Genomic DNA, 71,702 nt, shown 5'->3' on the forward strand with positions numbered 1-71,702 from the left:
TGGGGCCCTCATTAGGGAGGAGGGAATTATGAACATTTCCACAGGGGCCGTGGTAGTGCCACAAAACCTCCGGCCCCCTGGTAGAAAGGTGAATATGCAAAGGAACTAATCTTTCAGAACAACAATTTCTCCAAGCACACGCCTAAGTCTACAAAAGCATGGCTTCACTAGAATAAGATTGAGGTTTTGGAATAGCCCAGAGAAGCCCAAAGGTGCTGCAACTAAGTATTAATTTAAGGGTGTGTATATTTATGCAACCATGTTAAGTTTTTTATTTTCTATTGTTTCCATTTAAAGCTTTATGCTTGTTTCTCAATTGCATTGTACAGGTTAATAGTTTAGATTGAAGGTGGAAAAAGCTGTGAATTTATTTGTCTTTCTGTCATTTTTTTACATCACAAAAACCTGACATTTGAGGAGGGGTGTGTAGACTTTTTGAAGGCACTGTATATGTGGCAAGTGTAAAGCGGAATTGATCCCACTTGTTTGCATTGGTACCACGTCCAATTATCTATTTTGGTTACCATGTTGACATTTTTTTGGCATGTGTGTATGCTATTTCACAAAGAGGCTGCTTAAAAAAAAAAAAAAAAAAACAAGTATCCCAGTTCATCCTGAAAATATTAACAAAGAAGAGAGATGAATCACTTGACAAACTTTTTACATGTTTATTTCTCCATTTTGAGAAAATGATCTCCCATGTTTTTCACTTCAAGGCAATGACAACCACTCTCTTATTGAAGCTACCACTCGGATTAACATGCACGTCCTTAGTTTGTTTGTTGGCTTGGGTGACGGTGAGCTTCATGGATCAACCCCTCAGGTAAGACTTCAGAGAAAAATTCAAAAGTTTTTGACACAGAGAATGCAGTTAAGTGTCCTTAATGGGAGAGCACTTTTTAAATTGAGAGTAAAAAAAAAAAAAAAAACAATAACAGCAGGGGGGACATTCTCTTGACAGAATTTTGAACTGATTCATGACATTCTTAGAAAAAAAAAAAAAGAGAAAAAAAAAACTTTCCTCAAGTCAGGATCATGTTATTCTAATCCCATTTATCCACTAACCAGTTGACAACACTGGCAGCACTAGCTCAAACCCTTTCTGTTTATTAGGTGCTTATTACACACACCACAGTTTGAAATCGCAGAATTTAATAAATAATAAACAAATAAATAACACATCTTCTGTGATGGGTTTGTTGTAAAATAATCCTCACAAACTTTATTGTACACAAACTGAGCCTGGAATTTCAAACCATCCAATATCCGATAACACAAAGTTGTTGTAATAATAATAATAATAATAATAATAATAATAATAATAATATCTAGGAGAGAGTAATGACCTGTCCCAGTCTTCAAGCTAACATCTTTACACAACTTGTTTTAGACAAATGGTTGCTGTACAATACAATTACAATGTGCCCTCAGAATACAGTGGTTGCTGACACTTTTTTGTTGTTGTTAGACTTTTTAACACAGTGCATTCATTATTAATATCTACATATCTCTATTTTTCAGAGAATTAGTTATATAGAGTAGAAATATTAAGAAAAAACAGTTGAAAAGAAACAGTAAAAGGACAACAGCTACACAATTCATTTCCTAGTAGTATTTTAAGAGCAAGACAGATAGAGAGAGAGCCAGAGACAGAAAGAGAGACTGGAATTTTAAGGCTTATGCTGGATCACTCATTTCACCAGAAAATAGAAAGGATTGCAGAGGAGCCTGCAATACCACACTGCCCTTTTGAATTCAACTGAACAAACACCGAAACTCATCATCACCGTCATCCAAGAAACTCTACTGTACTACTGAAAAACTCGAAGAAAGGTTTTAAAAAGAAAGAAAGCAAGACGTCAAAGACTTGTTCTCCACATATTCTATCCAAGTCAATCTTGGCGGGGGTGGGAGAGAGGGGGTGGATTAAGAAGACATCCAAAAACATTAGGGGAACATCTGGGGGGTGTCCAGGATTATGAGTAGTTTTTTTGTTTTTGTTTTGTTTTTGTTTGTTTGTTTGTTTTTTTTTCACGAGAATGTCTTCAGCAATTGAAAGAATGTCTCAGCAATTGGTTTTGGAATGTACTATGATGGGGAGTCAGCGTCCATGGCTACCTGTGTTACCTGGTTTTTTATTGACAGTAGTCAAAAGAGATCATTGTCATTGAGTGTTTGTGTTCCTGAGAGACCTGTCCCTGTGCAGGGTTCACACAGGGATTTGAAGGGTTGAATGCTGGCTATGAAGGGTGGGGAGTTGGAGATGTTCTCGTTTTATGTAATGTTTTTTTTTCTTTTTCTTTTCTTTTTTTTAAATCAATTTTCCTCAATCAAGGAGATGTCCAGTTCTGTGCAATCCCTTTCAAAAACACTTTGAGGTCCTCCTTCGTGATCAGCGTCCACGTCCTCCCCCTCCTCCTCCTCCTCCTCCTCGTCACTTTCACTAAGTGGCCCGATACTTGTCCTTCCGAGGCCCTCAGATGGAGAGTACAAGCCTCTGAAGTCTCCCAGAAACGGCTCCAGACCCATGCACACGTCCCCTCCGCACACCAGCCTCCCGCGCTCCAGACAGCTCAAGTCCGAGCTACGCGTCTGTGGACAGAATGAGTGTGGAAAAAAAACAGAAGGTCAGAGGTCAGAATATTTTGTTTACCAAATTACACGTCAAGATAAATCCAAAACAAAATAAAAAGCAATATTTGCATATTCAAAACAACAGTGTGCTGTAAATCTGCACATTGGATGTCTCGTATGTAAACTGTAGCCTGAGTATTAGCCATGGCACTGGTGCCCATTCCTTCATTTAATCTAACACCGCTTCCATATTTACACCAAAAATCGTAGTGTTTCTGAACTGGAAAGCTGGTTTGCGATAGACTCACGCACCATCCTACGTACTTCCGCCAAGAGACTTGGCTCAGTACTACGTCTGGTACCTGTTTTCTGTGGAGCATTGTTGAGCAGTAGGATTTGGCCGGTGTTCTGATAAATGGTCCTACATTGTAATTTTATCCTACGGTACGATGTTCTGGCAGACGTTAAACGGTCCTACATTGCCAAAGATAGACGTTAGACTTGTTTGTTCAAAAATGTATCCTGATTTTCCTGAAAATTTCCTTCCCGCTTCCTGCAATCGCGTCAGATCAAACAACCTCCAGACCATGAATACGAAATGAAACGGTAGTCTTATGGCATGATCAGGACCAGGCTAGGTTTGCGATGTAAAAACAAGAAATATGTGGGTTTTCTCTGACAACTGTGCCAACGTCAGCAGGGTCATCTGGCATCACACGATAAAATGTAGAAAAGTCAAAGCCTGGTATGAACGTTTGTGCTGTGTAGGTAAGCACTTTGGATCACCTGCATCATTCTATCTAATCAATTAAAAAAACTAGAAGCACTCAGAGAGCGCCAAGGAACCTGCTTGACCACCCCAAGTCTTTCTGCCTTCTTTTTGTGGAGTCCCAGCAATTCAATTTCTGGTCACTAGGGGCGTCTTCTAGATATATAGGCCAGCAATGGTGAGGAATCTTTTAAAAAGTCCTGGTCCTGGTTCGTGATCTGGATCACCACCAGAATGTAATCACTTGTTTCTGGGTCATTATCAACAACATCACAAAGTTTTGTCCAAATCCGTTCATTAGTTTTTGAGTTATTTGAACAGACAGACAGACAAACCAATGCGAACGAAAACATTACCTCCTTGGCGGAGGTAACAATAGCGTACTAGCTCCAAGAGAGTGAGCAATTTATTTTGTATCAGTTAGAAGGGATTAGCAGTGCTCCGCCCTACTTGTGACGCAACGCCTTCGGCTCAGCTACACACAGTAGGGCCAAGAGCTAGCTCAATCCCGCTACAGCGGGAACTCCACCCACTTTGCCTGGAACCAATCAACTGAGCATTTCCAACCGTCCTGGGTAGAGGCAAGTTCAAGCAGAGAACCTCTAACAGGGAGAAGGCTCAGTCTCATTGGTTCCCATTGTAGCCAGATAGCTTTGCATGCATAATGCAGTAACGAGCGTAGGCCAGTCCTACATGTGGGAAAATGTATGGAATGGAAAGGGGAACCCATATGCTAAATGCATTGCTACTACACTACGATCACAAATATCATCAACAAAACATTCCTGGTAAGCACTATGACTGTTGTTTAACAATAGGCTGTATTGACAAATCGCACAGGTGTGTAGTTTTACAGCAGGTTAGAAGATTTCAACCTGTACTCGCTAGCATCGCGCTAATGTTCATGGGTTTGGCCCCATAAAAATTGAGCTTTGTGACCCAGTATATAATAATCTAGTGGCGCAAAATAATCGAAACGCTACTCAAATGGGGTCTTATTATTTCTAGCTTCGAACTTAATATTAATATTTCAGGACAAAAAATTATAAAAAATCACAAAAATGATAATGGTAAAAAAACTCCATTGACACCCATTCATTTTGCACTGTCCCGTGGTTAGGGTTAGCCAATTGTGGCTAACAGGAAGTTCCGTGAGTGAACAGCCCCTGGTTCAAGGCAGTGACGTGGTTTAAGCAGAGATGTTCTATTGGGCTAAGAAATGTTTGGTTTAAACTTTGGCACATCCCTCAACCAGTAGCAAGCCGAGGGAGGCGGCTTAACCAGGCCATGGAAACAAAGTTCTTCCTGTATGGAAATGCTAATCGTTATAGTCCTGGTCAGACCAGAATCGCGGTAGTGATCTGAAGTCTATGAAAATCAGGCAAAGAAGGGATAGTTTTATATTGTAACTTTTTGCACCATTATGATGGTAAACTGGCCTGTCTGAAGAGGTTTGCTTTTAGAGGTTTTGCACATGATGTAGTAGGTCTGTTGACCACACCAAACATGTGGTTGATGGGAAACTATGGTTACCACTGTTCTCTTTTTCCCTTCTTCGGGATGAGCTAGAACAGGGAGACAAGCAAGTGTCAGCATTTAAAAGCAGGAGTACTTCTTCCTGAAAAAAAGTATAGGTCTCATTCATATACAAGGTCCACAGTGCAGAAAACTGAATTGGCCGGTATGATCGCGGTGTCTCGAGCTTCACACCGTAGCCTCTTACTGCGGATGGGGTCGTCGGCGGGCCAATTCACTATTTGCTGAAAATACTCAACTACATCATAACAACATTGCTATGACATTACTGCAAGCCTTAAGTAATAGATTAGGACTTGGTCATTACAATTTTGGTGATAGTAAGTAACACAAGCTCTGCTGTGTTTTATGGTATGCCCTTTTAACATTGAGCAGTCTGCATCTGTTATGCTACTTCATAACACTGACATGACATTGTGACCATCAACTATTATTTGGAGTGTCTTTGCGGTGACAACCTAACATTTACCAAGATGACAAAGGCTGCCCATGCATGCGTCATGACAATTTGACATTCGTTATGACCACTAGCTAAGGACAGTACCCAGTTTTTAGTCACCAAACCTAGGCGCTCACAAGTACAAGGCTGATGCTTCCCATCCCAGCTTGTGGGTCTAAGCCAGGGGTTGGGGACCTATGTCTGGAGGGCCGTTTGCGGCTGTTTTATCCGGCCCCCGATATAATTTTAATGTTATTCAGCTTCACATGAAATATGACGCATGTTGTAAAGGAATCTTAGAAAATGCCTTTGCAATACAATTAAGTTATATTCAGGGAACCTAGACAAGGTGGTGTTTGTTTAAAAGTTGACTGCCTTCAATATAGGCCTAAAGTGAAGGGGAAAATCCTGGTTTGTGTTCATAGTACAGCCCTTGGAGGACTTTTACAGGCTAAGCTAATGTCAAATTGGCATGACACAGGCATGGCATGACACAGGCATGACACCGGCAACAATTTCAGGTTGCCAGTAAAAAAAAAAGGGTCAATTTACCGCAAGACTATTAATGACCGTAGTCATTGACATTGTGTTATGTCATAATTATGACAATGTCATGTCAGTCTTGTGAAGAGGGCTGCAAAATTAAACGTTACCAAATATACTTGGATCAAATTAACTGCCATATCAGTCGCATGTTTTACCTACCCCTATGTTTCCATGTCATATTTCGCCTGTTGCTATGACTGCATGCTGTCATTTTACCTGCATCGACTCTTATTGTCATATTTTACCTGAATCAAGTTCCTCACACTGGGTTTTTTTTCATGCACTATTCCATATATGCACACACACATGTTGGTTACGTCTGGCATGGTGAAATAATTTACCTGGGTCATCTTAGCAAAGTCCAGCACTGGCCGGGCGCATGGCCGGTCGGGGTCTCTCCTGCGCTTGAGGCCAGGCTTGAGCAGGAGCAGGTCGCAGGGCTGGGAGTGGCAGCGGGGCAACTGGGGCGGGATGGCCCTACGCAGCGAGGCCGGCGTGCTGCACGCAGACGAGGGCGAGGCGGGCACCGCGCCCGGGTGTTGTTGTGCGACGTGATGTGCGGTGGCAACGGCGGCGGCGGCAGCAGCGGCGCAGGCGGCAGCGCCCTGGAGAGGGACCGGAGGCACCGGGTGCTCCCGGATGTGGGCGGCCGCCTCACGGATGAGCACGGGCGACAGGGAGAAGCGTCGTTGCGGCGGAGGCGGCGGGTGCAGCGGCGAGGGCGAGGAGGAGCAGGAGGACGGCGAGGGGAAGAAGCAGCAGCAGGCGCTGCCGCCACCCACCGCCGCGTCACCGGGCTCGAAGGGGAAGTTCCATGGCAGCGGCGAGTCGGGCGAGAGGGCGAGGCTGAAGAAGGTGGGGCTGGACGAGGAGTGCAGCGACGAGGTCAGTGACGAGCTGGGGGCACGAAGCGGGCACTGTCCCCCCGCTCCCCCTCCACTGTGGCATCGGCGGTTCACGGGCGTCCAGACCTTCGAGGCGCTGGGCCGCCAGGTGTAGCGGCACCGGGACAAGTCCTCGGGCACAGACAGCGAGCGACAGTGGCGCTTGGGGGGCGGCGGGGGGGGAGGGGGCCCACCGGGAAAAGACAGGTCCGTCACTGAGGTGCTGGGGACCAGCGCGCACTGCAGCTCTTCCCCCTCCTCGCTCTGGAGCTGGTCGGGGGCCGGGGGACCCTGCTGCTGTGGCACGGGGCCGGGGCCTGGGGGAAAGCTGGAACTCAGCACACCCTGCTGCAGGCTGGGCTTGGAAGGAGGGCAGAGCTGCCAGTAACTGCTCTCTGTGATGAGGAGGAGACGGAAAGGACAGGATGTTTATAACCCCTACTTAACATGTTGGTCAACATAAATGATACTGCAGTTTGGGTCGATGGCATTTTTAGTAGTAGCAGACGTGCATGGTGGTGCAACCACAGCTAATGCCACTATTGTATCATGTACAGTACACATTACATGATTATCTAAGAGGAATATTCATTCATATTCAAGCTTATTCATCCATTAACAACATAAACAATGATTGAGTGTAGAAACACTGAGAAAACACTACATTGAATGACTTATTCAAGGGAAAAACTGGGTCAGAACAAGCCATGAGTAGTGGCAATAATCTATATTGCATTTTCATTTGAACCGGCGAGGAAATCTTGTGAATTATTGAAGGAAATAAAATGAATGCTAACCAAGTTTCTGACTGCTGATACTAGGTGTCCATCTTGAAATCGCTACTCTACCACTAAGATGTTCTCTCTTATTTGCAATCAGGATATTGAATGGGGAAAAGCTCCAAAAAGCTAGGCTCAAACTACACGACTCCCGATGTGGTGTTCGATTTTGAAGTCGGGTTGCACCGCACGCTAGAAGAGAATCACAACTGTCAATCTTATTCCTGATCGTAAACACAGACAGGGTATATACACCAATCTTGAAGTCAAATTTACTACCATTTAATATCCTTTTTCACTACCTTTAGATTTTTTTACAACCATCACGACACTCCGTTGCGAGTATTAACAAGACAGCTTTTGTAATTTCTACCTCCTTAACATTACATTACACTTTCGTTTTTTGCACAAAGACGCCCGAAAGGGAGCAGTGCGGCGGGACGGTACCATGCTCAGGTTACCTCAGTCATGGAGGAGGATGGGGGAGAGCACTGGTTAATTACTCCCCCCACCAACCTGGCAGGTTGACAACCTGACGCCCTAATTGCGTACCCATGACTGCCCTCAGATACAGAATCAATCAATTTTTTTGTCAAAATGGTACAACTTAAAAAAAAATACCTTTTGAGCAAATGTACTACTTTTAAGGTCATTAAAATGATGGCTTTTTAGTTTATCACCTTTTAATACTTTTTAAAACCCTGCATACACCCTGTCGGAGGCAATGCCCTATTTCGAGTCACAAATATCGAACAGTGTTTGATTTCTACAATTTGCGATCGGCGACTCGTTGAGCTGCCAAAGTTTGATCTTAGACGAGGAAATCTAGCCCAACAAATGTTTGCGATGGTCCTTGGAAGTAACGTTCTGCCGATTGTCGTAAGGGGGGTTTTCAGCCGAGAAGCGGTCTGATAGTCGTGTAGTTCGTTCGAGCCTAGCATAAGTGACTTGACAGTGGCAAAATCTTACAATTTTCTTTTCAGGAGGAGGGGGTGAGAACTAAGGAGTGAGGGCAACCACACAGTACCAGGGACCTATCCAAGGATCCTTTCACCCTATGGGACCATGGATCCCAGACCGAAGTATCATTTCAGATGGAGGTCTTCAGTGGTAAGATTGATCATCAGTAGCAACTGAACTTCCTTGCCTGGACCCCACAATAGCAATTCCATATCACCTAATGCCTTAGACCTCATGTGCTTGGAGTTTTAGAATATTGACAGAAAAGTGATGCAGACTGCAAGCAAAATAAAACACCAGCCTAATGTGACCTAAAATGTGTACTACTACGGTGATGGAATCTGATGGGACCGGTTGCAATATTTTCCTTTTTCATTAAACCTAATGCTATGGAAACCAGAGCAGGTTCATGTGCAACACTGACCAGGCATCAAGCCATCTGGAGGCCAGCAAGGGTCCTCAGCGCAGGCTTCCGGACGGGACTGGAACAGAAACAACACATAGGCCAGCCATTAGTCAAAGAATGTATTATAAAGGGTGCTAAATCACTATCACTATCTCTTCGCACACCAATAATGAAATGAAGGCTTGAAAAAACTACAGTTTGATGAGCACACGAAGGCATGACTAAGTAAAAACACATATCCAAAAAGACTAGGAGAGGAGCCAGGAATCATAACATAGTAGGCATGAAGGAGGTACCACAAGGCAGTAAAATATATTTTTTAAATCCTACACCAGGAATTGATTCAGTTTAATGAGTCTTCCTCTTACCAGATTGTAAGTCCTTTGGCCTGTGTTGCGGTCCAGACTGTTTCTGAAGTGCTTTGGCTATGCATGTGATCATGACATGGCTTGATGCACCGTGGGAGAGCTGAGCACTGGTGGAGATTTGGTGGTGCTGAATGTTTCCCTTGACACCGTGGTCAGACTGAAAAGAATCAATGACTGCCGTTCTGACACTTTCCCGCTTCAGAGAATAGTCACGCGGTCTTAAAGTGGCATGATAACAGTCACTTCACCTGAAAGAAAGTAAGAAAATATAAATGAAATTACAAGATTTCCATGTTTAGTGACAGTTGCTGGAATCATACTGGCTGAGATTTGTGCCGTGTTACACAGTATGGATGTGAAATTATAGTGTGTTAATAATTTTGTAATTCACTTGCACTTAACAATGGTTTTGGTTGTGATTCACACTCTTTGTAAATGTACGCCTATGCCTTGGCATCCCATGTGAAATGTTGTAATAGAGGGCACCAGAAGCATTCTTGATTGTTCCAGTATCAACTGCAGGCCAAAGAATGTGTCTATAAGCACATAACTTTAGTATACTTCTATACTTAAAAGATAATTAAATAAAATGTTTTTACTTCCACAACAGTGACAACAAAGTCAGTTCTCAAGGAAGCAAAACAAACATCAATAATACATATAATAGATTACGATCACTTAAATATGCATTTACTCATAAAAGGCCATTTTTATATTTGTGCAACACTAGGCCTACCTAATGAGCAGAGGCTCTGGTTAATCCAAATGTCTCAGTCTTAGTCAAGTTACTCTTACTCTGTACATCCTATATTGGGCCTTTAACAGGAATTTTTAATCATGTTACATCATGATAGCCTATAAATTTCATTAATAGAGAAGCAGTTCTGTGAAAGGGTGCGTTCTATATGTGGTAGCAACAGCTTTGCCCCTTTTAGGTGTTCATCATCAAACTTGCTTGTTCTCAAACCTGGCCTTTTCCATGAATAAATATGACCAATAGCAATTTCACAACCACTACTTCACTATTTCAGGGATATAAGCTACCCTGTTTATTATGATTTTTTCTTTCTTGTGATGATCAACTTACAAACTCTATTGGTATGGTGTTGTCAGTTTTTGGCAGTCTCTGGTGCTTTCTCATACGTTTTAGGCACTCACTATGAGCAATCAAGTCAACCCAAGAGAGCATTCGCAGTGTTTCCCCTCGCACTTTGCAGTCCCCTAAACACCTGCCACCATGACTAGGCCACCTTGACCACCTCTAAACCTGCTTGACCAAAAATTAAGACATTCATATAAAATAATTCATATACATATATTGATGTAAGAAATTCATATCTTAAATATGAAACTGCACAACATAGTGGCAATTTCAAACTTCTGTGCTCACCCTGTTACATAGATTTTTGACAATAAAGTACACTTGACATGACTGATACCAGCTAACCCACCGCCACCTTGGGTAACAAAAATTCTGTGGTAAAGACTGATTTGACATGGTCTAAAAATGGTATATTAATCCACACACAACCATGGAGAACAACACTAATGTACAATATAAAAGAAAAAAATATTGGAGTTTTTTGGCTATTTTTGCAGAGGGATGAGGTGAGATTGCAGCCATGTACCAGTGGTGCCTTTTAAGTCATGAGGTGCTTTATGCACAAAATAATGTTAAATCTCCAGGAATATGTGCATTGAAGACCATCCATTGCAGTGTTGTACATTAACTATTGTGGCAAAATTCCAATTCTGCAATTGAAATGATGCAGGTGGGTAGTTCAATCTTGGAGTTTAGCATACCACAATACTAACTTTACCATCAAGATAATCAACACACACAAAACTTGGTGTCTACAGACACATGCATGGTGGTCAATGGAAAGCCACACACAAAAACAAGCCCATCAACATTGCCTCATGTGCTGTCAGGCAGAAGAGCCATCAATAGTAACACTTTGAACTTCAGGGTCTATGTAGGCTAATTGACGTCAAATAACCACCTAGTTGGCTAGCTATGATTATGCATCCCTAATGGGATGAGTTAGCTTATCTGCTTATCCTGCACGGCCTGTAGTGGAACTTCCGGCTACCAATAACTTACATTTCATTGAGTTACGTTAGCCAATTTGGCATACTGCGAGGCTACTGGCTACCCCCTTTCCATCGAGTGTACTTAGATGGCCCAATAGAACTACACATTGTATAATTGAATGCAACACTGAGCTGCATTGATGCCGCGTAAATTAAAAGGCTAAAACTGGTTGGTTAGCAATTGATTTGAGACACGGGTTCATCCTCTGATGCTGCACGCGTACTCTGGTTTCACACTTGAGGAAAATAATCTGCAGTGCAGAATGCTTGCTTCATGCTTGTACAAAACGCAATAGAATGGCTCTAGCATATTGTTTACGTACAGCTTGTTATCATAGATGAGCAACATAAGCCTTTGGCAGCTTATCTCAGCCTGACATCCCACACGACGCAAAATGCATTGCCGGTTAGCCTTCGAAATACAGACATGCACAATATCATAGAATTATCTAGCAACTAGAGCTAGTTGCAAGTTATATTCCTTACAAAATTGCATGAGATGTTCCGCCGCTTGTCTCATCGTGACAGGTGCATACAGAGATTGAAGGACCAGCAGGTCCTGTTGCCAGACGTTGCTGGGTAACATGGCCCCTGCTAACGTTACCCTCCTCTCACACCTAGCGATAGCCGAAGGATGTTAATTGGCTAAATCACGTTATAAGGCGCGTAGATGCAAAGCATGATTGAAAGTCATGTTGTAATCAAAATAGCTTCAAATAAAGAGATGCTTTTCTGCGTGAGCGCCAATGTTACGTGCCCACCATCCTTCGCTCACTGACAACGTTATCGTGTGTGTAGCCTGTGTGGCCACCCTAGAACTAGCTGAGAAAATGCAGCCCATCGCTAGCAGGATTGTTTAGCCTTGTGGATGGCCCACAAGCCATGTCATCAACCATACCACTCTTGACCCTTTCAAACGTCAACATCTGCAAACAATATCTAATTGTGCACACACTGCCGTCACCACGATATACATTAACGCTATTATGTACGGTTTGACAGTTGGCTACTGGTAGCTAACAGTCAAACCCGTCCTCACAATAGCACAACACTGTAGCTAGCGTTAGCTTGAACACTTGCTTACAAATATGTCAAAATGCGATAGGCATGTTATTTTACAGTGAAATATATTGCATAAGCAAACAAATGCTGTAATGCATGTGCATAAACTGGCTTACCTTGTTAACTGGAAAACACCGGGATGCAGAGGCCTTGAACCATCTTGCAGTGTATCGTTACTGCTGGCTAGGGATAAACCAATTTGTAGATGTACAGGATGAAGCTAACAAGCTAACCTTGTAGCGTAGTCGCCTATGTTTATGGCACTGACCTCCAATAGCATTGCTAACTCATGCAATGGATGATCCATTCATCGAAGTCTGTCAACATAGGAAGTCATATCAATCCCAGAATCAGCAGGACAATCCACCGTCAAATATTTTCTGTGTTCAGCGTATGCATAACAGGTCTTTAGGCGATTGCATCGTCTCGCAATTATAAATAAAAACAACTAGCCATCACAGCTAGTTATCCGCGCTAGCTAGCGTACGCCCGTGAGTGACTGAAATTCATAAATATTATTCACAGTTCCTGAAAACGCAAAGGTTCTATCATGCGGCGAAAACCTTACGGAGTGCACGTGCAGAATAATCATAAAAGAAACTACAGGCTAAGGATGTAAATTAAGATTTCTATACGCATCTCTATCAATTTAATGTCTTGGGATGTTGATGATGGTGTCATGTCATGTCAGACAACCCAAACTCAGCCGAAACCAATGCAAAGGAATAGGGGTTTTCTACGGCCTACAATAACAGTACGGGAGAACCGTATGTGCTGCTTCGCAGAGTAGAGGTCATGCGCGAACCAGTCCCATGGTACGATCTACTAGCCCCAGTGAACTCATAAACCGTGGTCTTGACACCCAGTAAGCAAAATGAAACATTAATGAAATATATATTATATATACATTTCATTTCATTTTCATGACAGCAATGATCTACATATAAACTGTATCCTATTTTTATTTTGCTCCATTAGGCCTGGCAAATATTAGGCCTGAATAGGCTACTACTCTGGTAATACAAATAAAAATAATAATAAAAAAAATAAAAATAAAAAAACAATGCATCTACATTTGGGCCATACTAAATAATCGTTTCTTATTACCATTTCATATTGCATTTTTAAAATGAGAAGAACATCAGATATTGGATGTACATGAGGTTTGTTGCATGTACATGAGGTTTGGGTTAAAGGGGCACTGTAGTATTTTTAGTAGAACTCATTTCCAGAATTCATCCTGCCCATTCACAAATGTTTCTTTTTTTTAAGAAGTACTTACCACCATAAAATTCTAAGCATTCATTGGGAAAATTGCACCTTTCATGCATGAAAAGGGGGATCTGCAAAATTAACTGTACTTAAGTTTGGTTATACTAGTAAATATTGCGTTATGAATATTTAGTAAATTAAAAGATCACATTTGGCAATAAGCAGCACAGTTTGAATGAGCAACATGCAAAACCTGCTCTGGCCACCATCCTACACAGTGCACCTTTAAGACGAGATTATTATTAAGACAAGTACGATGAACAGAAATGCATTAAGCCAGCCTTCTTGATCATTTGAGGCATCCAAAATGTAATCAGTGTCAACTCACAAGATTTGGTGCCGATCTGTCCAACGTTTTGAAAGTTATCACATAAGCACGCAACGGTGGTCGGGGCAAAACCATAATATCCCCTGTGTACTATGTTTCAGGGATATAAATAGGGAGGTGCTCCTGCTTGAAGAAGACTCATGTGCATTATTGTAGAGTAGGGGTGGGGAACCTTTTTCATTCGAGGGGCCACTTCAATTCCTCCAAGGGCCGTAAAAGTCCTCTGAGGGCCGCACTATGAACACAAACCAGGATTTCCCCCTGCACTTAAGGCCTTTATTTAAGGCAGCCACCTTTAAAACAGACCCCACCTTCTCTAGGTCCCCTGAATATAACTTAAATGTATTGCAAATGTACGTATTTTCTAAGATTCCATGACAAAATACAGTATGTCATATTTGTTATGAAGCTGCATAACATTAGAATTACATTGGGGGCCGGATAAAACAGCCTCAAGGGCCGCAATCGGCCATCGAGACATAGGTTCCCCACCCCTGTTAGAGGAACGCTCCAGGAAAAATTATTCAGAGAGGAGCTAAGTGGAAGCAGTAGACGCAAAGGGGAACCACAGCAATCGAGAACATGGCACAAATGTGAATGCTTTCTGGGCAGCATTTCAGACACAGGCTCAGAGGCATTGCTTGTCATGTGATTAAACAAGCACTGCTTGGGGTCTCATAGCCCCTGAAGAGCTCTATGACTAATGCACCTTTTATTATGCTGTAGTGGTAGGCTAATTCAACAGAACATGCCGCTATTTTGGCCCAGGGTGGGGGTGGTGTCTTTATTTGTAACATTATTACGAAGATAAGCATAGCTGAAGTCTTATTTTCATCACAAACTACATAATACATGTGAGTAAAAAATAAGTGATCTGCATTGAAATTAGCAGTGTCAAATTAGCACCCGTCAACTGTCAATTCGGTTGACAGGTGGTCCCTGAACATTTTTGGGGGGACAAAGTGGTCCTCGGTCTGAAAAAGTTTGAGAATCACTGATGTAGTGTGACAGCCCAACAGCAAACATCATGTTTAGCCATATGGTATAGGTGTCTTAGCATAGGCCCTACTGCACCACAACAACACCCAGGGTTTAAGTGTTAGTTTCATTCAGTTGTCATGGCAGCTGAGTGATGTAATGAGCTGTATTGGATCATTTTCATGTTTGCAAAAGTCCTTTTCAGTATTATTGGTTTGTAATCATTACGCAATAGGAAGGCCACCCTGTGCTCAGTGCTAGAGATTGCACAGATACAGTAGCACCCAGATCAGTAATCCATAACTTATAAGTTATACGGGCGGGCATTTCATGGACGTAAGTTAGATACACCCTTTGCGTCTCCCTTTGAGAAATTAGTTGACAATGTAAATTAGCCTGGCCAAATTCCCGAAGAGAGCACTAGTCACAATAGCCAAGCTAGGCCCTACCGTGGCAGAAATGGTAGGGCACTAGTTTGCTATGCGGCCAACCCAGGTTCGATTCCCGGTCTGGGACCTTTGCCGACCCTTCCCTCTCTCTCCCCACTCACTTCCTGCCATTACACCTTCACTGTCCTGTCAAATAAAAAAAGGCGAAAAGCCCCCCAAAAATATTTTAAAAAACCAATAGCCAAGCTAATAGAACATACACTTTTGTCCATGCTGTTGGTGGATGTTGAAAAAGAAGGTCCACGGTTTTGGCAGCAGATTTGGTGTCTGTACATAGGACTTGATGGACAGCATACATGTCTTAGTGGAGTGGCCTGTTTTTGGTGCAGGTTGTTTTGTTTGTGGAGATTAGTGACATGTTTAGAAACATCCCTTTTGATACCCTTAGATAAGAACATTAGAAAGGAGGCCAGCCAATGGTTCTCAGCTTGACCGCGGTTGCAAAGAGGGGTTTTTTTGCCTGGAGAGATGTACCTGTGACTGTTTGAAGTGATAAGAATAATGTATGAATACTGTCCATTGAAGTATACTGTCAATTGTCACTGATTTAAATTTGCATGAAGTTTGCATGCAATTTGCATGTGAGTGTGAGGAATCTAAGCTCTGGAGGCAGAATGGAATTTCCTGCAATAAGAGCATGCTCTGGCCTGTGTTTGGGATCCACAAACATAACACTGAGCCAAAAATGTTCAACCATTGATAGTTTCGCAATATTTCTCTTACTTTGAATGGGAAATGTTTCCATCGACCATCTATCGACCATGTCGATTGCTAGATATCATTCAAAATCTATTTTTGATGCTACCTTTACACATTGCATTATGTTTAGATTGCAAGATATAATGATTTTTTTGGCACATGGTTCTATTTGTGTGTGTGTGTGTGTGTGTGTGTGTGTGTGTGTGTGTGTGTGTGTGTGTGTGTGTGTGTGTGTGTGTGTGTGTGTGTGTGTGTGAGAGAGAGAGAGAGAGAGAGAGAGAGAGAGAGAGAGTCAGAGAATGTGTGTGTGTGTGTGTGTGTGTGTGTGTGTGTGTGTGTGTGTGTGTGTGTGTGTGTGTGTGTGTGTGTGTGTGTGTGTGTGTGTGTCAAAGCAACAGAAAGAAATCACAAAAATAAGGTATCTGTGCATCTGATAGATTATTCTGATTTTGATATAAAATAGAAGTTTGACGGTATTTAGTAAACTAAAAGACATTGTTAGGTAGAAGTTGCATGATAAAAGTCTCTACTGTATGTGTAAAAGACAAAGTTATGACATTACGTAATTCCTCACACCTTTGGTGCAACTGTCTTTCATCTGCAAACAATCTTCTCGAGGTGCAGAATGAATCCCCTCTCTCTCCTACAGCGACCCCCACCCCCACCCCGCCCCACATCATTCTTCAGGAAGTGGAAACAACAGCAGTCCTCTGCTAGATGCTGCATGAATTTGCAAGCCTGCATGCATGCATGTAGTGTAAGCATGCATGCGGCAGTATTTGTATGTGTGGGATTGCCTGTGAAGACACTTCCTCAAATGCCGCAATTTTCTATTTTTTCTTTTTTTATGACCAAAAAAAATAGACGCGGGCATGACTACATACACTACATGAGTAACTGAAAATCGGAAAAGATTCAAAGTTTGACCTACATCAGAAAAAAGTTCCACTTCCTGCTATACACAGAAACTATTTTGCAATTCTCAAGAAGCATAGACTTTCCTACAAGGGGAATTTGTGTATTTTAACAGATAACTGAATGGCTATGGAAAAAGAAGTTGGCGTTTCTGTCTCGATCTCTGTTTCTCTTTATCCAAATGTAATTAGCAGAAACAACATGTCTTTATATATCTGTATCTGTGTTCATGGTTGTGGAAAATGCTCGCAATTGTTTGGCCCAACAAGATCATATAATATGATTTCAAGTCTTAAATGTGTGTGAATAATAGTTGCTTCACAAACAGTGACACTTATTGACACAATTGTGACACAATGTTATTATTTTTCAATGGGCTCAAATGTTAAAACATTTTCAAATACTCATCTTTTTATTCAAACTAGAACTTAAATTCTATTTATGGCCTACTGTTTTTGTTAGGAAGGTCGGCCAGGTCAACTGACTACTGTAGTTGTGGTACTGTATCATAAAAGCCATTCTGTGTGATGTGCTTCTTTTACCCCCAGCCACATGCGTCGCACTTGGTTAACCATTAACTACTACAACTGGTTTGCTTGTCATATAATAATGGCTACTTCTCCAAAATTCATCAACTCTTTTAATAAGTACATCAAATTTATAGAATGGCACAGGTGCCACACTGGCCTACACTGTCACAGCTAGAACAACTATAAGCTTTCAAACACAAGTTCCCCCATCACAAAAAGCTCATAGCAGACAGTTCTGTCTTCCTCAGGCCCAGTTTCAACGTCAAAAGATGGCCTCCACAAAGGTGGTAGCTGTGCTGTCTGGGTCTTCTAACCAGACACTTGTTATGTATGTGTTGTGTTGTGTGTATGACTGCTTGTTGTATATGATAGCTTGTTAATGATACACACATTACTGCTCTCCTCATGCCTCAATTCCTCCATTTCAATTGAGCCTATTTTTTATGATTATTGAGTTTCAATAACATGAGTATGTACCATATCAAAGCACCCATGCAAAGGGGAGCTGTAAAAAAGGGTTGTACTTCCCCTAATAGCTACCACTGTGAGCAACAGGAAGCTTAGGAGGAAGTCAGTTTCATTCTTTCTTTTCTCAGAGTCTTCTGTGCACTTCCGAGCGTATCACAAAACTAATTCTGAATGCGGCGAACATTCGAACGATGCCTGGATCTCTTATATTCACTGGAACAGTTATGGAACCTCACCGACCACGTGGATGTGTGATGTGGCACTAGATCTAGATTTGTTTTGTTTGTTCGATAGTGTTTTTTTGTTGTTGTTCCACTACATGTCTGACCTTTAGAGTCGCATATGGTGCAATGTCGCCATTTTTATGAAATTGATATCTGTAATCTTCCTACTGTAGTTCTTTGAGGTTGGGTTGATTTAAGCTGTGTAATAGCTTGTGAATAGAGCAGACTTGTGCATGGTTGAGAAGGAGCTTCTCAAGAACAGCTTCTGGAGGACATGACTCCTGTATCATAACAGTGGGACGTTGGATCTCCTGATTGCTCTTTTGGATTTTTATTCTGACAACTGGATTTATTGTTTTGTGCTAAATTGAGCAATCATGAATTCAGAAGGTATTCCTCTAAAGTCAGAGGTCATGAATTGGACTCCTGACCGATTAGCTGCATACTTTTCTGGAAGGGTACGTACTCTTACCTATCTATTTCAACTTACTACTATACAGACATCATAGAAAGCACAGTAATGTTTTTTGTCATGGAAAAGTCAAGTTTTTATCACATTTATGTTACATTTATCTCATATTTGTATTTGCTGTCAGTGTCACTGCATACAATTACATACATCGCCAGGAAAATAGTAGGGCAGATTCATTCGTTTGGAACATGGACCATGGATATCATGATTATCTCTCATAACAATGTTAACAAAACCTTGATCTATTTGTCTACACATTGGAAGACAAATAGTTTGATTTTAAACAAAGAAACACACACGTGCAACATGCTCATACACAATTATAGCACACTTACATAAGAAGCAGTCAACCAAAACTGCACATGATTGCACAAATACAGCCATAGCAACAGCAATCAATATACTGTTCATGAAAACTGTTGTATAGAGATGTAGAATGTAGGTATAGAGAAAAAGAAAGAAAAATGTTTGTCTATTCTCTTCCACTAAAATTCTGTCTTTGTTTTGTAGTCACAGCGAGAGCTGGCAGGATGTGATAAAGTTATCAAGAAGCACGGTATAACCGGTCAGCGTTTTTTGGTGAGCATACCACCATACTTTTTCCATCTTTATACTGGTAATATTTTTTGGTAAATGAGTGGGTTTATTGTAGTATATTCTTTGTTCATTCAGTTTCAGTTTCTGAGGTTAAAGAAACCAGGAAGTATACATATTTATAAAATCTTTGTGGTTAGTCACGGCATGGCAGGCGTGGTGGCACATCAAATAGAGTTTTTGGGAAGTGCTGAACTTGAAAACAAGACTAATTTGGTGTATCTTCATTTTTTTTCTAGAACATATCAGACAACGACTTGGGGAAATTTCCAAAGCTGTGTGTGCCGTAAGTAAACACTAGCATTCGTAGTGCACCTTCAGTATTAAGAGAAAGGCCTAAAACCCCTATCAGAGATGCTGCTCAACAACGTGATCCAAATACAATGAAAAATTGTAGTCATACGAAACAGAAATCATCTACCATATCAGAGTATGAACCCAAATCTGCTATGTTATTTAAAATAAAGAAAGTTCTTGATAGTGAAAAGGACATAGGCTACCCGAGTGTGTGTGCGAGTTACTTACAAATGACACACACACACCTCACACACATACACACACACGCACGCACACACACACACACACACACACACACACACACACACACACACACACACACACACACACACACACACACACACACACACACACACACACACACACATACAGTACATTAGTTAAACCCTGACAAACTGCTGGCCTGGTAATGCGTAACCACTAGCAAGTCTAACAGTGCCAAGTGTTACATTGTGTAGAACAGCCATGGTTGAGTTTTACACTTTCACACACCCAGACAGTGTGATGTACAAAGTGCTTAGAAGAGGAGGTTGACATCCTTTTTTTCCCACTATCTGCAGACTCATCTCCAAAATCAGCCGTGAAATCAACATGAACGTGGCGAAGAAGGGAATCTTCCAGAAAAGGCAAGTAGTCTAACAATATGTGACTATGGTTGAACTCTTCTTATCTTGCACATTAGTTCTCCTCTTTAAATATATAATTTGATTTGTTTTTTTTTTTTGTTTTTTTTTTTTTTTGGCTTTTCTTTGTTCTATTTCTCACAGGCCAGCTCCTCCAAAGTTACAAGGTAAAGTACATCCTCTAGAGCGACCATCTCCGCAACTGTAAAAAGGCGGACATATTTTTGGACAGGGGGTTGGGGGTCCTCCCACAAGAAAATGTGGGTTTTTTAGATGCAATTTCATGCATTTTAATTAACCAGGTGTCCGGCTTAATGCTGTGCCGGACCCCGGACAAGGCACTGAAAAGACGGACGGTCCGTCCTAAATACGGACGTCTGGCCACCCTAACATCCTCATTCCTTTCATCTTTCAATCTGTCTACAGTTGACCTGTTCAAATCACTGGGGTATTGGTGGTAATTATATTGCGTTTAAAATGTTTACGATTACATTGTTGATTAGGTAACTCTTGCTATTTATTCTTTAGAATTTGTACCAAGCGAGACTGTAGGCTGGGATGAAGACGAGTTTGTAAGTGATTTGAACCTTCTGTTTTATTTGTGCATTCTCATATTCAAATACATAGATGTTACATAGATGGTAGTCAGGACAACCATGGTAAGGAAGAAGCTGAGGTTTGCACACAAAGAAACACACAGTACTCTATGTGTCAAATATTATATGTATTATTGTATGAAAATATATTTTTGAGGTTAGGTAGTATTTTCTCAGTCAGAAGATGGTTCCATTCTGATTCACTTTTTTACATCATTATTGTATATTTGGATAGTCTTCCCCGTTGATTACAAATCTTTGTGTTGTGTATTATTCATGCAACAATATATGCAATGTTTCAAGCCTATAGGCATAATATAGCTTTCACAAAAAAAAAAACACAAGTACACAAATACAAATAGATTTATATTACCGCATTCCGTTTTATTAATTTTCCATCTATTTTATTTTGTACCTGTATTTCCATCCTATTTCCAGGACCAAAGCGATGACGACTATGAGTCCCCGAATTCTGAGGACGAAGACGGTGGAGATTACGAGTCCCCCACGGAGGAGGTAGATGCCCAGGACCACGGGGATAGCGATTACGAACCTCCCCCCTCGGAAAAGCACGAGACGGTCAACCCCATATGCGCCGCCAAGCCCATCTCCGATAGTGACTATATAGGTACACACCTCCTCGCTCTCCTTTATTGTTTCTATGAGGGGACAGCAATGCCCTATTGTCTAGGGCAGGGCTATTCAAATGGCGGCCCTGGGGCCAGATGTGGTCCTTGGATGGCAAGATTCTGGCCCCCACAGCCCCACGAGGTCAGAACAAAATGAAAACAAATGTGTTCGCTATCAGTGAGCCCGTTTATATGCGTATCAATGATCAGGTTTTGGAGTTACCGGTTTATTCGAGCGCTCATGTAAACTGAATAAACAGTTTTCATAATCGGGTTATTGCCATTATCGGTTTATGAGAAATCCGATTCGCACAGGTAGGTTTTTGGCTAATAAACTGATTTCTCGTGTCATGTAACCAGCATAATCGGGTTACTATCAGGTTATTGACATTCTAGAAGGATAAGTAGCCAATCAAAAGTCTTAAATTCTAGCTTCGTGTCACACACTTTAGTGGAACACAGGCAATGCACATAAACTGCATATAAACAGCAATAAACTGTTTACTCCAATAACCTGTTTATTCCAATAACCCGGTTATTGCGGCCATATAAACGAGCTCAGTGTCCGTGCGTAATTTGCGATCACTAACACTTATGGTTATGGATGTTTCTCCTATGCATTCACCTGAGAGAGTAACTTAATCTTATCTGAAATAGTATCATTATAGACCATCACAAGGGCCCCACAAGGCCCCCTTTACTGGGAGGAATTTGAAAAACTGGCCCTCAGTGACATTTTATTGAATACCCTAGGGGGTCGGCTTTGGGATAGGAAGGCTCCAGGCTCGATTGGCGTACCAGTGTGTACCAGTCTCCGACTCTTTTGTCCATGGCTTAAGTCTCCTTGAGCTAGATGCCCAAACCCCAAGGACTTGCACAAATTTCCAAGTTGCCCCGATTGCTCCAAGGACTATAATCAATACCTTCGGCCAATAATTGTGAACCACTCTGGATACATTGCGTGTTAAGTGTAATGTAATTTCTATTCAGTAATTATAGGCTATCTGATGGTATATAATGTAATTGTTGGGTAATTGGTACGGTGTAATTGGTTGCATAGTTGTATACTTTTAACAAAAGGTTCCTAAATACAAGCTGTTTGGTCACATTTGGCAAGATGGGTAGGGATTCAATGTGGCTGTGTGTGTGTGTGTGTGTGTGTGTGTGTGTGTGTGTGTGTGTGTGTGTGTGTGTGTGTGTGTGTGTGTGTGTGTGTGTGTGTGTGTGTGTGTGTGTGTGTGTGTGTGTGTGTGTGTGTGCACTGTTGCGATGCCTACTTAGATGACACCCGTAGTCGTCAGCAGCCTCCAGTACCGCCAGAGAGGCCAGGGGCGGGACCCCCTCCGCCCTTCCCACGGCCTAACGTGAGTGAAGTCATCCTCTAACAGCACTCTCTTCTCCATGTACAGGGTAGACAGCAATAACACTACAACACGCTTTTCAGTCGCTTATGTCACTGTGTCGATTAACCCATACAGAAACTGGTTTTCTTTTGGCTTTAGCTTTAACTTAGCTTTTCTTTAGCTAATGTGAGTGTCACACACCTTGTTACTGGCTGAGTGATATTGGTCAATAGAATGTGCTAATGTGCTGTAACAAGGTGAGACCTGAGGCTGCAAAAAGAGTACCCTGAAGAGATTAAAGCTATACATATCCACGCACGTCACTATTTGCTTACTTGCACAAATGGTACATTCGTTTTTGACATTCAGATTCGAGTTGCGGAGTCCAAGTTTAAACTTATTTAACTTTTGCGCAAGTAAGTGAGTGATGTTTGTGAATGTAGCTTCACTCCCGTCCCCACAGGATGGACCATCATAAAACGGTACTATCACAGCGGGTGATCTAATAATATCCTTGGGTGCTTACAAAGGTACAACATTGAGTCATTACTGAATCAATGGAAAATACACACAAGCACAACACTGAACTGTGAACTAAAATTTAGGACGCCTTAGTCATGTAATGATTTTTTGCCTTCATTTGAGAGGACAGTTTGAGAAGAGACAGTAAAGTAATGAGAGAGGGATACGGGGAAGTATTGGGGAATTACTTTTTTCTGAATTGAAGCTGGATCATCGGCGTACTGCGGCAACTGCCTCAATGTGACTGACTACCTGACCGACTGACTGACTGACTGACTAACTATAAAGTAAAACTAAAACTAAAGATAAAATCAAAAAGTAACAGTATAGTGCCCATATGAAGCCATGCATTCAGTCTATTGAACTATTTTCACTGGGAGACACGTCTGTGTGGTTTTACCTTGTGTGCCAGCTACCGCATCTATGCATATTTTCCATTAACACTGGAAGTGACGTTCATGTAGCTTTTAGCGATGCAGGCATTTTAGTACTTCGCAAGTGTTATGTTGTCTAATGCCTGAAATGCCCATAAAAGGGTGTGTGCGACTAACAAAATGTTTCGTTGTTGGTCTAAATTAGTGTTTCTCAACAGGGGCTCTACAGCCCCCGCGGGGGGCGTTAGGGAGGCCTGGGGGGCGTTGAGATAGATACAGATGAGAGGTGGGGTGCTCAGTTGCCATTGGGGGACCTTAGCCTATTATTTTATGTTCTAATACTTACGGGGGAGTTGGCAGGCTTGTGATGTGGTCACGAGGGCGTTGGGAGGCTTTCTTTTTCAAAAAGGGATGCGAACCACTGATCTAAATGTCCAACACAAAAAAAAGCCATGTTCATTTGACTGTGCAGTTCATGTCAGTGGGAGAATGGAAAAAAAATGTTAGTGGCCATGGGTGACATAAGTGAGGGTAGCGATATTGAGGACATTGATTCAGATTTGATAGAGGAGGGCCCTACCGTGGCACAAATGGTAGGGCACTGGTTTGCTATGCGGCCGAACCGGGTTCGACTCCCGGCCCGGGTCCTTTGCCGACCCTTCCCCATCTCTCTCTGCCCACCTGCCACTACCTTCACTATCCTGTCTAATAAAGGCAATAAAAAGCCCCAAAAAATATATATTTTAATTTTTTCTTAAAATATTTGATAGAGGATGAAGTTGAGATAAGGATTTCTGACAATCCCATAGATAGAGGCTAGTGGAGTCAAGTGATGTTTGAAGATGAGCAGGAAGACTTACAGACGACTTTGATGAATGGACAAGAGTAAACGTTTGCCTCGTGCTCATGTCGATAATTATGTAACTTGTGCTGCCTCTTGGCCAGGACGCCCGTGTAAAAGAGATGGTTAATCTCAATGGGCCTTTTCTTCTGGTAATATGAAGGTTGAAAAAAGGCATATATAAGACATTCATTATGTTAACATGATGTTTTTAATTCCGAATTAAATAGTTCAGACGAGTTTACTTTGATCTTTCCTTTAATTCTGAATTAAGAGTTGCTTACATGACGTTTTCAAAGCGGAATTAAGCTTTATTCAGAATTGAAGACAGTTAATTCCGAACTAAATGTCTCATGTAAACTTAGCAAGTGTGTCACTTTCTCTTCAGGTGCGTTCAAAGCCAGACCAGTCTCCTCAGAGGCCCCCCATAGGCAGATTGCCCACCAAGCGTGAGTGCTGCACCGAAACATCTATTACTACAGTAGCATATCACACACACGTTTGTTTTGCATGCATGCCTATTTTAGCTGCCGAGCTTTGTCATGTGTGACATGCCGCCTTTTTTTTCTCTCTCTCTCTCTCGCTCACTACAGCTCTGCCTGTCGCTAGCGCTCCCGCTGCCCCTCGAATCGATCGCAGTAAAAAGCCTTCAACACTGGAACGGGTAAGTTGTACATTGTTACATTGCATTGCATTACATTACATTACATTGCAAGCGACTTACAAACGAGGACATAATCATAACCAATATCACTAGCAGATGCAAAGTGCACAGGAAATATACAGAACAAGTGCAAAGAAGGGTTAGTTTTTTTTGTTTTTTTTTGTTTTTGTTTTTTGTAAAGTAGAGTACACACACACATGCATACACATCATGTCAAGAGTCTGGCCTGGGGCTAGGGCAGCTCAGACATTAGTCTAGTATATAGTCACGAAAGAGGAGAGTCTTAACTTGCTTCTTGAAGGCTACAATATATTGCTCTGTAGTTCTTAAAAAATGGCTAATACTTTGCACCAGTGTAAATGAATCACAGTTACATTACATACCTTTAACATGTTACAACAAATTACAATATATGATTTAAAAGCAACAACACTCGAAAGAGCTTTGATATTTTTATTAGGATCCCCATAAGCTGATAAACATGGGCAAAACATGAGGGCAAAAACAAGCCACAAGTCTGAAGGGGAACGCAGAGTAAGCAAAGACATACAAAATGAGAACGCTAGAAAGCTTCTACCATATTTTTTGAGAAGGGGTTCTGTATGCAGTAAGTGATGTTCGATTGATCTAACCATGCTGCATTTTTTTCCTCATAGATGCCCGCAGGACTTCCGAGGTGAGACAGAAACACACTGACACATTAACGTCCTCTTGAGATCCGTTGGAATGTAGTATTAGTAGGCACAGGGATGTCAAAGTAGGGTGTGACTCAGTCACCACCCCTTTGTATCAGATGTTGGTAGGGGGCAGGGGTGCACAGGGAGTCAAATTATTTGTTTGTTTGTTTTTTAGTTTAAAGGTGTACTGTGTAATATTTTTAGTAGTTCATTTCCGGAATTCATACTGCCCATTCACAAATGATACCTTTTTAACAAATACTTACCACCACCATCAAAATCTAAGTATTCATTATGACTCTGAAAATCAAATTTTTCATACATGAAAAGGGGCAACTTCTCCATGGTCCGCTATTTTTTATTTCCAGAAATAGGCATTATAGATTCAAAACTGTACTTTGGTCATACTAGTAAATATTGGTTTATTATTTAGTAAATGTTCATGAAAAGATGAAATTTGGCAATAGGCAGCACAGCTTCAAAGAGCAGCATAGCTGCAAGATCTACTTTGACCACCATCCTACACAGTGCACCCTCAACATGCTAATAATGGCTGTGTTCGTGACCGCGCAGCGCACATGCACACTTTTCCATTTCAGTGCATTTTTTTAACCAGAATGCATTGTAAGCAGACTAAGGTGCTGTGCCCCCCCTGAGTAGATATAAGATGCATCTCGATTGCACAGGTTTCATCTGTAGGCAGTGTATCATCTGACTGGATAATCATGCACCAAGCCTTTGAGATTTCCATTTGGGACAGTTTGTGATTGTGTTGCTTATCAAACTTTTTAAAAAGTCTGTTGACCTTTGAGAGTAGTTGGACAGCACACCTCAAAAAGGAACAGCCATAGTTAAATTAACTCATAGTTAAGTCCCAGTAAAATATGACAATTCATAGGATTTTTCGTCTATGTGTTTGCATTGCCTATTTTGCATAGACAAATTAAGCGTGGCAATGCAAGTCTATGGGAGCAAACGGAAAATCATCAAATGTACTTATAGGATGCTTTAAAGGGACACTGTGTGAGATTTTTAGTTGTTTATTTCCAGAATTCATGCTGCCCATTCACTAATGTTACCTTTTTCATGAATACTTACCACCAGCATCAAATTCTAAGCATTCATTATGACTGGAAAAATTGCACTTTTCATACATGAAAAGGGGGATCTTATCCGTGGTCAGCCATTTTGAATTTCCAAAAATAGCCATTTTTAGCTCCAGAAATGACTGTACTTGGACCATAGTAGAAAATATTTGTTTAATACTTAGTAAACTTTCATGTAAAGATCAAATTTGGCAATAGGCAGCCCAATTTCAAAAAGCAGCATAGTTGCAGTACCTTTTTTGACCATTTCCTGCACAGTGTCCCTTTAAAATGAATGTAAAATTCACCACAGTGCAGAACAGCTATTTAATCCCGTCCTGTGATCACTTGTGACTTGATGCTAATGATCCCATTTACTTCCAGTGACTATGCTAATAATTCTGATAATAGTACATCTAAGTACTGAAAACAATGAGAAGAAAATGATATGCACATTCATTAATAATGTTTGGAAATACTGCAAATACGTGAAACCCAAAAAAGGGTGGACTGTTCCTTTAAAGTTTCTTTGTGGCAGGTGTAGATTGTGGCTTTTTGCTTTATGCAAGGTGCACTTTATACTAGGTCACAGTAGCGTGCTCCTGTGGCCGCAGTGGTCAGTCTCCTTGTCTACATACTCTCTATATACAGCTGCCTGCCTGTCTGTCTGTCTGTCTGTCTCTCTCTCTCTCTCTCTCTCTCTCTCTCTCTCTCAGGCCGGAGCCGGGTAAGCCCCCGGTGCCGTTAGCAGCAGGGGTTAACAGGGGGCAGAGCTTCACAGCAGGCATGGCCAGGGGCTCACCGACCAGGTAGGCCAAATTGCAACTCTTACACTGGGGACACATGCAAGTCAATTACTGTAAGCAAAGCGAAATTCACCATTGTTTCACATGAGGCAAGTGAAGCAGGGCGAACCATGGGCAAATAAGTAAAATGAAGGTCTGAAGCGAAAAATATTGAGACAAGTTTAATATTAGGCAAATGAAGAGTACATTGTGCCTGCTGCAGCCTATCAAATCATGCACATAACACTGAGTTCTGCCTCATTTCACTCTGCTCATTTTGCCTCAATGTGTCCATGGCTTTATACATACAGTACATTTAATTTCTTATTTTCCATCAAGCTGTATCTGAATTTACCATGATGCATGCTCACAGGTTTACAGTAAGCACAATGGGTAAAATAAAATCACCTTTTTCTGTCTTTCTTTCTGTTTTACAGACTTCCTGTTGGGCATGGTGGTATGTTTTTCTTTTCATCTGCATCCTAACACCCCTGTCATACTCTCAATGATCTCTATTTTTGTCTATTGTAGCAGCACACCGCACTGACAGCACTGACTCCACTGTTTGATTAAAGAAAACAGAGTTTACGGAGTTACTCGGGCACTTGTGCGCGCGTGCGTGCGTGCGTGCATGCGTGCGTGTGTGTGTGTGCACATCTGTGTGCACAAGTGTGTGAGAGAGAGTTAACTCAAGTAGTCTGAAATGTTGTCACATTGTTAATACTATACATAGCTACTCCTTTTAAGTACATTGTGAATTCTATCCTGACCTCAGACCTGCCAGTATGCAGAGGCAACACCTTCCCCATGCAAAGAAATGCGTCCCCGCACCCTCGGCCTTCACTGCCAGGTCCTCCAACAGAAAGGTACCAAACTATACTAGAGATAGTGCATCCATTCGTTTATTAACATTTCTTTGTGGAAATGTATTGGTTCATTTATTTCATGGCAATGCAGCCATATTAATTGAGATAAAAAGCATTCTGTTTTGTTCCATAACGTAATCGAAATGGGGATTTCAAATGTGTGTACCTAAGGCGGGATTACCTTGTCATGGGATGTAGCTAACATTTACATTGCTGTTATGACTGTGCTGTTTTTAAACCAAGACTATATTGTGAAGATCTCGCATCATCTAGACCAGACATGAAATTTTCACTTTTTTTCAAAATTCAAGTCCTCAGCATGGCGTGAAAATTCCAGACAGTAAATGTGTGTCCTAACAGTGAGTCCTGTTCTCCTCAGCTGGCGACATCCTGGAAGTAGGTCTTTGCCTCACGAAAACGACGGTACATTTCCCTATTTCTCTTAAATATTGCACAAATCAGAGTTTCTTTGCACTTCCCTTCCGTAAATTGTAACTAAAAGTTGGTTAAGATTGTAAATGATGTGCTCAACTATTTCTTTTTAAGGATTAAGTTCAAGGAAAGAAGTTTTACAGAGAACTCAAAATGCAGACCAGGTACAGTAACTTTATCAAACTAACTGAGTACTAGGAGAATGGGGCCTCACTGGGAAACTGGGTTTATTTTTCCACCCAGCAGATGGCAGTGTTGCACCACTTTTTCCACTACTGTGACTCAATTTCCCATGACATGCCAACTTTGACCCACCACAGTTTAACACCGTCTTGCATCCTTGTTTTGTCATGAAACGGTTCAACCCTAAAGCATTGTTTCCATCTTGTAGGACCTGGATCCTTCCTGGTATATCGGCCAGGTGACCCGTGGGCAAGCTGAGGCCAAACTATGGAATATAAACAGGGTAAAAACCAATCTCGCAAATATTAACCGGATCACAAACAGTGAAAAGACACATAATATGTCCCATCAGTCAAACCACTACAAATCACACAGAACTTGCTTTTGAACCAGCTTATGGAGTCTGGAAAGTAGGTACCAGGCTAAAACATTTGAATGGGCCCTGTGTACAGAATAACTGTAATACAATAATTGTGTGTAGGATTTATTTTTTTATTTTAGCGTACTTGGTATGTTTTGTTTGTTTTTTTAGTCTGGGCTTGTATTTGTGTATTATTGTAATTGTCTGTCCAAGTGTTTATTGTTCTCCCGAAACGCAAGAGAAATTCCCTCCGGGGCAATAAAGGTGTATTCAATATTCTATTCAATTGTGTGCTTTAGGATGGCGCCTACCTGGTGAGAGACAGCTCCAAGAGGTCGACCCATCAGCCCTACACGCTCATGGTGCTCTACCAGGACAAAGTCTACAACATACAGATCCGCTACGATGTGGCACAGCAGGTTTACCTTTTGGGCACCGGCCTAAAAGCTCAAGAGGTATCCGTTTTCAATGTCCAAATGGAGAAACTGCTCTTGGAGTGAAATAAACTAAATATAAATAAAATGACATAAATAGCATTAATTGATATAAAAAAATAGTGAGTATACGTTGTATTCTTGTGTGTGTCTGATTTACAAACAATGGTGTACACATTATAGGTTATTAAAGGGGCTTTATGTATTGTTTTCCATTTTAAAGTATGTGTGCAAATTTTCTTCCATTTTGCCTTCAGGATGGATATGGTGCAGCCTATATCTATCATTTGGCATTTTGAATTCTCTACCTTTTAGATTAACTTTAAGACAGGCTATTTTACTCCTTATTTAACCACATAATTAAAATCTATCAATACCAGCTACAGCTCTGTTTGTAATTGATTTGTATGTGTCTCTATTCTCATCCTTGTGGCAGAAATTCCAGACGGTCAGGAACATCATTGAGTGCTACAGTCAGATGCCTCTACTCCTGATCGATGCCAAGAACCGAGGATCGGGACAGCAGAACCAGTGCCCCCTAATACACCCAGCAGGTCACTAAGGACGCACACACACACATACACACATATACACACGCACGCACACACACACACACATACACACACACACACACAAACACCTTAGTATCTTTGTGGGGCCCTCCCATTGACTTCCATATACTTCCGAATAGCTAATGAATGCTATAGTGCACCCACACCAAAACAATCCCTAGCCTAAACCTGTCAGTGGGGTAATGTTTTTACACTTTGCTTTTACCATCAACAACAAAACTACCAAGAAAAACACTGCTAAATGTATGGGGCCCAAAATATGGCCCCACAAAGTACCATTAAGAGGATTTTACTATCTTAGTGGGGACAGCTGGCCCCCACAATGCACACACACACACACACACATAGCCTGGTGAACCAGCGCCACCCGCTGGACGGCAAAATGTTTTGTCTACGGGTGGGTCTGGCCTCGCATAATGATTCAATGAAGCCAGAATGCCATGAATCTGGCAAACCAATTACAACGCAAATATGTGTTTTGAATCAAAGCGGGCAGGGTTTTGAGGGAAGGTTGTTCTCATCAACAATCTTCGGATGTATTATGCATCGAGGCCAGACTAAATTAGACATCCACATTTAGTCTGGTTTATCAGGCTAACACACACACACACACACACACACACACACACACACACACACACACACACACACACACACACACACACACACACACACACACACACACACACACACACACACACACCACCCACCACCACTGCATAACCCCTCAGGGTCACTGAATAATGAGCTTCTTCACTTGGCTTCTTATGTCCCTAAAAGTAAAATGGTTGTTCATCCAATGGTTATTATTCATCAAATCATACTGTATATGATGTTTTCATTTTGGGCAGTTGGTTTTATTTCACGGTTTGTGCTCATGATTCAAAATAATGGCCTTGGAGATTGGTCACATAATTTTTTCCACATACCCGCATGCATGATGACAGTGGACATTACCTCTGAAGTCATGTGACCTGCGATGCCCTGAGTGTTGGGTGAGGAGGAAATCAGTATGGTTTAGCAGGTACCGTATTCCTGTCACCATTTCTCGGAAATGAACAACGTCATGAAAAAGCAGTCTGAATTTCTGTGTCTCACTGTAAAATCATTATACAGACAGTGTTAGACATATGAGAATGCTAGATAGCAGAATACAATTTGATTATTTCAAAAATATTTGTTGTTATATGTGTTGTAAAATGTTATTATGTATGAAATATTTTATGACTCAGCGGAAGGAAGGCTGGGAGGTACTGTCAAGGACGTTTTAAGGAGAAGAAAGCTACGTATTTTCACTTTGTGACAACTTTGCGTATGTGTACCATAGCCTATTTGCCCGAGAAAAAAATGCAGCGTTTCTGTCTCAGTTATAGGAAACAAAACAATGCTTTAACAAATCTAGGTACTATGTTCAGACAAATCTAAAATAAAACTCATTGAGTTATTTTATATTGTTTTATTTCATTTTGTATTGTGGTTCACTTCTTGGGGCTTTCGACTTAAAAATCTAACTAAAAAATTCAGATGTCACGCTTGCAATGATTCCATAGATAAATTCCACTCTATAAATTCAGGGATATTGTTTTTCTTTGAAAATAGAGGTTGACGGTTAAAAGGAACATGTGATGGGTCTTAGACTAATCCAAAGAACTAATAAATATGGCAATCAGTTGTATGTTCATGTGCCAAATGTTTACATCAAGAGATATCCCAGAACGGGGCTGTGGGGTAATGTTTGGGAAATAAATGTCAAAATCAGACTTGCTTACTCACTCACTTCTAAGACGCGCATAAATCCTCTCTTCTGGAGAGCAGTTGGTGAACGTTTTATTACTCTAGCCTGAATGGTGAGTTGATAGGCTGTTGAAAGCAACAAATATGGCCGATTTTAACATTCACCTCTGAACAACTGCACACTGTTCATGCTACTTTTCCCTATTATCCTCATATATTAGATTACATTACATTAGATGAAACCGTATTGTCATTACACGTGTCAGAATATAGAGTAACGAAATGCAGAATCTGAGATATGTACAGATAGACCAGTGGTTCCCAACCTTCTTTGGCCCAGAAGCCCATTTTGAATACCACATTTCTGGGGACTCGTATTTTTTCGCAAACGAAAAAAAAAAAAAGACTGAGATAACTTGTAGGCTATTAACCCTACCCTACCCTAACTCCTGAAAAGATATAACATAGTATGTGATTGTATGTGTTGTATCAATCAGAATAGGAATTAATTCATGTTGTATTAATCAGCAACATTTCAGTACAAGTCAGTGTGCTTTTTTACACACCTAGATATTTCAGGCGAGCCCATTTGAATTCCATGTGACCCCATATGGGGTCCCGACCCAAAGATTGAAAACCACTGAGGTAGACTATAAACTGTAATTAATATCTCCAACACAATGACAGTGCTAACAAGGCGAACGATAATGAAATAATTAAGAGGTGTAGTGACAATTATGTCCGCATAGAAGCCATTGAACAGGTGGGGCGGAGAACAGTGACAAGTGAACCATTTTCAATGACACTTTAGTAGGGCAAGTGTGAATGTGTGAGGTGAGGGTGAGGTGAGACTGGAGGGGCTATTGGGCTTCTCATGTAAATAGATGGCTGTGGTGGTGAAAGGAGCTCGCAGCACAAGGTGGGCGGCTGTGTGATGTGTGGTGGCGTTTTAAGTGGTTTGAGGGGCGGAGTGGACTCTTGAGATAAGCAAAGCGAGCCATCTCATTTTCTTTAATGTAAAGTGTGACTTTTAACAGGTGCACAAATTAGCATAGCCGTTCTATCAAAGGATTTGGCCATCATCCGCAGTCACTCAGCTGAAGTTTTCTGTAACATTTGAAATTTGTGTAAAAAATGGCAGTTCCTTAGAATTAAATAAAATACAATAAAATGCAATACAATTGTGATATTTCAGGAAAAAAATGTTATAATTAAAGGTAAAATGTTGCAAATTATTTTATTAAAGGTTCATTTAAGGAAAACCTTGTATGTAGAGTTAATTCAAATAACCAATACTGCCCTTGTGTATTTGTATGTCTGCCTGCATGTGTTCACAAAAAGTGACTAAAAATGCAAATAAAACAAACATGATCCAATCCAATAAAATTAATGGACTAAATCATGTAAGACTGTGTTCAGATCCTAAGAGGGGAAAAGCCTTAACTCTTTGTAAGATCTTTCCCCACACCCATCTTGCTCCAAGGGGATCAAGTGAGGTGTGACACTGCCTCAAAGACAGCCAATCAGAATGGACAGAGGCGTCGCCAGACCTGTTGTAGGCCTGGCGTAGACCTATAAAGAGCCCAGGTAGGACAGGTGGCAGGTTAGGATGCTACAGACAAATAGACCCTCCAGAGGTACACACGGCAACCTGCAGACTTAACCCAACCACCTCTGGCGACAGCATCAGACAAAGACGCCTTCAAGAGAAAGACATCCGTCAGAGACAAAGACAACCTTCAGAGTGCTGGACCTCCTCCAGCGTTCTTTAGAACTTTAGAATGACCTCGTACGTTCCACAGGGCCTGTCGCCCACTCAGGTGGGCTCCCAGTTCCAGACCATGGGCCCCCAGGAGCCGCAGGAGTACAGCCTGTACAACGACAGCTTCTACAGCCCTCCGCAGCTCTCCAGCCCCCCGCAGCAGCCCCCCGCCGCCCTGCCTCCCACCACCTACGACCTCGGGGACTACGCCAGCACGCCCTCCAACCCCTACCTGTGGTTCAACGGCTCGGGCATGAACGGCATGCCCTACCTGGGTGGGGGGGGCAGGGCTCCTGGCGACCCCTTCGGGGGACAGCCCTACGGTATGCCCAGGCCTTACCTGGGCACGGGCGGCGCCGCCGGGGACCTGAGCTGGTTCTCGCTGCCGTCGCAGGAGGACCTGATGAAGCTGGTGAGGCCGCCGTATTCTTACTCGGCACTCATCGCCATGGCGATCCACGGGGCGCCCAACCGGCGGCTGACGCTGAGTCAGATCTACCAGTATGTGGCCGACAACTTCCCCTTCTACAACAAGAGCAAGGCCGGCTGGCAGAACTCCATACGGCACAACCTCTCGCTCAACGACTGCTTCAAGAAGGTGCCCCGCGATGACGATGACCCTGGTAATTAAAGATTTCCATTTTCATTATGATTTGAATTTCTGCTCTACAGATAACGGATCATCCGTAGCAATTCTATATGTTGACTCATGCTGAATTTTTAAATATGTATTTTTTCGGTGTCAATATGTTTCAGTTATTTCATGATGATTGTCAAACAATGTGAACTGTTTTTATTGTGTTTTTAAATTTTCATTTTAAAATTTGACATAAATAAATCTCATTTTTATTTTTTTCTCTCTCTTTTTCTCTCTCTCAAGGCAAGGGCAACTACTGGACCCTGGACCCCAACTGCGAGAAGATGTTCGACAACGGCAACTTCCGGAGGAAGAGGAAGAGAAAGTCCGACACTCTTTTGAGCGAGGGAGAGAGCGCCGGCAGTCCCACAGGGGGTGGGCCCACCTCTGCCGAGTCCAGCCCCAAGGGGCACCTGGCCGAGGCCCATAGCCCCTCCGAGCGCGGACCCACGCCCGAACCCGTGGGCCCCACGCCCTGCCTCAAGAGCTTCCTCACCCAGATGACTGAGGTGTCGTCCACCGGCGGGCCCCTGGTCGGTGGCGGCCTTGTCGGAGTGGACACGGTGCTGCGGCCCCTGCCCTTGGGTGTGCCCATGCCTCTCGAGGGAGCCCCCCAGAGGGTATCCCCGAGCGAGGGCTTCGGCCCTTACTCCCCCAACGCTACCGTTCCCCAATGGGAGGCCCAGCTCCCGCCGCCCAGCACGCTAGCGGCCGCGGGCACGCTAGCCACGCTCTCGTCCTCCCCGTCACACTTCTCCAGCGTCTACACCGACTCCCTGCTCAGCCACTTCAGCAGCGCGGCCGCCGTCGGAGGGGGCTACCCCGGCCTGGACACCACAGGACTGGTGTACCCTCGAGAGGGGACGGAGGTCTGAGATCCCCAGACAAAGGACTGGTGACATGACGCTTGATCTGCTGTTGGTGTTTTTTAGTTGTTATGAACTAACTGAAACTGAACTGAAAACAAGGCAAGCAGTAGATGTCACAGACTGCTGAAGATGCCTGCCTGGCTGGCTTGCCCGCAGGCACGTGCGTACTGCGTACGTGACACGAAGGGTGGAGAAGGGAGCAGACTGATAGGGACTGCCTGACTCAGCAGTGGCCTCGTCGTGTCTCCAACCCCCCACTGGCCCTCCAGGCCCCAGGCTCTCTCTCTCTCCCCCATTCAGTCAGTCCAACAGCTCCACTCTTGAGTATGTGAATGCTTACTGTACTTACACTCTCTGGTCTCAGCTACAGCTGCTGACTCCATGTATTCCTAGAGCGAGAGGGAGAGAGACTGCCAGTTTACCGTTTGTGTGTGTGTGTGTGTGATGGCGTGCATCTGATGTATGAGGATACTGTACAAATCCTCAAACATCAGATGGCTGAATTCATTCATTTCTCTCACATGTTCTTTTGAACAAATGGGTAAATGTATGATGAATGAACTATGAAACTCATCAATGAGTAAAAGTTGAGCTGAATTATATCTTGTAAATAAAAAAATACCTAAGTTGTTTATCAACCAGTGCAGTAATCAGTAGACCTTGTGTTTGTTTTTTTTGTTTTTATTTTTGTTGGTTCATTTTCTTTGTAATATACTGTATATCTATACATCTGTAACTATGCACTGTATTTATATTTGGAAGAGCTGACTTTTTTGCAGCAACTTGTTTTTAACATTGAATAATAAAAACACTTTAAAACATTACTTAAAATTTCAATGTGTGATTTCAAATCAAAATGTCAAATTAAATAATAAATCACAAATCATGATGGAATTTCCGGCAGAACTGAAAAAACAGCAGTTGAAAAATTTAAACGCAATATAATTAACTCATCACACAGATTTATGGGTAAGACTTCTGCTTTGGGGCTGTGAATTCAAATTTTGCTATCTTTCATCAATACTGTCACGGATCTTCCCTGACAGAGATGGCTAGCTAAAGACAAGCAAAGAAACCGTTAAACAACAAGTTGGATAGATGAGGGGGAAAAAACCCCTTCAGAGAAAGGACTGGTTTGACAGTCAGGACACCAAAAATGGGACTGAACATGTTCCTCAAGATCTTGTGTGGATCTTCATTGTCCCACCAAGAAAAAAAACCACACGCATGCACCACTCATTTTACATCTACTCATGGTTTTTAACATATGGGTCTGAATGTTCAGATCATGTCAGTCAGCACAGACTTGATACGTTCCTCAAGATCTTGTGTGATTCATCATTTTTCCACCATTAAAAATAAATAAATGAATGAATAAATGAATGAAACACCAATACTTGCACACACACACCATTCATATGCCATCTACTCGTGTTTTTCAATATATTGGATTTAAAATGTATTTAGGTATACGGTAGTCAGGAAGGACATACAGTCCAAAAACGTATTTGTGTAATAAAGTACAATGTTGCATCATATTATTAAAATTAGATGGAACCGTTCCAGCGGGAATCTAAGAAACCTGAGTGCAAGAATTGAGTTTCACTTCGGTTAAAACAGGAAGCCCATGAAGAGAGAAAGGCCAAAAGAGTTGCATGAGTTCGGTTGAACAAAGATCACGCATGCTGCTATATTCAGTATCATCTATCACCATACAATAACTTAACTCCTTTGCCTCAGATGACCTGGCTGAATGATCATTTTCTTTTTCTTTTTTTAAAGATATGTTTTGGTCTTTTAGAATTAATTGGTGATTGGACAATTTGAGAGAGAGACAGGAAATGTTTGGGAGAGAGAGAGACTGCAAAGGGTCGGCAAAGGACCCGGGCTGGAATCGAACCCGGGTCGGCTGCGTGGTGGACTAGTGCCCTACCACTAAGCCACATGTCCATTTTCATGGACATGTCAGTCTATAGTATGTACAAGTAGGCTAGCCAAAAATGAATCATAATAACAAGTAGACTATAAAAGAACAGTAACTACAATCTCCCATTCATTTGAGGAATAATATCGATTAACTGGTGGACCATATATGGATGGGAGTGCAGATGGCTTGCGAGTTTCGGTGGGTGTGGCCGGGTGTGGTATGTGTCAGGATGGCCTCTTGTCCTTTTGGACATGTTTAAAGTGTTCAATTCACCTGTCAGTGCCACACATTCCTCACTTACAGGTGTGATGACCTTAATTGGCATTTAAATTAATTGCTGCACTAAACAATGCAGGGATCCTCTAATGACTGTTGTTCGTTCTATGGATCTGTGACACCTGAGTCATGTGACTGTTTTGGATGCAGTGAACCCAATTCCCTCATGCCAGGATATGGGCAGTGGGGTAAAGGTCACGGTGGTTCCAAGGGCCTAACACCAACAGATTGCTGTTTGAATGGTTGTTAATTATATGGCACATGTTACTAGTTACTACTGACTTAGTTTGTGTGACCTACTCTGTTTGAAGAAAACCAGTACAAATAATTCCCCACATATGAAATATTTCTTGGGGCCCAACATTTCTAGAAGTGCCCCAGCTCCCATGTGCTTATGTATGTGTTATATACATCAGTGATTCTCAAATTGTGGGCTGGGGCGCACAGGTGGGCCTTGAAAGTATGTCTAAGTGGGCAGTGTTTTTTTTTTTAATCGAAATAATTTGTGTGTGTGTGTGTGTGTGTGTGTGTGTGTGTGTGTGTGTGTGTGTGTGTGTGAGTGTGTGTGTGTGTGTTTGTGTGTGTGTGTGTGTGTGTGTGTGTGTGTGTGTGTGTGTGTTGTTCTTGACTATTTATTTGAGTTGTATTGTTTTTTGCATCAGAGGTGGAATTTCAAGTGGGCTCCAAGCTGGAATAGGTTGGGAACCCCTGCGGCACACGAAGGACCTACAGGGTTTATGGGGACAGTGGGGATTTCTGCTCAGACTGTGTGACCTACTGTGTGTGAAAACCAATACGCATAATTCCCCACAGTCGAGTTTACAGTTCAGATTCATGCATGGCTTTTTTTTTCTAATATATCCGCCTGCCACCATAAAACTATCCCACAGTCCTATGCAGGAAAAAAGTAACCAAACGGGTCTGAGTCTGGCGTGTAAGTAAGTAGTAGTAGATGCGGTATCTCTGAGGTAGACGCTGAAATGCTGAGGTCAACAGCTGTGGCCAGAGGCCCAGCAGCGTGGGAATGACACGGCCATGTACTTCCCCCTGACGAGGCACTACCGGCCCGCTGAGAGAACCAAGATGGGAGATTATTCCCATATCTGACTGGGGAGAAGAAGAATAGGTATCTCTGTGCAGAGACAGCCTAGGGAGAAGAAGAAACAGGCATACCATAGTATGGAAATCAGGAATGTGTTTGTTTTAGATCTTTCCCCTAGATCGCCATAGTGACACAGGATAGAGAGAGGGAGAGAAGGCTGAACAGCGACTTTAAGCCGCAGGCCTCAGCGAGTTCTGTCACCCTCTTCAAAAAAACCAAATTGCCCCTTCCAAATTGCCATCTCAGATTTCATTACTGTCAGAGGAAAGATAGCGAGACTTTTTTGATTGTCAGGCGTTTTCATAATTCCACGAGGTCAGATAGGGAGTGTGAAAAAGCTGAATGGCGGTTGCTTTTTTGTACGCATATGTGCGTAATGGTTGAGGCACAAGCACAATAGAGATTGCGATGACGGGAAATAGTTTACTCAAAACTGTTGCAGCAAGGCAAGAGAGAGACCTTTGAAAAAAAAGAAAGGCATGTATTTGAGATGGAAACATGTTTTAATTTAGCTTAGTAAATTTTAAGTCAAGTCCAGTCAAGTAGTTTTTATTTGTCCCATCTTGGGCAATTGTTTTGCAGTAGTAGCAGTAGTACACACACATACAGTACACTCACACACTTTCACAGACATTATTTGAAAACGCATAAGGGTAATAAGGGATTAAATTCAATCATAATAATAGGAATAATAATAATAATAGTGCATGACACATTTTCTGATTTCAAGATTTAATTAATCCTCCCGTTTTTGTGTAGGCCTCATCAGCACTAAATTGGGACCTAAAAAACCCCCAGCCCACAAATTGTGGGCCAACAGCAACAGCGCCAGAGGATGGTCTACTCACCAGGAAATGCCCTGCTTGGCAAATTATCAGTTCAGGCATGGGCCTCACAATTCACAGGAGTTTGGCTAGTTTGGAATTTCTATGAATGGAGCTAATGCAGGGGCTTGCATGTACCACCTCATTGAAGAATAATAAATAATACAAAACATAATAAACATAACACCTGTTACGTGAACAATTTCTTAACAATTTCTTTTCGACTAAATGTTTAGTACTTCTAACAAAAACTACCTTCTCAACAGCTTCAAAACCTATAATGGACATCTTCTGTAGTTGAGGGAGGACTAGTTTATCCGGTATTATTTACGCTATTAACAGGTGTGAACGGTCCAACACACTTGCAGGTCAATTAGTGGCGGCAAATAAACACAGCAAATTAGCCTCATTTGACCGGGATGAGGCTGTAGCAATCATCACTTGACTTTACATTGAACATTTGCATTCAAGCCATTGTGTCTGAACATTCAGTGTGTGCTTGGGTGTGCAATTTTATAATAATGACCACCCACAAGCGTGCGCGCGCACACACACACACACACACACACACACACACACACACACACACACACACACACACACACACACACACACACACACACACACACACACACACACACACACACACACACACACACACACACACACACACACACACACACACAGTGACAGACAGACTGACAAGTGCTACCGTCTCCTATGTATTCATTGACCCAAAACACCATCATTTCAACCCAACAATTTGCTCTTCAATGAGGCACACTTTGATCATAGATAGTGGGACGAGGTGTAGATCTTCAGATGTAGAGATCTAGATGTTTTAATTGGGTGCCTCTGGGATGACAACAGTTGTCACACATGGTGATGAGAGATGACCAAGAACAATTTGTCTGTACTTTTGAATAATAGGTGAAAATGTGACTTTATGAGATGTGATGATGTTTTTTTGTATGTGTAAAATTTGAATTGCCAAAGGGTATGTAGCATGATTTTTCATAAACCAACAGAGTTTGTCAAATGTGTCAACCTAGCTGAACTGTAAGTGCAAGCAAAAACAGCCAATGAAATGAGTGAAAGTTATTCACAGGTTTAGATAGGCATGTCCCAGACTGACTGTTACAGAGGAAATTTTCAGTTGATGAATCTGTTCCAACCACCTCTGAATCAAAAGTCGAGTCATTTGTAATGCTGGGAACACTTAATATGTTGGATTATGTACGTCAAGTTGCGATCCGATCTGGGGCCAATGCAAATTTGATCTTGAGTAAAAAAAAAAAAAAAAAAGTTGACAATAACTGTGCAAATGTTGAAATTGAGAGAGCCTCATGTGCAGACACAGTCAACTGTTTGATCAACTGAACGTGTGGTGTATATATTTGGTCAAGACATACACGTACATTTGCATGCACTGCTATGCTTGAGTAGGTGAAGACACCTGAAGCAAGTCTTAGTAAGGATGGAATCTCAAGTAATATAAACAATGGAAATGTATACTAAATGAAACATTTATTTGCAAAATATGTTTAGGATAAAAAGTACTTTTTTAGCAGGGAATCTGTAATAAAAGTATTTTTTCCATTGTTAAATTGTTTTTCTCTTTCTTCTCATCCCAAGAAAAAAATGGTTTTGTTTCAGATCTCTGGTGAGCTCAGGGAACAAAGGCGAAATAGTGCTCTAGTATTGTATGTCAAGGTCATAAATGGAAGGAATAAACAACTTTCATAAAGAAGTAATGGACACATTGTAAAAAACAAACAAATCGTATCTCACACAATCTTATAAATTAGGCCTTTAGTAAGTATAGTGAGCTCAATATAGGACACTATAAGAAAGAAAACAAACATGTTCCACCATAAAAGTTATATTTAAGAAATGATAAAAACCCTACTCATCTGCACTGACCTCACCATGCCAGTGTACTCTGTATGTTGCTGATTAAGTCGTCATTTGTAAACCCCTCTGGATAAGTTCAGTTCAGTCCAGTAGCTTTTATTTGTCCCAGTGTGGGCAATTTTTGTGCAGTAGTAGTACGCCTTTCACACACACATTCACACAAAAACCACAAGAAACACATAAAAGATTTTAAAAAGATAAAAGTAAGGTGGATTAATAAATAAATATCTGCAGTGCAGAGGATGAATAAAATCGTAGGCCTGTGCATGCAACGTAGTGTCCTCTAAATCTAATGCAATGTAATGTATTCAGCTCTAAATTAACTCTTTTCGCCACCAGCCACTATGTCTAGTATACCTTAATCTTACCAGCTTAACAATCACACTTTCACCTCCAGTCAAAATGGCAAGTAAGATTTCTTTTTCTACCAGCCTAACTGAATTAGCAGCGTTTTGACCCGGCTGGCGGGTGTTAATTTAGAGCCCTGAACGTACTGTAATATGGCAGACTGTACACTCCACACCATCTGCCCTATCGTTGTCATCATCTGCAGAGATTCAACAGTTTATTTCTGCACCTGTACTCCCTCCCTCCTTCCCTCCCCCCCTCGCTCCCTCACTGGCTCACTTACCCAGCTCGGTCACCCTCCAGGGCGTCCCTAATCGCCAGGCTCCTATCTCTCCTCCCCATCACCGCACCGTGTGTTTACCAACAACGCAGCCCCATTGAAGTGACATGTGTCGGTAAACAGCAGGCACACTTATTCTGTCGTTGATCGTCAAGAGGTGGCTGATCATGATGGCTCGTATAGCCTGAATAGGGCTCGTATGCCCATCTTGAAGGGCTTGTGTGGGATGGTGGTGTTGTTTGGGGTACCTGTTGGGTCAATAAAAGACATGGGATGGGAGACGCTGGCACTTGTCTGGGTGTCTGAGGCTTAATGTCTGGGGCGTCTGTGACTCTGCGTCTGCGTCTGCGTGTGCGTGTGTGTGTGTGTGTGTGTGTGTGTGTGTGTGTGTGTGTGTGTGTGTGTGTGTGTGTGTGTGTGTGTGTGTGTGTGTGTGTGTGTGTGTGTGTTGTCTGAGGTCTGATGTGATGTCGCAATGGCAGGGAGATCTTATTGGGACATTTGGTTGCATGAGTGGCACATGTAGGGTCTTTATGATAGTGATTATCAGTGCACTGGTGCCATGTGTAAATGAATGTAAGTATTCCACATTAGACTCATTAGGACGATGACTGCCTGCAAAATGATGCGATTGCAGGGCGGATTGCATACTGAGGGGGTGGGCTAACTTTTCTGCAGACAGGAATGATAAAGCCATGCTTCATCCGGGGGTCTTATGCAAAACAAAGAGCATCCGTTTAAAACAGTTTATAGGAAAAGAGTGACTGTCTTCTAATTCTGAAAATCTGAGGGCTGTCTCATATGCTACACTGTTCGATGAAATGATTTACACTGAAACATAATGCTGAAACCATACTGCGCAATGGATATATAATAGGCTTACTAATGTTAGACTAATGTAACTGCCCACTTTGATCCACTTTGACTTAATGTTGGGTTCATAACCCAGGGCAATAGGCCTTAATTTGCCCACCTCATACTTCATAGTGCAGCATATTAAAAAAATAGAATAAAAATATAATAGAATTATTATACCGGTAATTCCACAAGCAAATGCTAAAAATGGTCCAAATGAAACATGATCTCATTATCTGAATTCTTCTCTTGGTCAGCTCCCATCTCCATATGTGACACCTGTTGCCATCCCCAGAGGCATCCAATGAAAACATTTTTTATATCTCTAAATCTTTAGATCTACACCTCGTCCCACTATCTACGATGAAAGTGTGCCTCATTGAAGAGCAAATTATTGGGTTGAAAGGATGGTGTTTTGGTTCAGTGAAGACATGGGAGACGGTAGCACTTGTCTGTCTGTCTGTCACTCTGTGTGTGTGTGTGTGTGTGTGTGTGTGTGTGTGTGTGTGTGTGTGTGTGTGTGTGTGTGTGTGTGTGTGTGTGTGTGTGTGTGTGTGTGTGTGTGTGTGTGTGTGTGTGTGTGAGTGAGTGAGTGAGTGAGTGAGTGAGTGAGTGAGTGAGTGAGTGAGTGTGTGAGTGTGTGTGTGTGTGTGTGTGTGTGTGTGTGTGTGTGTGTGTGTGTGTGTGTGTGTGTGTGTGTGTGTGTGTGTGTCTGTGTCTGTGTGTCTGTGTGTGTGTGTGTGATGGCCTCTGATGTCTGATGGTAGGGCGAGGTCATTGGGCTGTTTGAATAAGTGTGTTCATGTAGGTTCTTTTGGACATTAGTGATGATGATGATGAGGATGATGTGAATGATGATTACCAGTATTGTTGTCATGTGTAAACGAAGCATCCCATATTAACATCATTAAGAGGATAACTATCAGCAAAATCAGCCTTTTACAGGGTGGACTTCATACTGCAGTGGTGGGCAAAATGTTCTATAACTTAATGCCGGGCCACATAACACAGGCCTTAGCTCGCCCACCTGTGGCGTATTGCATAGTGCAGTATATACTGTATACAAAAATAGAATACAACTATTATACAGGCAATCTCACATGCAAATGCTAAAAATGGTCTGAATGAATCATTATCTCCATGTGTGACACCTGTTGTCATCCTAGAGGCACCCAATTAAAACATCTAGATCTCTACATCTTACTGTAAGATCTACACCTCGTCCCACTATCTATGATGAAAGTGTGCCTCATTGAAGAGCAAATTGTTGGGCTGAAACAATGGTGTTTTTGCCCAATGAATACATAGCAGACGGTAGCACTCGTCAGTTTGTCTGTGACAATGTCACTGTGACGCAAACTCATATGGTACATAATACTGTATGTTCACATTTATGTAGTGTATGTGAATAAATAAATCCATCGCCCTGTTTTTATCTCTGCAAAGGAAAAGACAGAAGAATTAATTTGGTTCTGGTATATACTAAATTGTAGCTTTACAGTACATTCTGAAAGATTTAGACTCTTTACATCTGAAATCTTCTCCTGATCATCTAGCTCCTTATCTAAAAGCAAAGTGTGCCTCATTGAAGAGCAAATTGTTGAGCTGAAATGGTGTGTGTTTTGGGCACCTGTTATCTCATTGAGGACAGTGGAGACGAGGGCACTTGTCTGTCTGTCTGCCTGTGTGCCTGTGTGTCCGTGTGTGTGTGTGTGTGTGTGTGTGTGTGTGTGCGTGCGTGTGTGTGTGTGTGTGTGTGTGTGTGTGTGTGCGTGCGTGCGTGCGTGCGTGCGTGCGTGCGTGTGTGTGTGTGCGTGCGTGTGTGCGTGCGTGTGATGGCTGCTCTGCCTGATGTCTGATGACAGGGCGGAGGTCATCAGGATATTTGAATGTGAGTGTGTTTTGTTAGCGGCACATGTCGGTGCTATCATGCCATCAGTCTTAATGATGATTATCAGTGTACTTCTGTCATGTCTAAATGAATAAGTAGTACACCACATTACCCTCATTAGGAGCATGACAAGGGCCGGATTATTGCACAGGCTAGATATGGCTGCAGCCTAGGGCCCCCCACCTGCCAGGGGGCCCCTGATTGGCCAAAAGTGAAAAATTGCGGACACTGTCCATGTAAATTTGTCGCAAAATTTGCCTTCCGGGGGCCCCACAGCAATCTGCAGCCTAGGGGACCCAGGCCGTCTTAATCCGGCCCTGAGCATGACTACCTTCAACATACAGCATACTGCATACTGCAAGCACAGAGGTAGTTGCAATTTTGCAAAATTGCCTGATTGTAGGCCTATATTTATTTATATGTTAGGAAAAATGATTTCATGATACAGAAAATTTAAGCAATGATTGACTTTTTTAATTGATTCCTCCCATAAGAAACACACAGAACACAACATAAGATGAGATTCTTTATTGGCTCCAGTGAGAGAGTATACCTACGCAAAGAAACTAAATCAAAAATCAATAAAACTAAACTATAAATCAACGCACAGGCAAATGTTAATTCAACACTTAGAGAGTTGATTTAACATCGTCTTCAGTGTATTTGTTGAGTACTCTCTACGAATTGAATTAACACTGATGTTTTGACCTCTTTAGCAGCCAATCCACTCCTTCCATTTACCATGGTTTAGCTTCTACAACAGGAGCTTGAAATCTAAGTTGTTTATATCCAGTAAAGCGTATTATACACACAATTACACAAGCAATAACAACAAAAGAAGCAATTTACTAATCGCCTCATCTCTTCCTGACTTATCAGTTCTTGGTCAACCACTATCCCCTGTCTAACACTTGTGCCATCTCAGGGCCACCCACGCAAAATAAATACCTATTTGCACATACGTTTTTCTACACCACATCCAAACGATCTGCAAACAAAAGTGTGCCTCATTGAAAAGTAAATTGTGGGGTTGGAACCTAATGACGGTAAAAATGTCAGTGAGTGCAGCCCAACAGTGCTCAAGTCTGTTAAAAGAATAATGACTCCCATTCTCAATCTTCCGTTAAATCTAGTGTCTGCATTATGCTGGCATATTTGTTTACATATGTCGAGATAATGAGACCTTGGCAAAGTGCAACTTGCCCTGGGAGAGAGAGACAGTCAGTGCTAAAAAAAATGGCCCCGTCAGCGGCCAAGACCTTTCTCTTTCTGCAAGGGTGCGATGCACACGTAGCTAAACCGCATTTTTTACAGCTTTAAAATGAAAAAAAAGCTTATTTGCATGGCGATAAGAGAGGGTTACGTTTGACCTCGGCTGGATTGAAATCTGGCATATCAGGGACGGGGGGATGGTGGCAGACAGGTCTCGAGGTGACTTGTGGTTCAACCACAGATTTGTCTCGCTTCTTCTTCCTCCAGACTTTATATAATAACGTCACAAACGCAGTCTACAGTTTGGAAGGGCTGTTGGGCCAGAAGTGATGTGATAACACTTTTTTTTAGCACTTTCAAGGGAGCGAGCTGCATGGTGTGGGGAACACCTGCTCCTGATAATGACAAGTTTCATGGAAGGTAACACCACAATAATTCTGAGAATACATGTAGGCTTCATACGAGGGAGGTGGGTTTTTATCTCCAACATCTTTGGGCAGACATTATGCATTATTGTTAGTTACAACATTATACTGATACACATGACTTAAATGTGCATACAGTACAGTAAACATGTGCATAATGACTAACAAATGCTGCACTGCATATGCAGTGCACGCACCTTTACTCTCTTCTACTCTTTATGCTACTTTCTCTCTGTCTCTGTCTCTGTCTCTCTCTCTCTCTCTCTCTCTCTCTCTCTCTCTCTCTCTCTCTCTCTCTCTCCCTCTCTCTGTCGCTCTCCTTTTTCTGTCATGCTGTCACCCTTTTCTCTCCATTTCCTTGCATGCACACACACACAGACACACACTGCAAATATGAGCCTGCTTGGTTGGTTGGTAGGCTGGCAATAGTATACTGGAGTTAGTTGGAGCTGGAGTTTTTGACAGCCATGCTGCAGCTCTGTCTTGTCCCAGCCTGTCATGTTCCAGTAGACGCCTATTAGGCCCCTATTACACCGCAAGCTGCCCCTATGCCAGCACAGCCGCCACTGGTACTATACCTCTCATCTCTCCCTCCCTCTCTCTCTCTCTCTCTCTCTCTCTCTCTCTCTCTCTCTCTCTCTCTCTCTCTCTCTCTCTCTCTCTCTCTCTCTCTCTCTCTCAGACACTGATTCTGCAGCATGCCCCTATGTCACGGTGCACCCGTGACAGGTACCATACTACACCCCCCCTGCACCCCTCTCCCAGGACAGACAGACTGATACTGATAGGGATGCAATGGCAGTAAACATGGCAAACAAACACCTTTCACACACATACGCATGCACACACACACACACACACACACACACACACACACACACACACACACACACACACACACACACACACACTCACACACACACACACACACACGCAGACACACACACACACACACACACACACACACACACACACACACACAGTCACACACAATCACACACAAGATAAAGAAGGCGCAATAACCGCCGCTAGGTCGCATGAGTATATCAGAAGAGGCCATTGTCTGGGTACTGGATTATTTTTTGCGATTTATTATTGAGATTTGAGTCCCCACGAACGACTCTCTGACTGCTGTCACACAGATCTTGCGCCGATACGCGGAGAGACCGAGCTGCCTGCTCACCCAAACATAATAACACACCAACCCAGTCCCAAATTCACCCATGCAGCCAGGGCAAGGAAACCGACAGGAGGGGGAATTTGGGGACAAAGGGGTCGGTTGTCCAGGGCCCAGGGTGAGGAGGGGCCCAGAACTGGGGTCCCCATTACATTAGACCAGTGATTCTCCACCTTTTTTTAACAATCGCCCCTTGACCTCTTCATAAGTTTCTCAACGCCCCCCTTGACCTCATCGTAAGCCTGCCAGCGCCCCATTAAGTATTAAAACATGAAGTACGCTAATGAATCCCACACCACCACCACTCCCATATACAACTGAGTGCCCTCGTCTCAGCTGTCTCCTTTTCAGCGCCCCCATAGGGCTCCCTAACACCTGCTCGACTGCCATGCGGCTAACCCAGGTTCGGTTCCCGGCCCGGATCCTTTGCCGACCTCTCCCCGTCTCTCTCCCAATTCGCTTCCTGTCCGCCTCTCACACTGTCCTATCAAAAATAAAGTCGAAAAAGACCACAAAAAAAGAGAGAAATACTGCATAAGACGTATTGAGTGGGGCGGGGGCCATTCAGTTGACTTTGTCCCGGGCCCGGCCAAAGCGGTCAGCGGCCCTGCATGCCAGGGGACCTCATCTGGCACCACTGTGTTGTGACTCATCATGGTCCCGTTGTACACTAACACCTTTCGCAGTCAGGGATTATACATTCCTGGAGACTCCGTGGTGGGTGTAGTGGGTCTAGTGCGAGATAAAAACGGCAAAGGATGACTTGAGGACAGTGGCATTAATGTGTTATTTGAGGTAACGTGGCTGTTGGTGGAACTCATGGGAATTTCAGAATCAGAATCACTTTTTATTGTTTTATTGGGAAATACCAAAAAATACTGTATGTAGATGTAGACTTATGTATATGTACGTAGCCTAGATGTAGTCTACATTTAGACATTTTATAAAAATGTAACTTATAATAAATTACAATACAGCATATTGTGTACAATAGAATGCAACAAATTAGGCTACAGTTAATATAGACAAAACATACATAGGCACATACTAAAGGCAGTATGTGCATTTTAAAGAAATTATATTGAGGTGCTGCTAGATCTTGATGATATGAAAGATTTCAGATTGAACAAGGCAATAATATTATTAATACTGTATGGCCTTCAAAGAGCCCCTGTTTGTGACGGCCCTTAGCTCCCCAACCCCACTACCTTGACTGATTACCTGTACAGTACATTCAGTTGATTTTCATTTAATCCCAGCACGGTACCACTGCTGCAAAATCTAGACTGACAAAAGACAACTGTCTTCTCACCCAATTTAGGTTAAGAAAAAGCACAAATTAAAGACAACAAATTAAGACAACTTTTAATACACAAATCTATGGCGGAGCAGAATAGTACAGATCAGACAGACAGACAGACAGACAGACAGACATGCCTCTGAAAGAGGGAAGGAGGGAAAATCCTTTTTTCCTGGTGGGGATCTTAATTGCAGTTAGCGCCTGCAGGTTAAGTCGACTGAGACACTCACTGTGGGGTAAAACCACAGGCGGGACTTGTCCCGCGCTCGCTCGCAAGAGAGAGAGAGAGAGAGAGAGAGAGAGAGAGAGAGAGAGAGAGAGAGAGAGAGAGAGAGAGAGAGAGAGAGAGAAAACGGGCTAAAAACCTAACTGACTCCCGTTCCAACTCCTCCAGGCAGACGGCTAAGGATGCATCAATCATCATCTTTCCTGTTTCTCCCTCTCTCCTTGTTCGTTTGTCCATCCATCCACCTATCTATCCATTTATCCATTCCATCATGTTTTGTCTCTTTTGCTCAATTTTCTGGAAAATTGCAGTGTCAAAATCACACTCGTATGGCATACTGGTATCAACATAATGGTTTAGAGATGCAGGGCCTTCATCAGATTTCTTCTATCTGCCTTCCCCCTGTCTTTTTACAGTGTATCAATAGAATTTATCCTTGCTGTAAAAGGTAATGAAAAAAGGTAATTTCCACTTTTTTTGTGTGACTGTAAATATAAAAATCCATTCATGCACAAACCCAAGTCGTGATAATGATAATGAGGTGTGAAAAGTGTCACCAGCGTTGCTTATACAAGTGTGTCAAGGGTGACATAAGTTAATGCAGATAGCGTCTCCTTATCGCCGACTGTTTATCAGTCAGGCCCTATCAGTAGCTTTCTCCTGCGGTACCCGTTACAACAACAGAAGATCCTAGTCAATCCGAACAGTGGAAATTTTTCGGAGAACTCAGGTGTAAACTGGAGAACTGACAGAAGTTTATGGGGCTGTCGAAAAGAACAAGCTCCCACAAGTCGCAGGGGGAAGAGATGTGGTGGTGGTGGCGGTGGTGTGTGTGTGTGTGTGCTTAAGTGTGTGTGTGTGTGTGTGTGTGTGTGTGTGTGTGTGTGTGTGTGTTTGTAGGTGTGTGTGTGTGTGTGTGTGTGTGCGAGTGTCGATGTGTGTGTGTGTTTGTGTGTGTGTGTGTGCTTAAGTGTGTGTGTGTGTGTGTTTGTCGGTGTGTGTGTGTGTGTGTGTGTGTGTGTGTGTGTGTGTGTGTGTGTGTGAGTGTGTTTGTCGGTGTGTGTGTGTGTGTGTGTGTGTGTGTGTGTGTGTGTGTGTGTGTGTGTGTGTGTGTGTGTGTGTGTGTGTGCGTCAGGACATGGTGTGTGTGTGTGTGTGTGTGTGTGTGTGTGTGTGTGTGTGTGTGTGTGTGTGTGTGTGTGTGTGTGTGTGTGTGTGTGTGCGTGTGCGAGGTGGGGAGCTGCTATGGGTTGTCAGAGGAACAGGTTGCCCCAAGGCTGGTCTACTGGCACTCACATTTCTGTAAACGGACTAAAACAAACAGCTAACATTATTACCAGTAAAGTAAAACATTACGTGGGAGACGTGGATCATAGAATGTTTAATTGGCCTCTTGTGTACAGGGTTTCTGCAAACAAGGCCGCTGAGAACTTTGCATGGGCCTGGGCCCGGGACAAAGTTATTTACCCCCCCCACCACCACCTAATACATTATGTAAATGTAATGAGGACCCAATTTTGCCCCCCTCTCTCCCTGTGCCCGGGACAAATTACCTGCTTGTCCAACCTGTCGGCTTCCCTGTTTGTAAAAAAATATTCCATCAACTCCAGAGAAAGTGTCTACTTCTGACTGTGGATATGCGTGGGTTGTCACAATAAGCCAGCCTGATCAACAAACCTTATCCTAACTGCCAGCTTATTCAAATATTCTTGTTAGCCGTCTATCTTTCCCGTGTCTTGTCATGAAATATATGCCTTCCAAATCGATTTTTTTTTTCAGTTGGGGATTCTCTCTTTATCTCTTGTCTTGCCCTTCAGCTACATCTCTCCCCTGACTGACGGATAGACTGACTGACATGCTTAACGTCCCCAACATCTTACCCCCCAAAAACACGTAAAAAAGGAGAGAGAAAGAATTGACGACGTGGAAAAACACAAAGAAAAACGTGTCGCTCTGTGACATACTAAACACAGATGAACATGATGTACTCCCCCCCCTGTTGCTTTGACAGGTGAATGGGGGTTGTAAAAACTCCAGGCTGCTCCAGGGAGAATACGCATTGCAACCTAGCCCAGGTTGTCTTCACTTATATGACTTTGTTAGACACATCAGTAGGGCTGTAAATCACAGTTTCCATGACAATACGATTCGATATTCATTCAAGGCAGTGATTCGATTATTTTCGATAGAATGCCACATGATACCATACGATTTTATTTTTTCCACTTCCATTATGTTGCACAATTAACAGCTAGGCCATTGGGCAGGGGCCAGCAATTCGATTATTTTCGATACTAAAGAATGCCCCACAACATGATTCGATTCGATCGTCGGCCGTTGTATCGATGCATTGATACATATCGATTATTTACACCCCTACTCATGAGCATAGCACTAGCAGCAGCAGCAGCGGTGGAGGCAGCAGCATGCGTACCTGCCTACAGTACCTGCCTACCTGCCTGCCTGCCTGCATGCCTGCCTGCCTACCTGCCTCCCATCAATAAGTCAGCGAGTGCACGAGTGGTGTCTTCTTAGTGCCCGAGGCTGGATGTTATTGCTCAACAGAATGTGATTAAATGAATAAATCTACTGCAACACCTGCTTCGTCATCACCACCTGTCTACAGGCTAGCTGAGGCATCAGGGAAAGGAGCAACTGAGACAGTGAGAGGGACACAGCACTGGGATGAGTCACAGAAAAAGGTTTTAAAGGAGATTTTAAGGAGTCTTTAATGCGCTTACGCTGCTTGGCCTGTACACTCAGTACTTATGCACATATTGTATGCAACTGGGCCTTGTTTATAAGTCACTTTAGATAAAAGTGTCAGCGAAATGTAACATGTTTTTAAAAGCTATAGAGTTGGTTGGGCGTCCCTCAATGGAACTTGAAGAAGCTGACAGTTTCTTTCCGCTTCAGTGACTGGAACAGTTTATTTTACTAATCTAAGCATATTTCATTCATTTTGAGGGGTTATGGCCGTGACCCATCACCAATAAAATAAAAGACAGCAAAGTGGTGGAGAGGAGGCCGTAAAATAAGCTGTCACTCACACGTGTGTTCAACAATAACAAAGACCAGTAAAACTGGACATAAAAGCATCATCGACTTTCACGGTATCCTCGCTGTCAGCGAACGGCACTCACTTATTGATTTATCTTTGAGTACACACCTACTACACCCATGGAGCGTGAAAATTATATGAAACAGCATTTTCGAGAAAGGGTTGTGCAATGGAGTGTTTAATCTGCTACATTTCAGAGTCCTTCATGGTGTTGCCCCTTTGAGGTTGGGGTGAACTATGAATTTGGTGTGTCACAATCAGGTTGGCTCACTATATAAAATCGACTGTTTATCACACTTCAGATATATTTTTAACATCATAATAACCAGTTGTCGAAAATGTTTTTTGGCCATTGCAAGAGGTGTTGCAAAATGTGCCTCAGAGAATAGATTGTAAACGTAATAATGATGAACTGTGATGTCAAATGTCAAATGCACTATGAAGTGTGTGCGCTCTATACTAACTGATGGAAGAACTTTAGTATAGAACCTATAATAATTGTGTATAAAAGGTACTACGTAGATATATAGCCTATAATTTAAAAAAAACCTATAGGCCTATAGTGGGGTTGATTCAGTGGTGGATAAGCTCAACTTATTGACCATGGAGAGCTGGGTAAATTCCATTCAGCAGCCTACTTGCCTTTGCCCTCCACTCCAACCCTCAGTTGTCATTGAGGGCACGGTTGAGGGCTAAGGGTTGAGGCTAAAAAAAGAGAGCCCAGGAGCCAAGGAGCCTTGAGGCGGTAGTGAGGTGCCTCTGGAGCCTGGAGTGGCGTGTGCGGAGAAGGGGGAGCAGAGGGGAGAAGAGGGGGGAGAGGGGCCCAGGGAGCAGGTGCCTGTTGACACAATAAACATCCACATGGCCAGCGCCAAATAGCAAAACACACATGGCTCGCAAGCCAAGACGATTAGGACTGCCGCCAGGTAACACAATGTAATGATCCTCTCCGTGCAGCACAAAAAAGACCAAGAAAAAAAGAATGCCAACCGCACCAAACCAACGCATAAATTCAGCTTGGGCCTCCTGAAAGAAGCACGTTCTGACAGCACGAGCACACACAAGTACACAAGGACACAAGGACACACGTGCTCACGCAAACACACACACACACACACACACACACACACACACACACACACACACACACACACACACACACACACACACACACACACACACACACACACACACACACACACACGAGACGTTATAGCGAACGTGTCAACACAATTCTCAAGTGTGACCGAGGAGAGGGAGATGCAGAAGTTGAACCTCACTTCAAGGAGGAAGTCAAGCTAGCATGAAGAGCAAAGCACATTACCCCTATAATAGCCTACCTGACTGTTAGTGAACAGTAACATCTTCTTTTTTGTCTCAGCATGACTAATAACTTAATAGCTCCCGTCTTTTCTGGCAAAAGACAACAAGGAGCAGGTGCCTGAACCACATAAGGAAGTTCAGATATGAGATATGGATGGCTGTCGGTCAGGAGTTGTTCGTTTGAGCCTCAGCAGTATTTTGACAATACTAGAAAAGAAGAGAATACAGTACTATACTTTTGACAATACTAAAAAAGAAAAAGATTCACACTCTGTTTGCAAAAAGTCGAGTTTAATATGCAGAGAGCAACATTTTTTATCATGAATTTTTCGATTATACATTAAATTGTCGCCCTCTTTGCATTAAACTCAGTCTTTTGCAAGCAGTGTGCCAATCTTTATCAACCTTTTCCCTCCAGTTTACTACTTTTGGCACCTGTTTCAATTTCTTTCTTGGATGTGCACACCCTTCTTGATATTCAGAGAAACCGGAGGAAATTTCTACTTCTTCCGTGTATGAATTCGATCCAGTCCAAACTGTCCTTTACACAGAAACACCAGTGGTGTCAGAGCCCACATTAAACACTGTCCACGCACGCAATTGTTATTCCTAAAACAGAAAAGGACCAATGGTCCGTGTTTAGTAAACTGTGGAGGGACTGGGCCCAAACTCTTGTCACCCTGCCCCTGGTCACAGGTGACTCGTGCCACCCGCTATCTGCACGGCCCCATGTACCACAAGACACTAAGTATAAACAGGGGCGCAGGAGGACACACACCTACACACACACACAGACACATAACAGACACACATGCATGCACGTACACACACACATGCACTGACACACACGCACACACACACACAAATGCATGCACTGACACACATGCATGCACACACGCAGTCACACACACACGTACACGTACACACACACACACACACACAAATACATGCACTGACACATGCATGCACAGACAAACACACACACACAAATACATGCACTGACACACACACATGCACACACACACACACACACACACACACACAAATACATGCACTGACACACATGCATGGACACACACATACACATACACACACGCACACACACACACACACACACAAATACATGCACTGACACTCACGCATGCACACACACAGATATCCTTGTCATCGTATTACCTTGAAACTCAAACACCTTTGTCTCGAGCCAAATAGGATGTTTACAGGAATTATCATTTTATGGAGTGCAGAGAAATTTGTGAATATAGCTACCTATTAACTCTCATTTTGCGTCAAATTTACAAGCAATTTGTGAGAAACATGCCTTTGACAATCAGTTCACACAACAACCATAAAACGATACGCCAACAACATCTTTGCCAGGGCCTGCCTGCGCACAGACTGTCTCAGACAAAAACAATTTGCATGAATGTATTTTTGTTAAGTTAAAACCACATCAAACCTTGAAACCACAATTGCAATCTAAATCAACTTGTGCGGTGTGGTGTTTTTAAAAAAAAAGACAATTACAATATCGGTTTTGAAAAATCATCTGTGCAAAGCCTGGATTTAGAAATATAGGTAACTTTCTCCTTGTCCATGAAAGAAAGGTTCCATCCAAAAATAAAGAAATAAAATATGTAAATCCATTCATGTAACCATGAGCCAGGCCCCACTCCCCAATCCTCTATTCATAAATCCAAACTGTTCGTCTGTTCCAGGTTCAGCAACTGCCATGACACATATCCAAAGAGCACCTCATATTCCTGAAAATGATTTGATAGCAACAATACCAACGGTTACTGCCTGGCAATGGGTTCCTCCAGTTACAGCAGAAAACTGACAGATTGAAGAGCACATTTCTCCCCCCTGTTGCTTTTATACGCTTTTGGAGGGAAAATAGAAAAGCTAAAACACAACAAACAGCCAGGCCGCTTGATTATTGGTGGCCATTTCACATGAAATATTTTAAATGTCAACAGAGAGAAAACAAGTGACTAGAGTCTGGGCTCGTGGTTGCAGATGAGAGGGACTACAAAGTGGGGTCTGTTTATCAGTTTCAACAGCTAACATGGCACCATGTTTCCTCCACAAACATGACTGTAGTAGCATCAAGGCCTTGTGACCAGTAATCTGTGGTGGATACACAGACTGCCTGCTCTAGACAACTCAAGTCAGAAATATTAATTTCATGTAAAAATCACAATTGTCAATACTTTAAGGACTTTCTCCCAATACAATGTATTTTGGAAGGAAAGTAGGCCTACACTATGGGTGCATCCCAATATGTGACCTTGCCTCCTCCACTTGCCTCCTCCACTTGCTTCTCGTCATGATGACATCACTGACAACAGCGTTATATTTCAATATCTTGCAAAAGCTCAATTGTAAAGTCTTTTTCTCATTTGCAATTGGGATGGTGAATGAAAAACAGTCACTCAAAAGTTGTTGTGGCGAGGCTGACAGCTGGAAAACTTTATCGTTTTCTCCACGGAGGAGGGGCCAGGAGGCGGGACGAGGAGACAAGCACAAGTGGAGGAGGCAAGGACACATATTGGGATGCAACCTATGGCAGACAACAAACTTTTGCTAGTTATCTAAGGGAGGGCTACCCTCTAGTGGAGGGCTTTGGGAACAGCTGCCAGCTTGATTCAGAAAGCTGTAACCATCCGGATCTTCAAGTGAAATACAGGCATCCAGTGGCGTGCACAGGCATTTTGGAGAGCCGGTGCTCGAGGAAGCCCCTGGCCCCTGTGTTGATATAATTATTAATTTGTAACGGAAGAAAATAAGGTAAATTCAGCATGTACAAAATGTATTAAAAACATTGAGCTGTTCCCTTTTTTACTCCTTGTGCCCCCTAAACCCACATTAGAACCAACAGTGTTTTTGTTTAGAACCATTATTGTATACTACATCAGTAGATGGTGTGTGGCCCACAAAATGTTAACAATAAGCAATACTTGCGATTGTAGCCAGACTGCTCCATGGGTTACTTTTTTTTGGTCCAGTAACATCCAGTCTCAGAGAATAATAGTCCAAACTTTTATTAGTCTTCACTAACTGTATTTTGCAGTATAATTTAATTCACATAACAACTAAGTTATAAATATTCTTGGTTTAGATAGCCTACTTGGTAGGCCCACACCAGATCTGACATTCCATCATGTTGCTATATGTCCATGTCAGATACAAACTACTAATATTCATACAGCCATGTACTAGTATTACTAGATATTTTTATGTATAAGAAGTAGTTCAGTTTTTAAATTAAGTTCACGTCTGATCTTAAAGTGAAAGATTATTTACACGGTCTTGGAATTGTATCAGGAACACGCACCACTTTGAATGTATCAAGGTGTGAAAGAAATCCATAAAGCAAACTGAACACAGTATTACAGGAAAACACATGAAGTTCCAGTTGATGCTTTATATTGTACAAATAGCATGTTTTTAAAAAAACATTCCATCTGAAAATAGAGCAAATATCTATGATACATTATATACCTACATAACAGTTTAAACTAACAAGCAACAGGCTCAAAACTTTCAAAACTCTCTACATGTATACATATATTTTTACTTTTATCTCCCATGTGCACTGTAAACTTAATTTATTATACTGAACAATATTTCTTTTCATCTTAATATTAATCTGGGAATTAAATAGTATTTTTTTAACTCACACAAATACACACCGATACAAAAAAGGGACATCTTGTATTACCATAGAATACATTCTAGAATGCAGTGACAATAGAGGAAGACATTCTACAAATTCTCTTTGGGCATCGTTGGAGAGCTTGTCTCCTGCAGCATTCGTGCTTAACCATCTAATCCCACAAAACCTTCCGTACATAAAACATTACGTATAAAACAAAACAATGATTCCTTCTTCAACCATATCCCAACTTCTTTGTAAAAGTTGTACCACATGTACAACTTGTGTTGTACACACAGCATAAAGAACAATTGTCGGATTACTAAGTCTCCCAAAATAATAATGATTAAAAACAACTCAAAAAACATTCTCAAATGTCAGAGCGTTGTCCAGACTTAAATTTATGTAACATTGGACGGAGAAATAAGAAATAAGAAATAAGAAAAAAGGCCCTGCCATGGCTTAACAGTAGGGCACTGGGTTACTACGACGGCGAACCAGGTTCTATTCCGGCCCGGGTCATTTGCCGATCCTTCCCTGTCTCTCTCCCCACTGTCCAGTCAAAAATAAAGCCAAAAAAGCCCTAAATTTAATAATAATAAAAAAAGACGAAAAAAGAAGAGAAAGTACAACAGTAAAATAATAATATCAGAAAACATGTCACAGCCCTTGATTACAAAGTGGAGCGCCCAATCAAATTGAAAAGAAAAAAAAAAGAAGGCAATTCACAATTCATATGAGATGGCACTGTGTGTGTAACAGCCCTTGCTTCAACACTACTCCTGCGTCTTCACAGCGATACCTACGTGAGCGTGCCGGATGGTGCGCCCGTGTAGCTTGTAGCCGTTCTGCTTGACCACGGTGATGGTGCCCGGCTCTGCCCCCTCGGCGGGCATGTGGCACACGATCTCGTGCTGGTAGGGGTCGTACGTGTCCCCCAAGGGGCTCATCTTCTCCAGGCCGTGCTTGGTGAAGATGTCCAGCAGTCGTCCCTGTATGTGCCGCAGCTCCTGGGGGTCTGTCTGGGTGCCGGAGGCCTCTGCTAGCCTGGTGGTCTGCTCCAGGAGGTCTGCCACCTCCACCAGGTCGCGGCAAAAACTCTGAATTCCTGAAAAACAAAACAAATACATGAAGAATGTACGAAAATATGATTTAAAACACACACACACACACAGGGCCGCCGACAGGGGGGGACAAAGGGGTATGCTGTCTCTGGCCCAGGGAGATAGCAGGGGGCCCAGAATTGGATCCCCATCAGCCAACATTGTTGGGTAGGGGGGTCTTTCAGATGACTGTGTCCTGGGCCCAGCAAAAGCTGCCAGCGGCCCTGCACACACACTCTCACACTTAAGAGTTTGTGTCATGGAAGTAAATGGCACGAACCAAAGAGTTTTGCATCCTCGACAAACTTCTGGGTCCTTCTGCGGACATTGTTGGAATCTGATAAGGCTCTCTTATTCCTTTCCTGAAATGTGGAATGAAAAAAAAATGGTTGGAGCCTAAACAGATAATTTTTAAAGCATTATCAGCAACAATGAAAACTAAAATCACATAGCCTATAAATGTGGTTCTTTAGATTGCACATAGCTCTGTTGTGTTCAACTCCTACCGTGAGGTCTCGAACTTGTTCTTCTAGTTTGGTGGCTTTCTTCTCCAGCGTCCTGACATGTGTGACCGAATGGCTCTCTCCATCACTCGTGTCATCTCCATAACTGCTGTCACCTGCACTGTGCTGTTCCGCCGCTACGCTGAGGAGGCGAGGCGAGAACCTTGGGGCAAAATGAGGAGAGGAGAGGGGGCAGCAACAGAAGAACAATCCACTGTGAACTACACCTGCGAGCATAGAGTTGAGCGGCTTGAAAACACATTTAATTTGAATGATTTCACGTTTTTCCACGAGAACAGCGCACCAATCACCAGGCAATTTCAGGGGGGTGGAAGATGAGCACTCATTTGCGGTCTTGCAGCTGAGCTACGTAGCTAGCCAGTGGCTATCGCACCGCTGCCGATTGACCACTCACTCATTGAACTACTGGTGTACATGTTAATGAGTAATGTAATAGTGGATCGAATAGCGGATCCTCGATTAATTAAGCCTGATGAAAGTCACACAATGCAAATAGCAAAGGTCACGAAAATGCAATAGCCTACCAAAATAAACAATACCGGTCCATCCAGCCAAAACGAAAGTACAGTGAGGTTGGCTAACTTTACACTATCAAAACCAGCTGGTAGATTTCGTAATGTTAGCAATGGTTTCCCTAGCAAAACACAAAAATGGGCAAATGTGTCACTACGGAAGTTAAAAGCACATACATGCAGCATATTGCACACATCATTTACCTGTTGCTGCTCAGTGTTGGATGTAACTTGAACGAATTGCAGAGACATTTGCGCGTGCATAATACACTACGGATGGCCATCTCTGCCCACAGCCTCCATAGACAACTCGGGTAATGTCACGCTCACGGATCTCACACGGAACGCTTGCAGTTTTGGGGACATATGCCTAGAGGGCGCCAAAGCACTTTAGTATGGCTTTCTCAATATTTTAGTCATCTGTCTGTACTTTGTACTAACCATAGGCTACTAATCAAAACGATGAAGTATTAAAACAATCAAATTGCACAGAACTACATCGCATTAATTAGCCTACATGGATTCTATCCTTAATATTGAACAAAAGTCTGTCTATAATAGTCTGTCTATAATGTTTAAAAATCTCAGATGGAGCTTTTAGCACTGGGCACACTGTGTAGCCTACTAGGTCATAGTAGGACTTTGCACAGACTTTACGTAGGTCAAATTCTATCAATCTATCAACATTAAGAAAGCTTAATTATGCTACACACAGAGCAACAAATTAAGGAGAAAAGTGATCCTCTGCAATCCCCCATCTGGAACACCAACAAGAGTGGGAGAGTGGGATATTAATTTCTTCTTTTTTTGGGACATACTGTATACTAAGCATTCTACCTGGTATGTGAAGGGTGGTTGGAGTGAGCAAGTTTGTCCTGCCCGCTGGCAATTGTGGCCCACTGGACTGAAGCCCGGTATACTCATCCATTATTCTATTCCATGCACAATGCATTTTTCTGGTGAAGAACCATTTTTTTAATTAGATTTTTAAGGGCTACATCTACAATCTCTTCTTCCCAAATTTCTCACATCCAGTCTACTTGTTAGTTTGTATTTTCAGTCCTGACCAATGTAGTCTGTACAGTCCATGACAAGAGTCACATATACTGATCCAGCGCAGCATAAGAGTGAACACACAAAAAGCAGAGGGACCCAATTATTGTTACAATAGACACTTTTATTCACAGGTACAAATCAATAAATAGAAACAGTCAAGAACAAGCACTGTCGGAAGTAAGTAATTGTGAGTTCAACGAATGGGGTAAAGAACAGACTTTCATATGTTTTTTTTTTAATATACAACACTTTTTGTAAACTACAATATAGTCATATTTATTATACAACTTAGATTGTGGGTGATAGGCAATTTAGGATTGTCATGTGTATTGAGAATAAGACCTTGATTACACGTATGCTGATATTTTTAAAAACGGATTCTTTAAAAATCTGTTTACAAAAAATAATAATCACCATTGTGACAGGTGCGTGTTAGAAATCTCCATTAAAACTCCGGTTTTAAATGGATGCGTTTACAAAAATATCCATATACACATATGTGCAAGCAGGGTCTAAGGATCCTTATGCATTCTATACTTATTTGTCTTTTTTCACAAAATAATAGACTAACAACCACACTCTTAGAATGTACAAAAATAGTGGGAAAAAACATTGCACCATACACATTCACCGGCAGGGAAGATCAATAATACACCTGGTGAAATGTAGTCAAATGACAGTAGGTATTCACCTCATGGTCTCAATACAAAAGTACTCTTCGTCGCAACACATCCTTTCCCTTTAATGATCCTTCACATGCTTTGGCTTGTCAAACCAATCTCTCTCCCTTTCTCTCTCTCTCTCTCTCTCTCTCTCTCTCTCTCTCTCTCTCTCTTCTTACTCACTCATTTGTTCTTTCCCGACGCTCACACATACACTAGTACACAATCACATACAGCGCCATCCAGTCCCTGGCCACACCACACACAGTCCAGTGATGCCATAAACAAGTCCGGGAATTTCACAATATCAACTCTTCACCCGTCCTCAGGCTGTGGAGGACGCACGGATGAAAAGCAAGTGGTGCTGCCACAGGGACAGAGTGGTGTGAAAAAGTCCATTATCGCTACAGGCCTTTTCATTTTCATTCATTCTCTCTCCCTCTCTCTCTCTCTCTCTCTCTCTCTCTCACACACACACACACACACACACACACACACACACACACACACACACACACATACACACACACACACACGCACGCACGCCCACATCTCCACACACTCACACCCATGCACACACGCAAACACGCACGCGCACACTCTTACACACACACACACACACACACACGCGCGCACACACTGACATCCGTAATTTCCCTCAGCACTCAAGCATTGCCACATGACGGCCACACATGCATGTTCACTTTAGAGCAGTCTTCTTCTTCCTCCTCTCGCTGGATCAGTTCACTTCAAGAAGCTCCTTTCTTGGATTCCCACTCCTGAGGATTAACACATCACAAAGATTCAATTAGAGGCATGAAAGTATGATCGCTGAATTGTCCAGGGTTACAATAGCTTTTATGAGCAATAACTAAGTATGGAGCTTCCTGTAAGACGCCTTTCATTTTGGTCCTTTTACTGAGTTATATATTTTCCTCACAGTAAAATAGAATTCCATTTCGAATGCCTTTTACTGTTGTACGTGTACAATTGGCTAAAAATGTGGTATGAGAATGAAGGAATTTCACCGTTCAGTGCGAACATTTACATAGGCTTTTTATAACACTAAACAAATACTAGTGCCAAACAAGATAAAACCTAATAGAATGGTAGGTGAGGGAGATAAGCGAGTGTAAAGGGATGTAAGCCTTGAGCTAAGATAAAGAAGGAAGTTGCGAGATAAGACAAGCTTTCCACAGTTTAAGTGTGTGTCCTAAAACTCGGCCATACTTTTGCTTTCTGCATCACATTTCCTCGGCTTGAGGCGTAGATGGAAGGAGGCCGTTTTTTCATCTCGGACGCGCTGTTCACCGGCACGGAGGATTCACTGTACGTGATCTCCAGTCCTCCAGCTTTTCTCGGGACCTAAAGAACCCAGAAGCAAGGACAACAACAACAAGGCAATGTGTTTAATTCCTTTGGCGATTGTACAGCGATTGCATTTTCTGCTCTCTGAATACCAGAGCAGAGTGACAATAACAGCTGCTCCAGCAAAACAGTATGGGTGCATTCCAATATGCAACCTTGCATCCTCCACTTGGGCTTGTGGCCTCACGTTTTGCTGATGCCCCGCCTATGTGGAGAAAACAATTAAGTTTCCCCGCTGTCAGTCTAGCCACAACAATATTTGGGGGACTATTCTTCATTCACCATCTGTTTTGCAAATGAGAAAATCACATTACAATTGAGCTTTTGCGAGATATTGAAATATAATGCTGTTGTCAGTGATGTCATCACAACGTTTTACTTCCTGGTAGGAGGCCACAAGCACAAGTGGAGGACGCAGGGTCGCATATTGGAATGCACTGAGACCAGGCTAACCAAAACTACAGTGGAAGCAGTGCCAGAATGAGAACATACTGTAGCTAACGTGAGAGCGAGACACTCTGTTGGGGAGTATATACCCAGAGACCTTGAGATCTGTAGACTGGCAGTCACACACCAAACTCTTAGACGGAGTTTGGATTTTCAAGCTTATCACCGTCTGGATGTTCTCGGAGTTGGGAGCAACTGTCATGTCTGAAATGCCTCCATGTACTAGACCCATCAGACCACTGGTTCTGAGTATCAGGAATTTGTAGCAGTTGGTCTTCATTGCTGGCCAATTTTTTGTGGCAAATATTAATAGGGAGATTGGCCAGACTGGTTTGATTATGGAATTCAGTGTCGCCACAGGCAGTGTAGGTGGTCCGAAGGCAGGTCAGTGCTATTACTGAGAATACCTCACATACTAACATACAACTAACCTACAAGTGCACTTGAGTACCTCATATACCTTTACAAAAAGACAGTCTTTGTTCAATGAAAGTACTGTATCTAAAAATTAGCTTGCTTCTAATACCTTAAATGCATCTGAATGACTTTAATGAGAGTGCTTTGCGCAAGTAGGCTTGTTTTTTTGTGAGAAAGAGATTATCCTGGTGAGAGTACCTCACATTCTTTACCAGTAGGCTTTGCCTCTTGTACTGCAAGAGTACTTCACGTCTCTTAGAAGTAGGCTTGTTTTCAGTGAGTAAGAGATAAAATTGGTGAGAGTAGCTCACAGTGTTAACAAGGAGAGTTTGTCTCTTGTAAGAGTACTTAAGATACCCTGGCCTGAACCTTGGCCTAAAAGTTTAACACTTTTTTGAAATAAATATACCCCCCTAATGATTATGTTTTCATTCTTGCAAATGAACTCCTGAATGAAAGCCTGCAATCAGCCACTGAGCTTGAATGCTATCAGCCCTGTGATAGCTGTCATCTCCATGACAGGTAAAAGGAGGACATATTTTAGGACGGGGGGTTTGTGGGTCTTCCCCCAAGAAAATGTGCGCTTCTTCGATGCAATTTCATGCATTTTAATGCATTTTTGTCCGGCTTAATGCTGTGCCTTACGTCGGACAAGGCACTTAAAAGACGGACGGTAGACGTCTGACCACCCTAGCCCTGCGCACCTTAGATGTACACGGTGATGTAGGTTTGCTCTCAATGGGGGGTCCTAGCATGCCGCCGGCCAGAGACTTCTTCAGGTTCTCCTTGACCTCTGTGAGCCGCAGCTCCAGGTCCACACGCTCGCTCTCCTTCTCTCGACACCTGTCCTCCAGCTTGGCCAGACGCTGCTCCAGCGTCTTCTGTTTCATGGCTGCCGTAAGATTAACACATAACATTAGCATACAGTGAATGTGTGCAAGTGAGCGGACACGCGCGCCCGCGCGTGCACACACACACACACACACACACACACACACACACACACACACACACACACACACACACACACACACACACACACACACACACACACACACACACACACACAATGTTACAGTACACAGTGTTACACAGTCTTACCATTAGTGTAAACGAAACACAGGAAGGAATATTTTCTTTGAATCCTGTATCTATGCATGTCCCTTTATCCGTTCTTACCTGTTGCAGTTTTCTGTTCCTCCTTGATGTCCCTCTTCTCTTTCCGTAGTAACACCAGTGCTTGTCTGATGACCTCTTTCTGTTTCTCGAGCTCCTCCTTTTCGTTCAGGTATCGCCTAGCGTCCTCCTCTGCTCTCGTCTTCCCGTACTTCCCATATTGGTTCGCTGCTGAAAAGGATACCACATCACTGCATCACAACATGAATTTGTTCTACAGTGGACCACTGTACAATGTACAAAATTGGAGTTTCTTGAACTTAAATTGACCACAGATGCAATAGCTTTTAGGCTAACTCTGGTAGTGGAATTCACCTGTAGGCCTACATGGCCCCTCTCAAATTAGCCAATAAACTAAACTAAACTAATTTGAAGTGCATCCACTGTTTAAGATTTGAATCGCAAAATGCAAAAAAAAATGAAATTTTCTGTCAATCCTGTCCTGTCATCTTCTACAAGTAGCCTACTTCGAAAATAACATATATTCTGCAACATTTCAACTTACATCTTCACTTTCTACCTGCATTAATACGTCTTCCTGTAATCATTGGTGACAGTGCTACGTTGGCACGCATTTCATTTATTGAAATGTGTTTATTTCATTTAATTTATTGTTTATTTAGCAGGGACAGTGCACAATATACAATTGAGCCAGATTATAGCCACAAGGCTAATTTTCACGAGGGAGGCATCAAGGGCTAACCTCCTCTGTCAATGTTCTTAGGTTCATCAGAAGCAAACAAACTAATGAAAACCCGCAAAAGCAAAATCAACAAATAGTTGAATCTGACACGGAATCTTGGATTCAGTGCAACAGCTCCTCCTCTGATGTCATGAGCACTTACAAGAGCCGTTGCGCTTGACCGAGACCAGGGTGTCTGCCTTGGCAGCATCACCACTGGAGAAGGACGAGTGACGCTTGATCTGAGATCCCAGCCGTTTGGGTTTGGCCTCCTCTTGTGTCTAAGAGGTGACAGAGAGCGAGAAAAAAGATAGGCGAGCGAAGAGCAAGAAAAAAGGAGAGAAAGAGAAATGAAGAAGTGGTTAAAGGGCAAGACAAGACACAAGGGAGGCCAGGGGTGAGAATGACGAAAGAGGGGGGGGTGGGGGTCAAGCGAGAGAGAGAAAAAGAGGGAGGGAAAGAGAGAGCAAAAGAAAAAAAGAGACAGTGAAAGAGAGAGAGAGAGAGAGAAGTGTATAGAGAAAGCACAGAGGGTAGGACAAGGAAAATAAGAGGTTAGAGTGTGGAGGGAGAGAGGAGAGGTTTTTAAGTATGTCTTATGTGTTCAGAGGGTGGAGGCAAGGCGAGGGCTGGATCACACCCTTGACATCAATCTTCATAGCTCTGGAGAGTACTGGAATGAAAAAAATTACCCTGTTTTGCAAGTCGCAGACTTTTCCAAATTCATACGAGTGTTGCCGTCTGCCTCTCATCGCTAGCATAAACTGCTGTAAACACTGTTAACGCTTAATCATGTTCAGATTAGCTTGGAGGTCTCCCTGCTGCCTACACAGAAGACTGTAAAAGGATCGGCATTGTTCAACCCTAGAAGAAACACACACACACCAGAGCCCAGCCCTTTGGAGCGCTCCCTATACACCTACATATAGTCATGAGGGAGACATTTCTTACAAAGCTCTACATCTCTCCTTCACTCAAAGATTTACAGAGGTTCTCTTCAGGCTCTGATACAAACTTTGCAACACTGGATTCCAAGTCTTTGTAAAAAATGTTTTAGTTTACATTGGTTTATTAAAAAATGCACCTTATTGTGTCAGTATGTTTTGGGCCAGTGTTCCCAAACTAACAACAAAGCAGAGGCAGTAAGAAAATAAGACAAAAACTTCACATTCATCACATCTGCTTTAGCGTGGATTTAGGTATAGTGTCTAAATACAGTAGTCCACATGGGGTAATCAGTAATCCGCACTGAATTCAAGGTTAATTTATATTAAACAGCAAAGTGTACCATTGAATGAAAATTCTGGGAATATGAAGAATATTCCCAATCCATACATCCTCTTCCTTCAAAAACTCCATTGATTGCACCTCCATACAGTGTAGGCTACTTGAAATGAGCGTCTAAATTCAACATCACCACATGAGGACTTGACGAGGACTAACTTCTGTTTGAAAAAACTGATATTTCACAGAAAAATGGTAACATTGTGCTAAACATTTGGGAATGCGAGGAGCCTTCGCAATCCAAACATCCTCTCATACTTCACTGGATCTTTCAAAACACTTACCATCACACTCTCATATGGCACTTCATCATAAGTCCTCGTTTCAGAGGAAGCACTGCTCGATGAAGTAGCCCATCTATAGTGAACAAGAAGAGGCAGAGAGAGAGAGAGAGAGAGAGACAGACAGAGACAGACAGACAGACAGACAGACAGAGACAGACAGAGACAGAGAGATCTATTAGTGCTAAAAATGTGGAAAAATAAAATTAAGCTCTAAGGTCCACTGAAGCTAAGCATTTAGCTCCACTGATACGTTAGTTATCAGTTCAGGTCTTCCGTGACTGAGCCTAATAGTATAATGTAAGTCAGTAATGGGGTTGATATCTGAGCTGGAGTCGACATTTAAGGATAATCAGTGTCCTACATACCGCTCCGGTATTCATCTTTCCGACAGAGACTGGTAGTAAGTAGTTTTGATCTGGGACATTGCGGACACTACAAATTACAATTGGGGACAGTTATTCTTTGCAAACTGTCCCCAATATGTCTAACACACAGAGGTTCGAAACTTTGGTCAACGGTGTTCAAAGTGTTTTGCCTGGTATCCACATTTTTTCACAAAAAAGTCAGAAGGAGGTCAAGACTCAAGACAAAACAAACAAACAAACAAACAAAAAAACGGTGTGACTGCCGCATGGAACTTCAAGTGGGGTTAAAAAGCTTTGCCGACTACCTATCCAAATTAGTCACCCCACATTGCAGGTCTCCACAGCACCCAGGGCTATCTATCTACATCTGTTTGGCCTAGATATGGGAATGCTTAGCGTCACTGTCTTTACTACAGAGAGCCAGGGCAATTGATGAGCAGTGTTTTTACTGTGCAGAGTACACAGCAGGCATTCCATTCTGCTGCATAATGGCCTGGTATTTACACGAGTCACTAATGCCAGTCATGGGCAAGAGCAGCCGCTGGTTCCCACAGGAGCACAGGCAGCTATGAGGAGACAGGGCCATGTGGAAATGCTCCTAGCCTGTGTGTGTGTGTGTGTGTGTGTGTGTGTGTGTGTGTGTGTGTGTGTGTGTGTGCCAATGCTCCTACAAGTTTGTCCTCACTATTCAACCTTTGCTATACTTGCTTTAAGTTGTGTGTACCAGTGCTTCCATGTTAGTGTGATTTTGGTACAACTGCTAGCCTTTGTATGCCAGTGTATATGTGAATGTAATAATTACATTACAACCAAGTTTGCCCTATCAATTCAACTTTTGTTATACTTACAGTACTTTACTATGAGTTGTGCGTGCCAGTGCTTCTACGTGAATGTAATACTTGCGTTACTACTAAGTTTGCCCTGACTATTCCACTTTTGCTATATGTGATGTGATATTAGTTTCTTGATTAATTAACTTTTCTAATACTGACTATAATCTGCTGTATGTTTTGCAGTGTTTCTATATACACTTTTCCTATACTTGCTATAAGTTGAGTGTGCCAGTCCTTCCTTGTGATTGTCCTTCTTATTGTACATCTAGGTTTTCCCAGATAATGTAACTTTTGTAATAGATTTCTCACTAAAAGCTGTGTGTGCCAGTCCTTCTATGTAAATGTCATTCTTATGGCTCAAGTAGGTTTGCCCTGACTATTTAACTTTTGTTACATTTAGTTACTATCTTACCCTACGCATACTATGTGCTAATAGTTACGTATGTCTGTCAGGGCGTCTAATGTTTATGGATGAAATACAAACTACTTACATTACAAACGAGATTCCCCTGACTATTTATTTTTTGCTATGCTCCCTATAATGATGGACAGAAACAATAGAAGATTTTGACAGATGTGGTCCCAAGCAGAGGTGGAAGAAGTACTGAAGTTGTGTACTTAAGTAAAAGTAGAAGTACCCTGCGAAAAAATTACTCACGTGAAAGTGAAAGTTGTACACCAAAAACGTACTTAAGTAAAAGTCCTAAGTACTAACTTTTAAATGTACTTTTCAGTACAAAAGTATAAGTAGGCCTACTCGCGCAATGGCTGTCTTTCTCCATGTCTACCTATTTGATCCAATAGGAAAAAGTGTCTGTAACGGTTTTCTATTTCTATTTTCATAGTCTATTTGAACATGACTATGGTGTCCTGTTAATGTTTTTTAAAGTATATTTTCTGTCTGGGTGTCAATTTGGAAGAGGGGCTTGGTCCTGCCTCCCTGCCCGCAGCTGAGGCTACTGAAATATCCACGAAACACAACAGGAAAACCTAGGATAAATGTAGGCCTAACTAATAACAAAGTCTTCTCCTAGAAATGTAAGGAGTAGAAAGTACAAGTAATTGTCAAAAAATGTAATTGAGTAAAAGTAAAAGTCTGCATTTTTATTTTTACTCAAGTAAATACAAATCCCAGAAAAAAATACTTAAGTACAGTAACGAAGTAAAAATACTTAGTTACGTTCCACCTCTGGTCCCAAGACACTGTCATGCACTCAAAATAGTAGCGCCGTCTGAAAACCAGTCATTTTCTACATCGCCATCCCGCCAAATTCACCTGGACATGACGTCAGTTGGAAAACTGTTCTCCGAAAAACCTCAGCAGCAACGTGGATGACATCATAAAAACCACATCTGGTTGAGAGGTCTGTGGTGGTAGTTAAGTCTTCATAAATGGTGAGAACTGAGATGTGTCCCTGGGTTCGTGGCGTGGGGGTAGTGAGTGGGTGGTGAGAGAGCTGTCTGTGTGTGTGTGTGTGTGTGTGTGTGTGTGTGTGTGTGTGTGTGTGTGTGTGTGTGTGTGTGTGTGTGTGTGTGTGTGTGTGCGTGCGTGCGCGCATAATTGAATGCCTGTGTGTGTGTGTGTGTGTGTGTGTGTGTGTGTGTGTGTGTGTGTGTGTGTGTGTGTGTGTGTGTGTGTGCGCGCGTGCATAATTGAATGCCTGTGTGTGTGTGTGTGTTTGTGTGTGTGTGTGTGTGTGTGTGTGTGTGTGTGTGTGTGTGTGTGTGTTTGTGTGTGTGCATCCGTGCATGTGTGTATGTCTTGGGTATGCCTGTGCCTGTATGCCTGTGTGTGTGTGGGCGCATGTGTGTGTGTGCGCTTGCATGTGTGTATGCCTACAGTATGAGTATGAGTGTGTGTGTGCATGTAGGCCTGTGTGTGTGTGTCATTGCGTATGAGTATGAGTAATCTGGTCCGTGTGCTGGCCTCTTCCTTTACTCACAGGAAGGAGTGTCTGGCTGCATCCTGGATGTGGCTGATGGTCTCCACGTCCACGTAGTCGTAGTGCAGGGCCTCGGGGGTCACCGCTCCCCCCGTCTCCGCCAGCAGCAGCCCCAGCCACCGGCCCAGCTCCTCCGAGCAGCTCGCCTAACACACACACACACACACGCGCGCGCGAACGCACGCACACACACACACATGCAGAGCAGACACGCGTGTGCACACATACATGTGCATGCACACACATGCAGAGCAGATGCGCACAGAACACACACACGCGCAAACACAAACACACGCACACACACCCACAAACACACATTATGCCATTATATGATGAGAATGAGCCTCATAGGTTGCATTATAACATTATGACATAATTACACTGAAAGAAAGAAGGAAAACAAAATGCCTTTTTAATTCCACAAATTCAGACTCTCCCTCCAATCAGAAAACTTGAGGAGGGAAGCCCCCTGCAGTCTCTCCTCTGAGACGGCCACTTCATTATCCACCAATGTATCAATCTATGAGATGACTGAGTTTCATAACGTATACCTTATCTTATAACAATATGATTCATCTAACTGTGGTGAAAGAGGGAAAAGAAAAAGGCTCTCCTTCAGATTGTCTTGAGGTTGGAAAACCTCTTCCCCGCGAATCTCACCTCTAGGACGGCCACCTCGTTGCCCCCTCGGAGGATGCGGAAGGCGAAGGGGTGCTTGGGCCCCAGGCCGGGCAGGATCTCGCAGCCCTGCAGCGGGAGGGAGTTGACGTGGGTGTGGGCGTCCCCGCGGTCCTTGTGGAGGAACAGGGTGCCGCCCCGCACGCTGCACCAGCGCTCGCGCCAGCTCTGGTTCACCAGCACGTTCAAGTGGCCTGCAGACGCACGCACACGCACACGCACGCACACACACACACACACACACACACACACACACACACACACACACACACACACACACACACACACACACACACACACACACACACACACACACACACACACACACACACACACACACACACACACACACACAGGACAGAACAAAATGGTTATCTTTAGTTTGCAAAGACCCAAACCAAACAAAGCGCAGGAACTATTGTCTTTTTATCTCTCTCGCTCTCTCTCTTTCTCTCACACGCACGCACACATGCACGTGCACGCACGTACACACACAAACACACACACACACACACACACACACACACACACACACACACACACACACACACACACACACACACACACACACACACACACACACGCACGCACGCACGCACGCACACACACACACACACACACGCACACGCACACGCACACGCACACACAGGATATGAGCATGGGCGTGTGTGATTACTACATCAGTACAGGCATGGGAATGGTGGGTGTTAGAGTAGGATTTAGGAGATTGTAGGAGATTTCAATGCACTGCCACTCAGTGTGGCTGTACAGTACATTGTGACTGCAATATAAGCACGCACATTTGGAACGCAACCTGGCTTTGGAATGGCATCCATATCCATAGTGTATTATCAGGGCCGGTTCTAAGCAATTTGGTGCCCTAGGCGAGCAACAATTTTTCCTTTTTGTGGAATTTGACATTGGCATCTGTAAACAT

The 71,702-nt window shown here is 42.7% G+C and overlaps 5 protein-coding genes across 9 annotated transcripts in view; 2 read left to right on the plus strand and 3 right to left on the minus strand.

Moving 5' to 3' along the window:
- Positions 1 to 654: 654 nt before the first annotated feature.
- Positions 655 to 13,118, minus strand: fam53c (family with sequence similarity 53 member C). Of its 2 annotated transcripts, none has more exons than XM_063203778.1 (5): positions 12,534 to 13,118; positions 9,262 to 9,509; positions 8,912 to 8,969; positions 6,206 to 7,143; positions 655 to 2,592 (listed from the first exon to the last, which is right to left on the minus strand). In XM_063203778.1, the coding sequence occupies exons 3-5, from the start codon at positions 8,916 to 8,918 to the stop codon at positions 2,317 to 2,319; spliced, it is 1,221 nt and encodes a 406-aa protein (XP_063059848.1). In that variant the 5' UTR covers positions 8,919 to 8,969; positions 9,262 to 9,509; positions 12,534 to 13,118; the 3' UTR covers positions 655 to 2,316. The 2 variants fall into 2 exon arrangements, with proteins under 2 accessions (XP_063059848.1, XP_063059849.1); XM_063203779.1 differs by lacking the exon at positions 12,534 to 13,118 and adding an exon at positions 11,842 to 11,918.
- Positions 8,276 to 31,225, plus strand: lcp2a (lymphocyte cytosolic protein 2a). Of its 2 annotated transcripts, none has more exons than XM_063203777.1 (19): positions 8,276 to 8,637; positions 19,263 to 19,331; positions 19,586 to 19,632; positions 20,204 to 20,269; positions 20,411 to 20,433; positions 20,795 to 20,838; positions 21,301 to 21,490; positions 22,773 to 22,855; positions 24,960 to 25,020; positions 25,165 to 25,235; positions 25,892 to 25,911; positions 27,714 to 27,806; positions 28,220 to 28,239; positions 28,558 to 28,648; positions 29,028 to 29,071; positions 29,195 to 29,244; positions 29,472 to 29,546; positions 29,924 to 30,079; positions 30,495 to 31,225. In XM_063203777.1, the coding sequence occupies exons 1-19, from the start codon at positions 8,593 to 8,595 to the stop codon at positions 30,618 to 30,620; spliced, it is 1,374 nt and encodes a 457-aa protein (XP_063059847.1). In that variant the 5' UTR covers positions 8,276 to 8,592; the 3' UTR covers positions 30,621 to 31,225. The 2 variants fall into 2 exon arrangements, with proteins under 2 accessions (XP_063059847.1, XP_063059845.1); XM_063203775.1 differs by lacking the exon at positions 8,276 to 8,637 and adding an exon at positions 18,192 to 18,738.
- A 2,590-nt stretch (positions 31,226 to 33,815) lies between these two features.
- LOC134452256 (forkhead box protein I3-B-like) lies at positions 33,816 to 36,427 on the plus strand. Its single transcript, XM_063202615.1, has 2 exons — positions 33,816 to 34,749; positions 35,007 to 36,427. The coding sequence occupies exons 1-2, from the start codon at positions 34,146 to 34,148 to the stop codon at positions 35,636 to 35,638; spliced, it is 1,236 nt and encodes a 411-aa protein (XP_063058685.1). The 5' UTR covers positions 33,816 to 34,145; the 3' UTR covers positions 35,639 to 36,427.
- Positions 36,428 to 57,180: 20,753 nt separating this feature from the next.
- On the minus strand, positions 57,181 to 59,894 carry grpel2 (GrpE-like 2, mitochondrial). Its single transcript, XM_063202616.1, has 4 exons — positions 59,775 to 59,894; positions 59,041 to 59,200; positions 58,815 to 58,896; positions 57,181 to 58,539 (listed from the first exon to the last, which is right to left on the minus strand). Exons 1-4 carry the CDS (start codon positions 59,852 to 59,854, stop codon positions 58,208 to 58,210), a joined length of 654 nt encoding a protein of 217 aa, XP_063058686.1. The 5' UTR covers positions 59,855 to 59,894; the 3' UTR covers positions 57,181 to 58,207.
- A 1,923-nt stretch (positions 59,895 to 61,817) lies between these two features.
- afap1l1b (actin filament associated protein 1-like 1b) overlaps positions 61,818 to 71,702 on the minus strand; it is a 44,783-nt gene continuing 34,898 nt past the window's right edge. For 2 of the 3 annotated variants that reach the window (XM_063203782.1, XM_063203780.1), the window contains exons 12-19: positions 70,748 to 70,959; positions 70,088 to 70,233; positions 66,947 to 67,019; positions 65,542 to 65,659; positions 64,700 to 64,867; positions 64,225 to 64,412; positions 62,519 to 62,653; positions 61,818 to 62,067 (exon numbers count right to left, since the gene is read on the minus strand). In XM_063203782.1, coding sequence (XP_063059852.1) covers positions 62,038 to 62,067; positions 62,519 to 62,653; positions 64,225 to 64,412; positions 64,700 to 64,867; positions 65,542 to 65,659; positions 66,947 to 67,019; positions 70,088 to 70,233; positions 70,748 to 70,959 — 1,070 coding nt within the window. In that variant the 3' untranslated portion in view covers positions 61,818 to 62,037. The remainder of the gene's footprint in view (positions 62,068 to 62,518; positions 62,654 to 64,224; positions 64,413 to 64,699; positions 64,868 to 65,541; positions 65,660 to 66,946; positions 67,020 to 70,087; positions 70,234 to 70,747; positions 70,960 to 71,702) is intronic. The other variant, XM_063203781.1, reaches the window with a different exon arrangement.

This window comes from Engraulis encrasicolus, chromosome 7 (assembly GCF_034702125.1).
Source record: "Engraulis encrasicolus isolate BLACKSEA-1 chromosome 7, IST_EnEncr_1.0, whole genome shotgun sequence".
NCBI lineage: Eukaryota > Metazoa > Chordata > Actinopteri > Clupeiformes > Engraulidae > Engraulis > Engraulis encrasicolus.

Coding starts and splice junctions, on each gene's coding strand:
- LOC134452256 (XM_063202615.1), top strand. CDS start 34,146: ATGACCTCGTACGTTCCACAGGGCCTGTCGCCCACTCAGGTGGGCTCC. Junction 34,750..35,006: donor CCGCGATGACGATGACCCTG/GTAATTAAAGAT, acceptor CTCTCTCTCAAG/GCAAGGGCAACTACTGGACC.
- grpel2 (XM_063202616.1), bottom strand. CDS start 59,854: ATGGCCATCCGTAGTGTATTATGCACGCGCAAATGTCTCTGCAATTCG. Junction 59,201..59,774: donor CCAACACTGAGCAGCAACAG/GTAAATGATGTG, acceptor TTTTGCCCCAAG/GTTCTCGCCTCGCCTCCTCA. Junction 58,540..58,814: donor CGAGGATGCAAAACTCTTTG/GTTCGTGCCATT, acceptor TTTGTTTTTCAG/GAATTCAGAGTTTTTGCCGC.
- lcp2a (XM_063203775.1), top strand. CDS start 18,658: ATGAATTCAGAAGGTATTCCTCTAAAGTCAGAGGTCATGAATTGGACT. Junction 20,434..20,794: donor AGCTCCTCCAAAGTTACAAG/GTAAAGTACATC, acceptor TTTATTCTTTAG/AATTTGTACCAAGCGAGACT. Junction 20,839..21,300: donor GCTGGGATGAAGACGAGTTT/GTAAGTGATTTG, acceptor TCCTATTTCCAG/GACCAAAGCGATGACGACTA.
- fam53c (XM_063203778.1), bottom strand. Junction 2,593..6,205: donor ACTTTGCTAAGATGACCCAG/GTAAATTATTTC, acceptor TTCTGTCCACAG/ACGCGTAGCTCGGACTTGAG.